The 72,089-nt window shown below is 43.4% G+C and overlaps 1 pseudogene; it reads left to right on the top strand.

Moving 5' to 3' along the window:
* The first annotated feature begins 353 nt into the window (after positions 1-353).
* Positions 354-1,160, top strand: LOC146776259 (uncharacterized; annotated as a pseudogene).
* Positions 1,161-72,089: the final 70,929 nt, after the last annotated feature.

Below are 72,089 nucleotides of genomic sequence, written 5' to 3'. Positions count from 1 at the left end.
TTTTGTTTGTGCTGTGTGTGCTTCTGTATTGCCCTGAAGTGCACGCACTGATTGTTTGCTGTATTATTTGATTAGTAGAGCGAGACTGCGGGGGAGATTAAGTATTCATGTTAATTGCAGCCCCTTCACGAGCTGCAATTAACATAAATACCTAAATAAAAAACTGCTACATTTAAGTTTGAAAGGGCAGGGCAGTGGGCAGAAAAATCCAGGTAATTACACTCTACATTTTTCCGGCGATGCCTCTGTATTATGTGACAGATGGCAATCATGAGCATAGGCATCAACTTTAGCCATGTTCCTTTATTTTGCAGGCTTTGTTGCATAGCAGGCTAAACCCAGTTATCACAAATATGTTCAAGCGCAAAGCTGTACCTTCTGCAGAGTGTGATGCTTCACCACAAAGGAAGAAATGTTGCCTTGTATTCAAGGAAGAGTGGATGAAAGAAATTATGGAGGCTGAGACACAGAAATCACGAAGCAAGGTTCGCGTGCAACTTGGGGAACTATTTCAATACAGTCCAGACGTGGGCTTGATTTGCAAAGCATGTGCCGAAGCCAAGATTGTTGGGGACTTTTCTACAGGGAAGAAATGGAGTGATTGCTGGAAACTGGATTACCTGAAGCGCCATCTAATTAGCAAAGTTCACAAGTCTGTCATGGTGATATTGAGAAACAGAATTGCTGCTGCCAGGTTTGGTTTTGGAGTGCGGGCAATGCTGACAGAAACTGCCACTGACAAAGCAACTAGAATGGAAGTAGTAGAACGACAAAGATCCCTGCCTGAGGAGATAAAGCTTCTCATCAACAATGTGTTGCTGGCAGTCAAGATGAATACTTCAATGTTATCTGTACAAGACATCCATGACCACCTAGCTTTGTATGTGAAGATACCAGACAGCTGGAGGAGCAAGAACTATGCCTTTGAGTTCCTTGAGGCCATCAATAGCGTGATACACTGTGAAGGTATTGCAGAACTTCGTAACGCTTTGTATCACACATTGATAATTGATGAGAACACAGATATTTCTGTTACAAAAATGCTCATCCTCTACTTCAAGTTCTGACCTGTAACCTCAACAGAGCACAAAACACTGTTTGGGGGCATAGTGAAGCTGACTAGTTGTAAATTAATGCTGAGGCTATTACAACTGCTGTGAAAGAATTCTACACTGCCAATGAACTGGACCTCATGAAAATGGTCATGTTCACATCCGATGGTGCGTCTGTGATGCTGGGTAAAAATAATGGTGTTGCTACTCGCCTTAAACAATCCATTCCCCATCTAGTTGGGCAGCATTGTGTCGCTCATCGAGAGGATTTGGTAGTTGATGATGCCTGGAAGTGTTACAGGTGCATTGTCCCGTGCACGTCTCCTTCCCTGTCCACCTTGATTTGAACACATATCAGCAGAAACAGAGTAAATGGTAATATAACACTGGTATCTTGTAGAAGGCATCCTGTTAATGTATGTATTTCTTCCATTTCAAATCCTGGAATAACATCCTGTTCATATGTGTTTACTGTAAATTATGTTCCTGTATTATGTCATGTTCTTAAACTGTGGCTCTATCATGCCATAAGTAATAGAATAATGTGCAGTTATTCCGTGCAAACCCTGGGCCTGAAAGACAGTTGGGCCACACCCAGGACCACACCCAGCACCTGCTTAGGAGCCTATTTAAACCACTCCCCTTCACTATTCAGTGCTTGGCCTCGTTGCTTAAACACACTTACCTGGCTCCAGCTTTTCCGATCAGCATCTCCTGCTTGACAGCCTTTCATCAGCTTTTAATCAGCAATTTCCTGGCTTCCTGGTTCCGGGCTGAGTCTCCGGTCCGACGTCTTCTTCCGTGTCGTGTTCCCTGAAAAGAAGCAAACAGAGAAAACATGCTTTAAGGTATTTTTTGGAAGACAACTATCCCACGGTGCTTTCATTAGAACTTGGAACATTTGTTTTAGAACTTGGAACATTGCTCTTTGAACTGCGCAAATTATTAGAACTATATTTCTTGGACAGAAGGAAAACACTTAATCTCGAGTGTTACGGCGAGTTTTCCCGTAGTACCCAGAAACTATTGACATTTGTAAAACAAAGAAGATTGTGCCTTTTTAAAAGTGTGAAAATAGTTATCGCAAAGCAAAGTTAGCCTTAAGAATCACAACAGCACAGATGTGGTTTTGACTACTATTATTTTGAATGCAGTATTTTGTTCCTTTATGGCAGAAGGTTGTTTTGGCAGCATTTGAACTTCTGTGCACTCAAGGCATCTGATCCTAAGCTGGGCATATAAGGAATCAGGAATCTATGCTGATGAACAACGAACTTTTAAATCTGAGACAGGGTTCTAAGGACCTCATTACTTACATGACCACCTTTAATCGCCTCTTATCTGAAACTCATTGGCCTGAAGAGAAACATATTTCTCTTTTTTATAGAAGTTTAAGAGATGATCTAAAAGACTCTTTCGCCCATATTGTAAACTTGCCGGATGATTACTCTGAATTCTTGGATTTGGTGGTAAAGCTAGATCACAGACTTGGAGAAAGAAAACACGACAAACCCCGATTTGACACAAGACTCATTTCAATCAAGCCTGAGAAAAAAGATGTTGACGACAAATCAGAACCCATGCAAAAAGGAGGTCTTAAAGGCCCATTGACTGCAGAAGAGAAAGATAGACGAAGAAAAGGAAATCTTTGTATTTATTGTGGCAAAGCAGGGCACTTTGCTCGAGAGTGCCCAATAAAACCCCAAAAGAAAAAAGCGATAGCTAGTTCACCTCCAAATTCCATTAAATGTCTCAAATGATGTAGAGATCGCTCCTTTGGGAAGTAATAACATCAAGATATCTCAATATGCTACAAACACCATTAATCGTGTCCCTCGCCATATGACTATACGACTTACTGTTATTATTTCGGACCCACAAAGGTATAGTTTGTCTGTTTTAATTGATTCTGGTGCTACAGGGAACTTTTTTGACATAGCCCTGGCCAAAAAATTTGGCATCCAATCCATTCCAAAAGCAGAACCAGAGCCTGTAAGGGCAGTTGATGGCTCTGCCTTGTCCTCTTGTTTGATTTGTTTCCATACCCCGCCTTTGATACTTGTTGGAGAAAATGGTCATACTGAGCAAACCACGTTTGACCTTATTGACACCCCTACATTTGGAGTCATTCTAGGAATTCCTTGGTTAGAATTGCACAATCCAAATATTGATTGGGTCCAAAGGACTGTAACTTTGGATTCTGCTTTCTGTAGAACACATTGTTATAAAGAGACACAAGACCCCATCCGTCCATTATATTGTGCTTCCACGCAGGAACAAATTACTACTCTACCAGAACAGTATGGAGACTTCTCTGCAGTTTTCGACCCAGTTCAGGCCACGCAATTGCCACCCCACAGGGTGTATGATTGCAGAATAGATCTAGTGCCCTGGGCAGTTTTGCCTTGTAGTCGGATTTACGTCCTAACTGACCCGGAGACGCAATATCTTAAAAAATATTTAGACGAATTGTTGCAACTAGGTTTTATTAGACACTCCACATCACCTGTCTCATCACCACTCTTTTTCGTGGCAAAAAAATCTGGAGATCTCCACGCATGTATTGATTACCGCTCAGTAAATAAGGCTTCGATAAAAAATCGTTATCCTTTGCCCCTGATCTCTGTATTGTTAAACCAATTCAAGGGGTCCACCATTTATACTAAATTGGACTTGCGGGGGGCCTATCACCTCATCCGTGTCAAACAAGGCGACGAGTGGAAAACCGCCTTCTGCACAAAATTTTGACTTTTCGAGTACACAGTAATGCCGTTCGTATTGTGTAATGCTCCGACAGCATTCCAATATTTTATTAACGAAGTGCTACATGATTTTCTGGATGTCTGCGCCATCGTCTATATAGATGATATTTTAATTTACTCTAAGAATGAAGAAGAACACATCCAACATGTTCGTGCCATCCTACAAAGACTGCATGAACATTCTCTATATGCTAAATTAGAAAAATGCATATTTCACACGAACACAGTAGAATTTTTTGGGTTATTTCTTGTCCCCTGAAGGGATCACTATGGATCCAAAAAAGGTAGACGCAATATTTAATTGGCCATCCCCTAAATCAATAAAAGATATTCAACGAGTGTTGGGTTTCGCAAACTTTTACAGACGGTTTATTGCCCAATTTTCTGAAATTGTCTCACCTATAACCCAGTTATTGAAAAAAGGAAAAACGTTTTGCTGGACTGACAATGCTGAAACTGCTTTCAAACAATTAAAACAAGCATTCACCTCAGCCCCTATTCTGTGTCATCCAGATCCTGATCATCCATTCTTTGTGGAAGCGGATGCTTCCCAGACTGCTTTGGGAGGAGTTCTGTTACAAAAGAATCCTAACACAGGAGACCTACATCCAATAGCATACTACTCCAGAAAATGATTACAGGCAGAACAAAACTTTACAATAGCAGAGTGTGAACTGTTAGCTATTAAGGCTGTTTTCACTGAATGGAGACATCATCTTCTAGGGGCCAAACATACGATAACCATCTTCACAGATCATAAGAATCTCCAATTTTTTACGTCTGTTAAGGCTCTAACTCCCAGACAGATGAGATGGTTACTATTCTTTAGTGATTTTGATTTTATTATGACCTATCGTCCTGGTAAACAACAATTGCTATCTGACATGCTGTCCAGAATTAGTGAAAAAGAAAATAAAGGAAATTCCACCACAGCACCTAGCATCATACCCAAAAACAAGATAGTTGCCCTGACTCAGGTTGATTCGTTCTTTCAAGACATTAGGACAGCATCTCAAACAATTGATACACAAAAATGGTTACAAAACACCAGGAATTCCAAAACAAATGGCTATCTATTTAATAATAATAAGTTGTTTATTGCATTAAAAGAATTGAGACAACAAATCATTGCCTGGCACCATGAATCAGGTTTAGCAGGACATCCAGGTTCACACAAGACGTTGGAGTTATGCACAAGAAACTTTTGGTGGGAAAACATTCAAGATGATGTCCGGGAATTTGTCAAATCATGTCCAACCTGTGCACGAAATAAAACCCAACATATTGCACCTGCGGGTTTGATACATCCCTTACCCATTCCACCGGTACCCTGGCACACTATTAGCATGGATTTTGTCACTGACCTACCCAAAGTAAATAAATGCACAACCATCCTGGTAATTGTAGACTTACTATCCAAAATGAGTCATTTTGTTCCACTCGCTAAATTACCCACAGCCGTGGAATTTAGTACTATTTTCCTAAATCACGTGGTAAGGTTGCATGGTCTGCCCAGTAAAATTATATCCGATCGAAGACCCCAGTTTAACTCCAAATTCTAGAAAACCCTGTGTACTCAATTAGGAATTGATGTGGCATTAAGTTCCGCTTTCCATCCACAAACCGATGGACAGACTGAAAAAGTTAATCAGTACTTGGAGCAAAGTTTACGTTGTTTAACATCTACTCTGACGTCAAGTTGGGAAGAAGCCCTCCCATTAGCAGAGGTTGCATACAATAATAGTATTCATTCTGCACTAGGGTGTTCACCATTTTATATTTTAACTGGTCAGCATCCAGGGTCCCTTCCTACCTTATCTTTGTCATCCACGATAACTCTACCATCAGTCTGAGAGCGTCTCGCTCAACTACATACCATGCAGGAGAAAGCTAAATTATGTCTTGCTAAGCAAAAAATACAGGCCATAGTCCAAGCAGATAAACATAGGTCGCCCGAGCCTGTGTACAAAGTAGGAGACCTAGTCTGGTTGTCCATGCGAAAAATACAGTTAGAAGGTCCTAGAAAATGACAGCCCATATTTATTGGACCATTCCCAGTGAAGCAGGTTATAAACCCAGTCACCATACAATTACAGTTACCAGATGATCTTACAATTTATCCCACTTTTCATGTGTCCCTAGTGAAACAACACCATCCCTTAACAAGGAAAGATACCCCTCCACCTCCAATTATCATAAATAATCATCCAGAATTTGAGATTCGGTGTATCCTTGATTCAAAAAGAATACAGGGAAAGTTACATTATCTTATTGATTGGAAAGGTTATGATGCCTCTGAACGATCATGGGAACCCGCTTCTCATGTACATGCTGAGAGAATAATCAGACGGTTTCATGCCCTCCATCCTGATAAACCACGTCCAGTTAGGTGGCCTTTGCGGGGGGGGAACTGGTACAGGTGCATTGTCCCATGCACGTCTCCTTCCCTGTCCACCTTGATTTGAACACATATCAGCAGAAACAGAGTAAATGGTAATATAACACTGGTATCTTGTAGAAGGCATGCTGTTAATGTATGGATTTCTTCCATTTCAAATCATGGAATACCATCCTGTTCATATATGTGTTTACTGTAAATTATGTTCATGTATTATGTCATGTTCTTAAACTGTGGCTCTATCATGCCATGAGTAATAGAATAATGTGTAGTTATTCTGTGCAAACCTTGGGCCTGAAAGACAGTTGGGCCACACCCAGTAATCCCTGGGCCTGAAAGACAGTTGGAAGCCACACCCGGTTTGCCACAAACCCTGGGCCTGAAAGACAGTTGGGCCACACCCAGGACCACACCCAGCACCTGCTTAGGAGCCTATTTAAACCACTCCCCTTCACTATTCAGTGCTTGGCCTCGTTGCTTCAACACACTTACCTGGCTCCAGCTTTTCCGATCGGCATCTCCTGCTTGACAGCCTTGCATCAGCAATTTCCTGGCTTCCTGGTTCCGGGCTGAGTCTCCGATCCGACGTCTTCTTCCGTGTTGTGTTCCCTGAAAAGAAGCACACAGAGAAAACGTGCTTTAAGCTATTTTTTGGAAGACAACTATCCCATGGTGAGTCTGCTTACATTAGAACTTGGAACATTTGTTTTAGCACTTGGAACATTGCTCTTTGAACTGCGCAAATTATTAGAACTATATTTCTTGGACAGAAGGAAAACACTTCATCTCGAGTGTTACGGCGAGTTTTCCCGTAGTACCCAGAAACTATTGACATTTATAAAACAAAGAAGATTGTGCCTTTTTAAAAGTGTGAAAATAGTTATCGCAAAGCAAAGTTAGCCTTAAGAATCACAACAGCACAGATGTGGTTTTGACTACTATTATTTTGTATGCAGTATTTTGTTCCTTTATGGCAGAAGGTTGTTTTGGCAGCATTTGAACTTCTGTGCACTCAAGGCATCTGATCCTAAGCTGGGTATATAAGGATTCAGGTACCTATGCTGATGAACATAACTAAATGCTATCAAGATTGTTAAACTTATTTAACAGTATGTTAATGATTGTATTGTTTATTGCAGATTGCATAAATCGACAAGTAGATTGTTAGATCAACCCAAAATTCTGTTGAAACCTACATAGTCTGTAGTTAAGAATTATTGGAGACTTTTGGTTACAAGTTTATGATAACTGTAAGAAGATACTGCCTCACAGATATACACATTGTTTATCTTCTGTGTTTTGTACTTAGGAGTCTAGTAGAAAACTCAAGCCACTATCCAGTTACATTCCTGTTTATTGTATCCTGTGAATACTCAAGCCCCCTGAAGCCCTGGTCCCCCTAAAAGAAGACCGCTGGAATCTTCTTGTTTCTCTTCTCTTGTCATCCCAACCCCTTTTCCCCCCGAGACTACTGGACTAATCCGAAGTTATATCTTGGTATCACGCTGCTAGTTTCTAGAGGGATTGGGGACCAATCCTCTCATCGTTCACATCGTCATCAAGGTGAAACAATCTGGAGCACAGGTGAGTGCCTCGTAACAGGAAGAGGGTTCCAATGATTGAAGAGATGGAGACTTTATTGAGGACTGTCTACACTGTGTTCTCCAGATCTCCTGCAATTAAGTCCAAGCTGGATGAAATGGCATCGGTGACTGATTGTGAAGTGGTCTCTTTTCGACCATTGAATGAAGTCCGGTGGCTTTCAAGGCATTTTGCAGTTGGTGCACTAATTCGGAATTATGAGGCTGTTCTTAAGTACTTTGAGCATGAGAAAGTTGAAGAGAATGATCCAGTTGCTAAATATTGTTACAAAAAGCTATCCGACTCAAACTACCGTATTTCCCTTGCAGTACTTAATGACACTCTGAGTGAATTTGCATCTTTGTGCAAACTGTTCCAAGAAAGTTATTTGAAGCTGTTGAAGCTGTACAGTATGCAAGAGCAAAGATTGGCCAAATTAAGGAACAGTATTTGGGGGACACTGTCTTTTGGAGCAGCAATGTAAGAGATATGATAGTGTTGTACAAGGAAAGGCAAGAGTTCGACAGTGGGCCTATTATGTCTTTTGTTTCCCTTCTTTGTGAGCACAGGCAAAAAAGGTTCCCTGAAGATGAACTGAAAGAATGGGCAAGTTTTGAAATCCAGGCAATAGCAACACAATCACATTTGATTTTGGGACTGAGAATATACAAAGACTTGATGAAAAGTATAAAAATGTCTTGGTCCTGGGTGATTGTGAAACACCAGAAGATGTTGTACGACAATACAGAGATTATAAATATGTGGTGGCAGAACATGTAAAGGGTGGGTTATTTACCACCTTTAAAGACATGGTGAATTTCACTGTACGCAATGCTGCTCAGTATAGTGTGATGTCTCAGCTTGTTGATGTCTGCGCAAAATAATCAAACATCTAGTGCAGATTGTGAACGAGGATTCAGCCTCATGAATACTATGAAGAGTAAATTGAGGAATAGACTGGAGCAGAAGCATTTGGATATGCTGATGAGGACAAAGGCCTACCTCTGAATGGGAAAGTTGACCTTGATAGAGTTTATCAGCACTGGAAAAATGGCAAGGATCGCCATGAGAAGCAACCCTGTCACCCATCTAGTGATGCCACTTGACATGTCTGAACGGCCCTCTCCCACAGTCCATGTTTGCCTGGATGTCAAAGTTTTACAAACTATCTCTGGCGGGATAGCCCAACATAGCTTTCGCATCAAATTGTAAATATGCTATGTAATTTTGTAACTTATTGTGTATATGGGATATTGTATAGGCTCTCAACATTTACCATTTACCCACCCAATGAACAGTGCTCCAGTTAAGAATATTTAGTAAAATCTAATGATGGTACCACCGTTGGAGTCTTGTGCTTTTCTAAACCTGAAGTGTACTTGCCTGTGTAACCAATTCATGTCATGGCGTGTTTATCCAATTTGCAAACCGGCCTTAAGACCCTTAACGTGGTGCTGTATGTGTGTAAATGCACCATCTTTTCACTTTTTTAAGTAAACGTTTGGAGTGACATTTGGCACTGCACACGCGCGCGGTCTGGTTCCTGGCGCACATAGCCATGGTTGCAGTGCACAGAGACCCTCCACTGCCGCACACAGAGGAAAAAAATTAGAGGGAACATTGGTGGTAACCCCCAAAACATTTTGCCTTCCTCCTTCATTTTTGCTGATCTCGGTTTTGCTGGCCGTAAGACTGTGTGTAATGTTTCACTGCTTGCCAGTCTTAAAATGCATGTGCTCACTCCTTAAAACAGGGCTTATCCCCAATTGGCATATTTAATTTACTTATAAGTGGTACTACAGGTACCCAGGACCCACTTAACTAGCTCTTTCAAATATATTTCAGGCCTGCCATTGCAGCCTATGTGTGCACTTTTAAACTGCCATTTCAACCTGGCAACTTAAACCTTTTGCCAGGCCATGGCCTTCTTTTTAATACATATAAGTCACCCCAAGGGTAGGCCCTAAACAGCCCACAGGACAATGTGTAGTGTATTAAAAAAGTAGGACATGTCATTTTAAGTTTTACATGTCCTGGTAGTGAAAAAAACTCTTAAATTCGTTATTCACTACTTAAAGGCCTCCCTCTCCCACAGAATAGCATTGGAGTTGTAATATTACTTTTAATAAGCTATACTTTCCGAATGGGAAAAGGTAACCAGTTTATGGTTAGTGTTTTTGGAATTGCAAAGAAAAATTCTTTCTCATTATAAGTCAGATTTTAAATTACAAATCTGAAAATGCCACATTTAGAAGTTGGCATTTTCCTGTCTTTGCCATTCAGTGCCTGTAGCCTGTCCCTGGCACACATGACTGGGTGTCACTACCGTTTGGGCTTTGTGTATTCCTTCTAGACAGGGAAACTCAATAGAGAGTTTATCAGTGCCTGCTTGGGCCATCACTGGCAGGATAGGAGGGCGGAGCTGGGCACAGCCCTACTTACACATCAATAGGCTGTACCCTCCCTCCACACAAAGGGCTGCATACCCCCTGTAGTTAGTCAGGAGCCAGGACAGGGAAGGCAGGATGCCTGGGAACATAATAGGGGAAACCTCTGAAGCTTCTCCCACCTTCCAGAGAAAGGGCACTAGGTATAAATATTGGACCTTAGACACTACCTCTTCAGTATACTTCTGGACTTGTGAATACTCTGCAAGCAAGAAGTACCCATGTGCTGCTGAAAGGGCTGCAAATCTGCTGGACTGCTACCCTGAAGGAACTGCTGCCCTGCCGTGCTGACCTGCTGCTTGATGCCCCCTTGCCTGGGTGAGAAGGACTGGACCTGCCTCTGTTGACCCCAGGACTCCAAAGTGACTCCAAGGGCTAGTTGGCTGGCCTCCTGAGTAGAGCCTCAGGGCAGAAGGTTTCAACAACCTTTAACGCAGCACCTGGACTCTGCCAGCTGATAATCCTTCTCTGTCAAGTGGTGCCACCACAGTTCTGGACCCTTGGAAGTGGGCCTTAAGGTGCTCTGACAGCCCATGTGTGGATCCATCAGAACCAATGCATCTCCTCTGCTGTGTGGCACATTCCTGAGGACAACTGATGCATCACCTCTTCTGCGAGGGTTCTCCCGATCCAACAGACTCCCTATCAACCTTGCAGCCCGCATCAGAACTGCTGGCTATGTGAACCTTTCCCAACGCAGCCCTTGCATCTCTCATCGAAGGCTGCCTCAACGATGATGCAGGTTCTCTCATCGCAGTCTCACAGCTCCTCGAAAACAATGCATTGCTTCAACCGTGGGATGCATCCTTGATGCTGGACTTCGCATTGCAAGCCCTTGTAAATAGGATCCTCAAAGACAATGCAGGACCTTGCATCACAACTCTGTAGCACTTCAGAACCAACGCACCGCCTTCACTGCGCAATGCATTCTCAACACAGAACCTCGCAACGCTTCGCAATGAAGACCTAAGGTACTTTGTTCAGTAGGCCTAACTGGATCCCTGTAGCAGTCCCGCGCTCCATAACGGTGACCAGAACTTGTGACTTTGTCCCGATCTGGTACAACCAGATATCTACAGTTCACATTTTCTGCTTTTTGGTGCTATTGTTACTGCATATTTCTGGTTCTACTGATTGAATTTTTGTCATTTTGTTTTTGTTTTGATAATTACACATTGCTCACATTTTTCTAAACTGATGTGGGATCCTTTTGTGGTCTGTTTTCACTGTTTACTGTTTGAGGCGTTGCAGAAATACTTTACACATTGCCTCTGAGTTAAGCCTGACTTTTGTGTGCCAAATTACCAAAGGGTTGAGCACAGGTTAATTTAGGATGGTCTTGTGACATCTCCCTGACAAGGATTGTGGTTCCTGCTCGAGTAGAATTTCACCTCCCTGCAAGCAGTAACCCAATGTATTACATACACACACTTATGCATTCACAGAGCCAGTTAAACCCCTATAAACACAGTCATTCATCCATCTGTCCAACTACTGACACCCATATAACCCCCTAACACACATTCATTCCCCTAAAACTTTCATTCATCTTGTCATAAATCAATCAATCCATCCGTCAATCAGGACTTACAAAGCATGGCTAATCACCCGATAGGGAATCCAGTCATCCAACCAGCAGCCCTATGCATGTCTTTACATCCATCTAAACCCATACATTTATTTATCCAACAACCACAACAATACATTCCTCAGTTTACTTGCACACATTTGTCTATCCAGCAATACCCATTTAGTCATCCAATCATCACTGCCAATTAACACACTTTTTCCATTTGTTCATCATTCTTTGCTAATGCATTCATTCACCCATTCACCTATCCACACCTATGGATTAATTTATCATCCTATACCCCTTCATTCTTCTATATATTGACCCATACCTTTTTACGCATTTATCCACCCACAACCATTGAGCAATCCACGTTCAATCTTTCTAACTATGAACACACACCATCAATTTGATAATACATATATTGTCCTATGTCCACACATTGATATGCTCATATGTGGCCTTCAATGCATAAGTGTCAGAGGATGTGGACTTACCTTAAAGTCCATGACGTGGCCCGCAGAGATGATATGTCCCAACCTTGGTACTCTGGATGTGCCCACTGTCAATGATGTGGATCAACCTCGTAGCCCTACCTCTTACTTGCGAGAAGAATTGCAGGGAAGTCAGATGGAACTGAAGGAGAAGATCCTATTGTGGGGATATATTCTAGGTATGAATCCCTTCTGTTGTGTCATTGTCATACCTTGTAGGAGACACCACAGAAGACTCATGAAACCCTGACCTCTCTACTGCATGTCTGAACCTCAGCCCGGGTGTGTGACTAATAAGGTGCAAAGTAACTACCTGCTTAAACTGGTCTCTCTCCTGTAGGGGTCCACTGTTGTCTCAAGGAATGATGATACTTCTCACCGCGGTTTTTTGAGATCTCTATTCACTTCTATACAGTTTGTACTAAGTGCAGAAAGAGAAAATAAGGTATGTTACACTCCTATCCTTACATATGGATTTGCAATACCACACACTATGCGTAGATTGAGCACATATGATAATAATTAGTCACCTAATAGCTCTGTATGCACTTCACTGTAAATCTGGGTGTGCTGTTGCTTTACTACCCTTGGTCCTTTCTATTGCACTTGAAACAAACATGCATTAGTATATCAACATGACTAGTAACTTTTCATACCAATTGTAATGAATGATAGTGCTAGTCTTTGATTTGGCTTTGGATTAGGGATTATGCAAACAATGAGAACCATTCAATAGTTTAACACAATAATCAAACACATCTGGTGTTTTAGTTGTCTTTACTTTGTTGGTTGAGCACTGTGCATGCATATGCGCGATACTTCTTTGACTTTTGCTGTCTTCTTTTCTTTTTCAGGTGTAGGCTTGAATTCTGTGGTTTACGAGTGATCAAATAACTCTGCGGCAGGAGGACGACGCTCCTGGATGTCAGGTGAGTTGTTGCACCGTCTTTGGAGGGTGTGTTACAGTTATCAGGCAAATGGGCTCCAGCGCTGGTCTTCCATTGTCAACGTCTCAAGGCATAGCGACTTCTGTGGTTCGGGCATGGTTTCAATAGATCACTATCCTGTGACCGCACACATAACCCGGGCAGGGGAAGGTGAAGGCGGGCCCAAGTAGGGGCCCGGGGCAAACGCCGTCCGGAGGTGGGAAGCCCCTCCCCCTGCATAGCACACCAGGCTTGGTCACCCCAGGGCAAGCTCGGACCCCCCCAATCCAGGGGCGAGCTGAACAAAGGGAGGGGGGGTAAATAGGGGCAACAGGCCCAAGTAAGCACAAACACCCCCCTTCGCAGTAGAGAGAAGGAATCTTCGCCAACGAGGACAGGATGATCGTGGTCAGAGGCAGCAGGAATACAGGACTGAGGCCCTACCAGAAGCTCTACCTGAAGCCGGTGCGGGAGCGGGCTGCCTCCGGAAGTGACCCGGACCCACAGCGTTGAGAAAGCGGGTCAGAGTAAGCAGCTGATACTCGTCGGCCTCCCCTTCTCCCCCTTTTTGCGGAGCACATCTGGCAGCTGGTTCTTTGTGTGGCGGGAAGCAAGGGACAGCGGTGGAGTGGCATGGGGATGGCTCCGTAGCAGCCGGCGCCAGGAACAAGGGAGAACACATGTCGGAGGGCAGACGTGCCAGGCTGCAAGGCGGACCTCCCCCTTAAAGGCACACACCCTGTTTTGTGGCTCGATCCGGTCTCTGAGAGCAGAGTGGAGCCATCAGACTCCGAACATGCATCGGATCAATCTCCCCGTTGGCAAAAGCGGGAACAAGGCCTGAGGCCAGCAGAAGGTCTCCAGTTGCCGCAAGGGAAGAAGTAAAGGCACCAAAGGCGCGAACAGCATCTGTGACGTTTTGCTTTTGATTTTGTTTGACTGGAATATACAGCAAGGGCCAAACAGCGTCAGGGACGTTTTTTGCTTTTGGTTTTTGTTTGCCTGGAATAAACAGCAAGGGTTGGTGCCCTGAAAGGAGACCGGCGGGGGGTCTCTTGCCAGACGCAGTCTGCAGCAGGATCAGGCAAGCCCCTGGAAGTAACGGTGACCTAGAATGGGTTGCAAGCATACTAGTTTGGACACAATCAGAGAGTTGCAACAGTGATCTGTAGCTGGGTTTACTGAAAGTCACCAGTGCACAGGGATTGTGTACCCCCCCCCCCCTTGTTTCAGTCCAGCTCGCAATTGCAGAGGGATAGGAGCAACACAAGATTCTGCAGACAATGTCAAGCAAGCGTGGGCCAGCCGGGAGAAAAACAAAGCTCCCAGCTCGCTTCAGGGAGGACCAGGAGCTGCCAGAGGCCACCGAGAAGGGTCAAAAGAGGTGCAGAGGTGACACAGTGCCCGATCTGGACGACGACTTGCAGGTGATGTTGGAGAAGGCCAGGGCACTGGTAGCCCTGAAGGGAACGGCCTGGATGGACCAGCAGATCAAGTAAGGGGTGCACGGGAAAGGGAAGAAGCCTTGACAGGCATCACCTTCAGTGCCGCCCCCCAGGGCACCCGGGGGTAGGGGGCATGTAGCCAATATGGCGGCCCCTGCAAAGGCCAACAAGACGGGCGCCAGTAACACCCATGCCAATAGAGTGGATCGAAGTGAGAAGAAGTCCCCATTGGCCAGGAGCAGGAGGGCTGCAACTCCAGAACTGGTGTCCAGCTCAGAGAGTGACGGGAGCAGCGATGATGAGGGGTCTGTGGCCAGCACGGCAGCCCCTCAGGAGACATGCAGAAGACGATCCAACGTGGTCGACAGGGAGAGTGTTAAGCATTGCACATAGAGCGGCAAGGCAGGGCGCGAGAGGTCGCGGCAGGATGGTCCAACAGAAGGGAGACCAGGGCAAAACGTAAACATGGGCACGCAGATGGGAGTGAGCAATGTAGCGATGCAGGGGCCCTGGTCCACGCAACCCCCATGGCAGACAGGACTAGGCCAGGGGCAACAGGATTTTCCAAGGGGAAGCATGGGGTCCAGCGGCTGTTCACCCGGCAGCGTGCATGCCCTGGTGGCAATGGCCAGGGGCAGGAGCCCCCTACCAAGGAGGCCTCCAGTGGGGCACAGAGGGGCAGGGGGGTAGCCAGAGGCCAGACAAGACCAGAGGGTCGACCGAAAGGCAGCACAAAAGGGGCTGCAAGCAAGGGACAGGGAGATGCCAACCAGGCTCCACAAAACGAGAAGGCGGGACCCGGGGTTGACCACACAGGAGGGTACAGCAGCCCCCGGGGATAGTAGTATGAGCGGTGCGGGGGAGAGCCAGGACCGCAATCGGAAGCCGGCCAGCGAGTATCTGCACCCCTCCCCGAGTGACCCTCCCATGACCACGAAATCTTAGGGCTGGCCAATCTCATCCCAATAACAGTGAAGGAGAGAATATGGAGAAAGGAATTTATAGGCATTTTCTCCCTGCTGGAAGTGCGCCAGGCAGGTTTAGACCTAGCGGCACAGACAAAAAGGATGATGACAGGAGGGACCGCCATAAGCCCAGAGTAGAAAGGTCAATAGAAAATTGGCTGAAAGCTTTCAGAACATTGGAGTGCGTCTTCATTGAGAAATTTCCCCAGAGTGCAGCAGCACTGATTTTATACGAGCAAAAAGTACATGAGGTGCAGCAGCAATATCAGGGCGATGCATGGCTGAAATACGATGAGGGTTTCAGAGAGAAGATGCAGGTGGGTCTGATAATAGGACGGGATTGTAAGGACATGGAAGGGTTCACGACGCACATGGTGGCAGCTAGGAAAGTTGTCAGTACAAGAGAGAGCAATTTACGTCCCTACGGAGTAAGGGCAAATATGATGGGCAAGGACAAGGGTTCAAAGGGAAAAACCAGGGCAATAACAAATCAGGTAAAATATGCTGAAAGTTCGAGAAAGACGATAGTAAATGGGGGGCGGCATGCAGGTTTAGACACGCTTGCGGGTCATGCGGGAGAAGTCACCCCACCATGCGGTGTAAGCGGGCCCTGGGGGCAGGGTCCCACAAAGGAAAAACAGGCACAAAGAAGTGAAGAACAGGCCGCCCAGATGGGGGCAGCGGGGGCAGGGGCAGTGGACAGCCGCTTCCGACCCTCATAAAGGCAAGCAGGCTGCTAAATTTGTTGAAACAATATTGAAAGGTGACGGACTGACAGTTGCTAGCAGAGGGCTTCGCACTAGGTTTTCCAATCCGTTACAAAGGACCCAGGGGCGCCCGGGAGAGCATTAACCTACAATCAGTGAGAGACAACCCCGAGGTGGCAAAGCAAAAGGTAGAGAAAGAAGTTCTAATGGGGCGGGTGGCTGGTCCTTTTACTTTCCCCCCACTAAAAGACCTGGTGGTATCACCACTCGGTGTGGTGCCCAAAAAGGAGGCAGGCAAATTCAGGCTGATACATCATCTAGCTCACCCGGAAGGGAAGTCTATAAACGACTGGTTGGAACAGGGGGGATGCGCAGTTGCCTACGCGTCAATGGACAATGCGGTGGACCTGATAAGACAGGAAGGGTGCCCTGTTGGCAAAAACAGACATAGAATCAGCCTTCTGGTTATTGCCAGTACACCCAGACAGCTACCACCTGCTAGGTTTCGAATTGGACGGTCAATACTACTATGACAAATGCTTACCAATGGGTTGCGCAATATCATGCGCATACTTTGAAGCGTTCAGTGGGTTCCTGGAATGGTGTGGAAATGTGGATTTTCCTGATCAGTTATGTCCCCTATCTTGGACCCCAACGGTTCTATGTGCATGTTACAAGCACATGTATGTTCCCTCCAGTTCCAGTTTCGAAGACGCAAACACATGTGCGTCCACCATCAACATGTCCTCTGTCAGATCCGCCATCAATGGGCTGGATATTCGATTCCTAAGTATGAAAGGCCACCGACTTTTTATGGCTAAGTTACTCCATTTTTGCAGTTCAGGCAGAGTAGGCCCGATTCTGTCCTCAAAGCCTTTCCCTGCTCTCTGCCTCTGACAGCTTCAGCTTGAGCTCGCATCTGTATCCATGAACTTTGTCCTACTTCCTGTGCAGCTAACGGTGCCTGCCTCGGCCAGTTTCGCCTGCCTGCCAAGAAGCTGTATTTCACCTTCGAATTATCTACTTTGCTCCTCAGCCGATGCATTCCTGTCTAGTAGTTTAGGTAAACATTTCCTTTAGCTCCCAAGCAAAGGGCTCGGCCTTTCTGTCCTCATGCAAGTAAATCATAGCCCTGTTGCCATGGAAAGTTTCTGCCTCTTGCATCTCATATAGACACTTAGACGCTTGTACACGCACACACACAGTCAGTATAGAATAGATTCTGTCCGAGAGTCCTTCCTTGTGGATAACATAGTTCTTTAAACATAGGATGTTAGATATGATTTGGGATTAGGTTGACTTGACCCCCTAGACTTTTTGTCTCCACATGTAGAGCTAAATGTCAAGTCCCCTTCACCCCCTAGTTACACGTCAATTACACGTCATGCTGCTGCGCGCGCATCTATGCCAAGTATTATCTTATAGATCCACCTATGCACAACATCATGACCAATCATGTTTCTTTTTACTCCTTATTACGCCCATTTTCGGTTACGCATTTACCGTATCGTTTCTCTTATCAATTGTTACGCCTTTTACATTGGTTTCATTATAATGTATATTCTATAAAAGCAATTCCCTGTCAATAAAGTATGTTCTTCACTTCCTGAACCCCCGTGGTGACGGAACCTGAAGGCCGCGACTCGAGTCGGCCATTTTGGAATAAAGCCCATTCAGAAACCTCTTATACCACGGATTCTGCCTCTTATTATTCTGAGCTATTTTATTTAAGATTCCGTATGAAATTCAGTCCAGGTAAAAGAATATTTACCACATAATGGCGCCCGAATAGGGACACTTTCTCATCTCACGCGCCGGCGGTGCGTTGCAGGCCCGGTCTCCTGCCACAGCTGGACGGACCATAACGCGTACCAGCAGGATTTCCTGTAGCTCCCTCCGGTCAAGCGGGGGCGACTGAGGCTGCGATCAACCCAGACGAGGCGGTGAGAAGTGCGAAGTATCCCGACCAGAGCCTAGCTGAGAGAGCAAGATCCGAGGTATACAGAGGCCCACCAGGTTTTCGAAGTCCCGATGTCCAGAGGGTCCGATGTCCACAGTAATCGAGTCCAGTCCATTCTCCGAGGCCTTCCGTTTCAAGGAGCTACCCGGTGAGTACCATCGCCGGGGAGGCGTGTTGACGCGCACATAGGTTGTGCCGGTCAAGACGGATTTGGGTACACAAATCCGGTCTGCACTGTTTAGCAGTGTATATGTACTGTTTAGCAGTATATCAAGTATTCCGAAGTATCTAGTTATTGTCAAGAATTCTGCTTGGTGATTAGTTATGCAGACTGTCATCATTGTTGGTCGTTTTTTTTTTAATAATGTTTTAATGTTTAATGTTTAATGTGTTAAAATGTCCTGCATATTGTGGTATGAGTGATTGTTCATTATTGTGTTTTTCGTATTAAGTGTGTTCAAGACCAGGTATCAGATCAGTTGTCAATATGCCGCTCTTTTCGAAGTTAAGACAGATTACTACTAGAAAAGGGGTGCTTGAAGAAGCAGTCCCTATTCCTCCTAGGGACACTCCAGGGCACTTTATGTATCACAAGCATGGCTTAGATGCCATATTATTTCTTGATTTATGGGTAGATTACACCAAAGGATTGCCAGAAAGTCAAAGGTGGCCCGCAGCGGGAACCTGGGATGCAGAGTGCATCATGAAAGTCGAGGAAGAATTATGGAAAAGAAAGGTCAGACAGTCACAGAAAGACGCTGTTGAGTTATGGCGTAAAGAATCTCATAGACGTACAGAAAAAGCACGTAGACAAGAAGAGAAGAGTAAAGAAAGTTCAAATAAAGTTCAAGAAAATTTATTAATTGAGGAAGGTATCCGAGTGAAATCAGAACAAATAGATAGACAAAGAAATGCCCTTATGAATGGTATGTATCCCCTTCTAGCCGAAGGATTACCAAAAGCTGCTCCAGAGATACCGAAAGACTTGCCACCCCCATTATTTCCAATTAAGGTACATCCTAAAGGACATCCCAGAACCGCAGAAGATGTTTTTCTTTCCTCATATCTAGATGACGCAGCTCCCGAGTATGCTAACCCCGCACCACATAGACCGTCTGCCGGGGGGGTTCAACGTCAGGATCAGGTATCTGTCCCTGTGCGACAGCAAGTCCCGACACAAGCTTCGGCAAGCACATCTGTTTCCGCATCTGTCTCCGCAACCGATTCTACAGTGGTGTCCACACCTATAGTTGCTGTGTCACGTTCGACGAATCCATTCACACCCGACGCCCCAGATGGGGCCACGGGAGGTGCTAGCAATACTTCTACGCCACCTAGAATAAATAAACTTGTTTTTCAAGAGTCAGCGCATTCACGTACACCCAAATTCGTAAGTGAACGTGCGCTTAAGGAACTTCTTATAGATTGTAGATATGACCCGGTGGTCGGTAAAAAGGACGAAATGGTCCTGGCATCATTACGCATCAGACGAGCCGCAGGGTATTTAGCGAAGTTACCAGGAATGACTGCGCATCTAGATAAAATATATCATTTTGTTCAAACAGGGCGAGATCCAGAATGTATTAATAGAGCTATGGAATTCCAGAAAGTAGAGATACAGGGGGAACTGTTACGTTTCCTCATAAACTGTGTGATCAGAAATCAAGACCGACCGGGGGTAGACCCGAATGCCATGCTTATTCTTACAAGATGGAGCCAGAATATATCAGAAGGGAGACACGATAAGCAAAATTGTATAATAGCCATGTGCCGAAAGATCCGTAAAGAAATAGAACGTATTCATGAAGAAAGATTGGAAACAGACGAGTTCGAGCAAGATGAAGTGTCCGAATCAGGGGATTCCGTAAGACAGTCAGAGACCATAGCCTATGTAGGTAGAGGAAGATCCTGTAATAATACTAGATGTTTTTCTGATCCAATACACTCTGTATGTCCAAATAATAGCAGAACGTATCCGACGCCAATAATAAATCTGAAGTCTCCTGAACATTTGTTTCAAGCCGCAGATAAAATACTCCGAGAACGAAGGGGTTACCACCTCCTCGATTCCATGGATGAGCAAGAATTAGCCAGATCAGCTGTCCACTGGATTGACAGTCCTGGAAAATACGGTGATGAGACCGTAGCACACACGTTCTTTAACCTCAGTCCAGATGAACAACGTTTAGCTGGAATCTATATGATTCAGCAACTCCTTATATTATATAAGAGCCAACATGCTGATCCTGGTCCTTTAACTGATATATTAACGGAACTACTCACGAATAGATGGAGAGGTTCTAGTAACAAGTTAATTAAAGAAATCTTAGTGTCACGTAAACAGTACGTCCTTTTTGTAAGCCCAGATCCTTTCTCGCTGCCCAGCAAGGAAAGAATGCCGTATTACATGGATAGACAAAACCCCTTACGAGAAGTGCACCCGATAAAAGGCGAAGACAATCAGTTTCACCGTGTATTTGTATACACACCCATAACAAAAATTGAATTGTTAGAAATGAAGAAAGTAGTACCCAGTCATGACAAAGACCCAGCGGGTTTTCACCGAGAAATTAAAGACATGTTACTGATGGGAGAGTATACCTATCCTGATATTATGACGATATTAAAGGTGCTAATGCCTGCTGGCATTTATGAAAAGCTGAAAGAAAAAGAGTGGGAAGTGGGAGACCAAAAGATAGATTGGACAGCATTAGAAGCAGAGGAAAGGGCCCGAACTGCAGGTTCAGGGCTCGGGGATAAAGTTAAAGCATTACCAGGTTTACTAGTACAAGTATTGCCACGTTTATTAACTACGAAAAAGGAAGATTGGGGTGCAATCTCAGCCTGTAAACAAAAGCATGATGAAGACACAAGTGATTATTATGCCCGATTTGAAAAATGTTTTGGTGTAAATAGTGGTATAAAAGCAAGTAGTGAGTCGTATCCACATTTATTTGTGACAAAACTAGTGGAAAATGCATTGCCTCCAGTGAAGAATAGAATATTGAAATTCGAGAGTACCTGGCAAAGTAACACTCCGTCACAAATGCTACAAATGTTACAGTATCATCACAATAGAATTAGAGATGAACAAGAACACGAACAAAGACGTATGAAGGATACAAAAATGAAAATGCTAGTTTCTCAGACAGTACCAGCGGATGGTCACAAAAAGGGTGTGACACATTCCGGAGTTTCAGCAGTTCCTGTAAAGGGAACATGCAATTACTGTAAACAACTAGGCCATTATGTACACGATTGTCAAGTCCTGAAGCGTAATATAGCTATAGGTATTGCAAAAGAAAGACCACGACCACTCAGACAGGATCAGAATGAACAAGGAGCTACGCAGCATGGACAGTCCATGCCAGCTCAGCAACAGTCTATGCCAGCCTCACAACAATCCATACAGTTTGTACCAGCTGCACCACCGATGCCTGCTGCTGCCACACAAACCACAACACGACAAATGTATCAGACTGCACAGTATGAATATCCTGAGTATCAGCGTTACGCATGAACTAGCCTAGAGAGGGAAGTTGACTTACCCCTTATTGAGATTCCTGTAGATCAAGAAGGACCTTATGTACATAGTGAATTATTAGGTCAAGATAGAAAATTCTTACTCGATACAGGGGCAAGTCGAACAACAATAAAACGTAGTGAAGTTCCAGGGGCACCCCTCTCAGGCTCTCAAAATGTTTCCCTTGGTTTTTCAGGAAAGCCTATTGTTAATGAGGTATCACAGCCACTTCCACTTACGATTGGTCCTTTGACACGAACTACTGATTTATTGCTTACCAAATCTTGTCCAGAAAACTTGTTAGGTATAAAGACATTAAAAGCCCTAGGGGCTATTATCTGTTGTTCTCCAGAAGGAGTACGATTGTTTTTACGTGATTTTAAAGGTCATTATGTATCGAGAGACATGGATCGCCGATTACAGACTTTACCAGCACATCTATGGGCACAAGGCCCTACTGATGTTGGTTGCATGAACATTACACCATACCGAGTCACATTAAAGGCAGGAGTGGTGCTACCACGAATGCGACAATACAAGTTACCACCAGATGCTGTAGTGGCTTTGCTGAAAATCATTGACGAGCTAATTGCCCAAGGAGTAGTTGTAGAAACAGACTCCAATGTATGTAATTCACCGATAATCCCGATTCTTAAACGAACAGATCCTACAGCCCCGCCAGTGTATCGATTGGTTATTGATTTACGCGAATTAAACAAATGCATTGTACCACAATTTCCTGTGGTCCCCGATATCTCATCATTATTGACAGCCATTGATTCCGAAGCAACATTCTTTACTGTAATTGATCTCAAGAATGCTTTTTTTAGCGTCCCCATAGATCCGGAAAGCCAATATTTGTTCGGATTCAGTTTAAATGGGCGCAGTTTTAAATTCTCACGCGCTCCTCAAGGATTTACAGAAAGTCCCAGCATCTATAGCCAAGCACTGAAACGAGAACTTGACAGCATACACATGCCAGTTAATACTGCACTGCTTCAATATGTCGATGATCTGCTGATCACCGCCCGAAGCGAACCCGAATGTGAAAAGGCTTCTCTGACAGTTTTACATTTTCTAGCAGACAAGGGGCACAAGGTGTCTCCTTCTAAGCTGCAATTCTGTGTCCAGCGAGTTATTTATCTTGGTCACTCGCTGTCCAAGGAGGGAAGGCAGCTTACACAAGATCGCATTCAGTTAATTGCTAACATGTCAATTCCCAAGACACAAAAGGAGGTGCGGGCTTTCAGAGGCCTCACTTCATATTGTAGGCAGTGGATCCCTCAGTACGCATTTCTAGCAAAACCACTCATTCAGTTGACAACACAGGAGGCAGCCACATCGACTGTTCTCCCTTGGACTCAGGAACATACACAAGCTTTTGAAAGCCTAAAGAAAACTTTATGTCAAGCACCCGTTTTAGCAACACCATGTTACAGAAAACATTTTACACTCTTTGTTACAGAACGCGAAGGTACTGCCTTGTCAGTACTCACTCAGGAACAAGCAGGATCACGCAAGCCATGTGCGTATTTTTCCAGTACATTAGATCCCGTAGCTCAGGCTTTGCCTGCGTGCCTGAAATCAGTGGCAGCAACAGCTTTAGCAATTAGACAAAGCGATGCCATAGTGTTAGGACATCCATTGACAGTACAAGTACCACATGCAGTAGAAGTCCTTGTGAACCGAACGCAAACACAACACTTGACCATAGCAAGACTTACCGGTTATGAACTGACATTGTTTCAGCCACACATAGAGATCCGACGTTGTAATACATTGAATCCTGCTACACTTTTACCTGTAATTGGAACAGACCCACTAGCTCATGATTGTGTTGAAGTTATTGAAATAAAGACGAAACCCAGACAAGACTTAACAGACGTTCCATTGTTAGATCCAGACCTGACGTTGTATGTAGATGGATCGTGCATGAGAACAAGTACAGGAGATTTAGTGGCCGCGTATGCAGTCACAACAGACACTGAAGTTATTGAAACAAACTGTATAGATACTTTGTCAGCCCAAGCAGCGGAACTTATTGCTCTAACGCAAGCCTGTATTCAAGCCACAAATAAGAAAGTTAACATATACACTGATTCACGTTATGCATTCGGAGTTGTACATGACTTCGGGGTGCTTTGGCGAGAGAGGGGTTATTTAACTTCTCATGGGACCCATATTCAGCATGGGTCTCTCATTCATGCTTTGTTAGACGCAATCCATCTGCCCACAGCTATATCTATTATGAAATGTAAAGCACACACGAAGGTTACTGATATCATTTCTCAAGGCAATAATTTAGCTGACAGAACAGCTAAACAGACTGCTCAGACTCGCACATCCGACATGACAAAGACAATAGTTCGGACACCAATGCAGTGTATGACGATTAAGGATCCCGCACTTGATATAATTGACATACAGTCACATGCCACAACAGAAGAAATAAAGAAATGGACTGAACTAGGAGGGATCCAGACAGATCAGGGATGGGTGACAAAGGAGAAATCTGTATGGTTTCTTCCTGACTCTATGGTCCAAGCCATTATAGCTACAATTCACAGTCCGGCGCACTTAGGAGAAAAAGCTATGCTAGATAGCATTCAACACATTTGGTTCAATAAACATTTACGAGCAGCAGCTAAACAAAAAATCCGTACCTGTATGATATGTTGTCAGTTCAACCCAGGAAAAAGTGTTCCCGTAGAGCAGGGTGGATTTCAGCCTCCCGATCATGCTTTTGAAGCTCTCCAGATGGATTATATCCAGATGGAACGATGTCGAGGATTCAAATATGTTCTTGTAGTTGTCTGCGCTCTTTCCCGATGGACTGAAGCGTACCCAGTATCAGATTACACTGCCCCGACCACTGCTAAGCAGCTAGTTCGAGAATTCTTCCCACGGTACGGTTTACCACGTGTTGTATATTCAGATAACGGCCAGCCTTTCTCATCTGAATTAATGAAACATGTTTCACTTTTGCTGGGATATCAGTGGAAGTTTCATTGTGTCCGACACCCCGAGGCAGCAGGTCTCGTGGAACGACATAATCAAATTTTGAAAATCAGATTGTCTAAAATATGTCAGGAGAAAGGTGTTGACTGGATAGTAGCCTTACCAGTTGCACTATTTTACATAAGAATGGTAGCACACTCTCGAACAGGGCTATCCCCGTATGAAGTGATCTTCGGCAGACCACCGAATATGTGGGGGACGCCTATACCCCGTAAAATAACTGATGTTGATTGTAATATGCTGACAGATTACCTGGCTTCCTTGATGTCTGCACTACAATCTTGTCGTTCACAGGTAGCTGCAGCCTTTCCTGACAACACTGAGGTGAAACCCCATGACGTAATCCCGGGTGATTATGTCCTTGTGAGGAACTTTGACAGAAAGACCCAACTGGAGCCGAGGTGGAAGGCACCCAAGCTAGTCCTGTTGACCACAAGGACAGCCGTGAAGATCGAAGGAAGAAAAGGTTGGATCCATTCAAGCCACATCAAGAAATTTCATGGACTTCCTTCAGATATAAACAGTCCTCCTCGTGTGTCTTCACCTATTGACTCAAAGCTACCTTTGGCTGAGGCCAGTAGCACAGACCTTTACAAACTGAAACTTAGACCCAGGCCGTCGGACGATTTGATTGTTTAAGTCCTCTCCTAGGTGAAGCGGTTGAATTTGTCCCGACATGTATCCCTTAGGTCTGAATCATGAACAATCAAGAACAATGTTGAAACGACATGCATACTGTAAAGCACTGCGTAGCCACTGTATAATGACATTATTAATTTTGTTTTTCTTGAGTTTTATAATAATTACTGCAAGTATATTGTTGCATATGTATTATCCTGTTTCTAAACATATTTTCAATATAACTGATGAACATTCTTTTAGTGACCTACCCCCACATGAATTATCTTATAGACTTGCGCTGCGTAATAACACTTTCATTAGTATGTTACATCATTCCCATCAGACTAGTAATGCCACTAATTGTTGGGTGTGTGGCCGACTTCCTCCCTATCAGAATAACAAAGGAGTTCTGCCTTTCTTCCCCCATCCGTTCACACATAATGGCTCCTGTGGAGCATGGTTTAGTTTACTAAATTCCATAGACTCAGACACAGCAGTTTATCAACACCATTGGATATGGGGAAATCTGAATCTAGTTTTATTCAAAGTCTGTTACCCTGATAAGGAGGGTCACCCCAGTAGAACAGGAACTGATCTAGAAAATGAAGTGTATGGATTAGGTAATTTTACACCTAATCTTATGATTCTGAATGTCGAATCCGAAGTTGAACTAATTCTGCCCACTATGTCAGTATTTCCAGTTAAGGGTGAATTATGTGTAAGAAAAGTTGGTTCCATACATATGGGCCATAGCAAATGCGTTACTACAGTAGAATATAGTGATCAAGGTAAATCTTCATTTAGAGCTTCTCGCCATTCCTACTTTATATGTGGTCAGACCGCATATATGCGTCTGCCTCTAGATTGGGATGGTACCTGTTACATAGCATTCCTTTTGCCACCTGTTTTCCTAGCTCCTCCTGATTATTATCGAAACGTTCATTTAGTACACAATAGAGAGCGAAGAGATCTCCCAGTTGTCGATTATACTGAGACGGCATGGGACAAGTATGTAGATTTCAATAAAGGTATCTTTCCCTATATAGGTACAATTTCAAATAGTAAGCTGATACGTAGGCTAACCAAGACTCTTGAAGCCGTAGTGAATGAGACTATAGCCGCCCTAGGCAATCTGACAGAGGAGCAATCAGTGATGAGAATTGTTGTTCTTCAGAATCGTCTTGTCCTTGACGTCATCCTGGCCGATAGGGGCGGAGCTTGTAGGGTCATCGGATCCAGCTGCTGTATATTCATACCAAAAAATTCGCCATCTGTATATAAAGCTATAACACGCCTTCATAAGATTGTGAGCCAGATACACGAGAATCCAGGCACTTGGACGTGGTCCGGGTGGTTTTGGAGTGTGATATCAGCCTGGGGATGGAGAGTTCTGTCCTTCCTAGGTATTGGCCTTCTTATACTATTCAGTTGCTGCTTATGCCTGCAATGTGGACCAGCGATTTGTGGTCTGTGTGCCACATCGTGTATTCCACATCAAGGTTTTCGTTCAAAATCCCGGAAGAAGAAAGAAGAAGAAATGATGCTCCATGAGCAAATCGATGGATTAATGAAGATCGATATCTCTTGAAGGGCAAGTAGGGGACAAGGAGGGAATGTGGAAATGTGGATTTTCCTGATCAGTTATGTCCCCTATCTTGGACCCCAACGGTTCTATGTGCATGTTACAAGCACATGTATGTTCCCTCCAGTTCCAGTTTCGAAGACGCAAACACATGTGCGTCCACCATCAACATGTCCTCTGTCAGATCCGCCATCAATGGGCTGGATATTCGATTCCTAAGTATGAAAGGCCACCGACTTTTTATGGCTAAGTTACTCCATTTTTGCAGTTCAGGCAGAGTAGGCCCGATTCTGTCCTCAAAGCCTTTCCCTGCTCTCTGCCTCTGACAGCTTCAGCTTGAGCTCGCATCTGTATCCATGAACTTTGTCCTACTTCCTGTGCAGCTAACGGTGCCTGCCTCGGCCAGTTTCGCCTGCCTGCCAAGAAGCTGTATTTCACCTTCGAATTATCTACTTTGCTCCTCAGCCGATGCATTCCTGTCTAGTAGTTTAGGTAAACATTTCCTTTAGCTCCCAAGCAAAGGGCTCGGCCTTTCTGTCCTCATGCAAGTAAATCATAGCCCTGTTGCCATGGAAAGTTTCTGCCTCTTGCATCTCATATAGACACTTAGACGCTTGTACACGCACACACACAGTCAGTATAGAATAGATTCTGTCCGAGAGTCCTTCCTTGTGGATAACATAGTTCTTTAAACATAGGATGTTAGATATGATTTGGGATTAGGTTGACTTGACCCCCTAGACTTTTTGTCTCCACATGTAGAGCTAAATGTCAAGTCCCCTTCACCCCCTAGTTACACGTCAATTACACGTCATGCTGCTGCGCGCGCATCTATGCCAAGTATTATCTTATAGATCCACCTATGCACAACATCATGACCAATCATGTTTCTTTTTACTCCTTATTACGCCCATTTTCGGTTACGCATTTACCGTATCGTTTCTCTTATCAATTGTTACGCCTTTTACATTGGTTTCATTATAATGTATATTCTATAAAAGCAATTCCCTGTCAATAAAGTATGTTCTTCACTTCCTGAACCCCCGTGGTGACGGAACCTGAAGGCCGCGACTCGAGTCGGCCATTTTGGAATAAAGCCCATTCAGAAACCTCTTATACCACGGATTCTGCCTCTTATTATTCTGAGCTATTTTATTTAAGATTCCGTATGAAATTCAGTCCAGGTAAAAGAATATTTACCACAATGGGAGCAGGGGACACACGCTCAAAAAGGGGGACGGGTCCACTACTTAGATGACTTCCTTTTTATCAGCAGGGCTGGCACGGGGGATTGCGCCAACCTATTGCACAGCTTCATGGCTTTGGCCCGGGAGTTAGGTATCCCCTTAGCCCAGGACAAGACAGAGGGCCCAACCACGAAACTGTCCTTCCTCAGGATAGAGCTGGACTCTGTAGCTGGGATGTGCAGATTGCCACCCGATAAGGTGACGGAGCTAAAGGGAATCATTGGTAGACTGAGGCAACAGAAGAAGGCGACGCTGGGGGAAGTGCAGCAGCTCTTGGGGAAGTTGAATTTTGCCACACGGGTGATCCCCGCAGGGCGCGCCTTTTCAAGACGCTTGGTATGGATGGCTAGGGGCATGACACGGGAGCACAACAGAGTCCGCATCACACATGGGTTGAAGGAGGATTTAGGGCAATGGGGATCTTCCTGACAGATTTCAACGGTACCCTCATGTGGCGGGAGCCTTGGGTGCAAGCACACCAACTTGAGCTCTACACGGACGTGGCTGGGGGTTCGGCTTCGGGGCCATCCTAGGGACCGCATGGACAGCAGGGGCCTGGCCAACTTCCTAGCAGAGCGCAGGGCTCACCCCCACCATATCCTTGTTGGAGCTGTTCCCAATTGTGGTGGCTTTTCACATCTGGCCCAGTGGCTAGCGAATAGGCAGAAAACGCTATGGTCTGAAAATCACGCAGTGGTACAAGCAATCAACATAGGGTCAGAAAAATGCCCGGCAGTGGCCACCCTGCTGCGAAAACTGGTTGAATGCCAGTTGAGAGCGAATATCTCGCTTAGGGTGAGACACTTCCCATGGGTAGACAACTCCGTTGCAAATGCCATTTCTTGTTTTCAGTGGGCAAAATTCCGAGAGCTTGCCCCAGACGCGGACCGAGGGATGACCCCAGTGCCAGAAGAGGCGTGGGCATGGGTGGACCTGGGTTGAAGAAATTGCTGGACAATGCACTGACCCCGAAAACGGAAGCCCGTTACAGTAAGTGCTGGGAAATGTTCGTGGACAGAACAGGACTAAAATGTGACCGGCAGCCAAGTCAGGAGGTAGTGTTAGACTTCATCAAGTGGGCTTTCGTGTCAGGCAGGACCAAACCTTGGGCCCAGACACACTTAAACGGAGTAGCATATTACACAAAAATGGCAGCAGGGGAGGACCCAACTAGGGCAGGGCTAATGGTTGGGGTTTCGTTATACCCGGTTTCATAAACCTGAGGGCCCCGGGCTATCACTTGGTAGAAGGGTACACCTTACAGGGGTAGGAATGGACATGTTCCTGCTGAACATGGTAGGGGTGCTGAAACAGATGGGTTTCAAGTAGCAGCAAAGGGGAGACCAGGGCAGGGGGAGCTCCCTCCGATCGTGAAATCGTAGGTAATGCGGAAGGAACACAAGAAAGGTAGAAAAAAGAGAGAATTACCAAAAGGTAGATGGAAGGCTCACACAGTGTCCTTGGGATGCCTCACAGCAGGGGCACTGAGGGAGCCAAGGGCGGAGTACTGCCATAGAAAGAGTAGATGTGATGCTCCTGCAGGACCCTTGGGATGCCTCACGGCAGGGGTTCCGAGGGAGGGAAATGGAAGGACTCAACCTCAGGATGGATAGAGTAGATGCTCAAGCAAGGTCCTTGGGGTGCCACACGACAAGGACCCCTGGGAGCAGGGAGGGCCCACGAAAGGGTCCAGGGCAAGCGGGACAGCACTTGCAGCCTGGGCAGGTCCTGACAGACATCCTCCAAGTCGGTAACAAGTTGAAGCCTAGACACGTGAATCAGAGGCCCAGACAGGGGGCCCCTCCCTTCCCTGGAAATTGAGGAGGCTGGGTCCACACAACGACAAAAATGATTGCAAAGACAATGAATTATGTTAGCATGGATACTAAGAGAGCATTTGGATAGCCATGATATTGCAAATGTATAAACATGTTATGTTGAATAAACTGCCACCTTTTAAGGTACCAAAGCACGTTGTCAGTCGTGTGATTTGAGGTTTATTATGGATGCAGTTTTTTGAAGCAAGGGAGGGGGGACAACTCTCCGCCTGGAGGGGGTTATAACCCGGGCTGGGGAAAACGAAGCTGGAGCCAGTAGGGGCTTGGGGCAAACGCCGTACGGAGGCAGGAAGCCCCTCCCCTCCCATCTGCATAACCCGCTAGAGGGGGGTGACCAGGATTGGTCACCCCAGGGCAAGCTCGGACCCCCCAATCCGGGGGCGATCTGAAAAACGTGAAGGAGACATAAATAGGGGGCAACAGGCCCAAGTAAGCACAAACCCCCCTCACAGTAGAGAGAAGGAATCCCACCCACCCACACCAGAAGTAGCGGGCGTCACAGCCGTGAGGGTAGTGGTGAGGAGGAAGGAACACAATAAAGTTAGAAAAAAGAGAGATTCACTAAAAGGTAGATGGACGTCTCACACAGTGTCCTTGGGATGCCTCACGACAGGGGTACTGAGGGAGCCAAGGGCGGCATACCGCCATAGAAAGAGTAGATGTGATGCTCCCGCAGGACCCTTGGGATGCCTCATGGCAGGAGTACCGAGGAAGTGAAATGGAAGGACTCAGCCTCAGGATGGCTAGAGTAAATGCTCAAGCAAGGTCCTTGGGATGCCACATGGCAGGGACCCCTGGGAGCAGGGAGGACACACAAAAGGGTCCAGGGCAAGCAGGTCGGCACTTGCAGCCCGAGCAGGTCCTGACGGACACCCTCCAAGTCGGTAGCAAGTTAAAGCCTAGACCCGTGAATCGGAGGCCCAGACAGGGGGCCCCTCCCTTCTCTGGAAATTGAGGAGGCTGGGTCCACACAGCGACAAAAAATTGTTGCAAAGACAATGTTTTATGGATGGATACTAAGAGAGCATTTGGATAACCATGATTTTGCAAATGTATAAACATGTTATGTTGAATAAACTGCGACCGTTTAAGGCACCAAAGCACGTTGTCAGTGTTGTGATTTGAGGGTTATTATGGACGCAGTTTTTTGAAGCAAGGGAGGGGGGACAACTCCCCTCCTGGAGGGCGTTTAGCCACGCACAAGATGGCCGCTGAGAATGCCGAGATCCCACAAGATCCCGGCAGTCTCAGACTCAGAGAGGCAGAAAGTCAAGAGCATTCAGTGTTCGGCATGCTGAAGTGAAGACAGTAAAACAAGTGAAATAATGCAAACATAACAATGGAGCCAAAATTCTGCCAACAGAAAACATGACCACTCGGGGCACATATCTCATAACAATGGGTGCAAAACACAGCATGCTCAGGAGTATATTTAAATTATTAGTTGCAAGCCGACCACTCAGTGCTTGGGGGCATATTTGCTACTGACAAATAATAAGCACCATAGAACACCTACAAGGATTTTCCATCCAGGGCAAGGATTGGACATGCTGGAGAACACCATGAGTAAGGTCATGAACAGGGACATGACAATAAGCATCTATTGATCTGCTTGCCTACACGCATGTTAATGCATCTGACCATGCTTTAATGTAGGTTCCCTGTTTACAGATAACTGTGTGCATGCTTGTATGTGTTGTTTATATCTGTCTAGTTGCACTTATTCAACCAGTTAAACCCAAATATCCTCACAGTCATCCATCTATATATCCCTCTTTTGACATGCACATCAGCTCACACACTCATAAACACTCACATAAACGTACACATGCTCACGCACAGTCACAAACACTCACGCATGCACACTCACATTCACTCACACTCACAAAAACTCACACTCAAACACACACTGACACTCACATGCACTCACACACACTCATACATGCTTACTCATGCATGTGCACACTCATACATGCTAACACTCACAGATGCTAACACTCTCACACACTTGTGAATGCACACACATGCTCACACACACACTCATACAGTCACACACACACATGCTCACCACACACTAATGCACACAACACACTCACACACATGCACACACATGCTCACACGCATGCTCACACATATAGACACACGCACTCACACATTCACTCTCTCACTCACTCACACACCCATCCACTAACACACACTTACACGGATTTACACCCACACATGCTCACACTAAAACACACACACACTTGCACACACGCACCTCCTTACAATCATGTACCAACCATTCATTAATCCATAAACAGGTCCTCCATGTTCACACATTGGCAGAGGTGTGTAGCTTGCATTATTGATGCATCAGATGTAGTGGGACTGGGGCCCATGGAAAAGGGACCCATTGAACCATGAATATTGCTGTATTACAAAGTTCAAACAGCAGCCAGGGGGTCCATTTTCCTCCTTGAACAGTGGCCCATGATACACTGGCTATGGCACTGGATTGATATGTTCGTAAGTGGCCTTCAACAATGTGTTTGTGTAAGTCCCCTGCCTGCATGTGTGCATGTAGGTGTGTTTTATATCTGCCTAGCTGTGTTTTTTCTCTATATGTGTGTGTGTACATGTTTGTGCGTGTGTATGCATGTGTTGTGTTTGCTGGATGGGATGCCAATGTATAGCTTTATTCATGTATCTTGATCACTGTGCATGGGTGGCCTCCGCAATGTTGTTCTTTGGGCATAAACACCTGGGTTGGGGTTAGTCTCTTTGTGCAGAGATGCCTGTACACCTGTGCCTCTGTGTCTGCCCGACTGTGTAAATATATGCTGTGCGTATACATGTAACTGTGTGCTGCAAATGCCAGTGTGCATTAATAATACAAAAGCCAAGCCTATTGATGGTGCCAGTGCTCTTTCAGTGTTTATAAAATAACACTTTCATCTATCATTGCCAGTAAGCTTTGTCAGTCACCATATGTAGAGGTGAAATGTATTGTTAAATAGTTATTTTCCTATTCGCCAGTGGTTCACAGTTCTTGCTATCTGTAAAGCACAACAGCGGCCAATATGTCATTATTTAAATTATGCTAATGAGGTCGGCAGACACGTGGTGCCGTATTTAATCGCCCCTCATAGACAGTTGTTTGCATACTGCTCCCTGACGCAGCTTCCCTTGAAGAGTCACTATACAATCATTACAAATTGATTGCAAAAGAGCTAACAATCATGATTAAATCATTAAATTCTTGTCTACGCTTCAGAGAGCTGAGAGAAAATTAACTTCCCACCAACCTAATTTTTTCCTGAACATGAAATAATGATTTTCTGCCAGTCTAATTACAAAGCCAACATCTGATCAAGCCGGCATCCAGAGGGGATTATCACATGCACAAGTATTAGACCTCATTACCAGCCTGAGTGCAAAATTATTACATCTTGTAATTGGATGGTGAGATTTATATACAGATCGGGCCGGGTTCTGTAAGATTGTAATTACAAGCTTCGTTGGTTAGCTACTTATCACTCAGCACAGAAGAGAGGAAAATAAGCAACAGAAAAAAGCATTTCATTAACCCGTAACCCCATCAAGGGAGAACCACTGTAACATCCATGTCTGCATTAGGGAGAACAGCTAAATTCACAGATGAAACAATTTATTACACTCCTTGCAAATGGGATTTCATTTTGTTTAACCCCCTAATGAACTATTTTAGTAAACTGCATAAGCAAACCATCCATTTTATAGACAAGTAGGCTCAATATAGTAATTATTAGGGGGTAACTGACTGAAATAAATACAGATCTGCCAAGGTCACGGCTATTAGATGCACAATTGCATGTATAAATGCTCCTTCACAATAGAGAGCTGCAGCCAGGGCCCGCCTCGACTCAAAGCTTTGATTGAAAACCCCTTTGCATAAAAAGTCCTCTTGATTTGTTTTTCACAGCCTTTTAGTTTTGAAGTGCGACGCCAGCTGTGTGCAGAGTTTCAAACCAAGTCATGTTTTCATTCACTGTTTAATTGAAATGTGGCAGACGAGAAGTCATCACAGTGAAGTGAAGCATTGTTCCCCACTACAACTTTTAAAAGCTGCAGTTATATCAATGTGATGTTTCATTTAAGCAATACAAGCCGACACAAAGCATATTTAAATGTGTAGTGTTCCATTCTTGTAACCCTGCCAGAGCAACCTTTCACAAAACACCATCTATATTTGTAGAAACAGAACGCTACACGTCTTCGTTCTCAAGAAGGGCTACCGTCATACAATATAAGCCCCAGATTCTTATTCACATTTTAATTCTTGGTAATTTTCAGTGTATTTCATGTGTTGGCTTAATATTTGAAGTAAATGGTTTATTATGCTCATGGTAAATTTTTGGCTTGTTTTTCTTTGCACTAAATTATTGATACATCTTCTTTCTTTGTCTCTCCAATGCTTTTCTTGAAATAGAAAATTTTAAAACATTTATTTCACTGTGCTCTACCGTTAGTTGCGGTGTTGAGGTCCTATTTGGGACTCAATATTGCATGAATCACTAAAGCTAGTTTGAGAAGAAAATTCATAATTGTGGATATCATACTTGCAAAAATGCTTATGGCCATGCAAGGGCTGAGCGCTAAGGCACCACATAAGTGTAGCTGGCTTACTGGTAAGGTGGAATGGGCTACTGCTGAAGAAATTTATATGAAAAAAGTGAGGCAAGGTTAAAAATGATTCAATGACCTGAGTGAAAGGGCCAACATGATATGCAGCCACGGACCGTGCAGGTAAGAACGGTGGGGCCGGGTTGGTGGGGGATTCGACAGATGACCACGAGTGAAAATTAAATAAATAATTAATTTTCCCTCGTCGTTGTCTGCCGAAATGCCCATTACCCGGCTCACCGCCCCACCGCTCTTATCTGCATGGGCCGCGGCTTATGATACGGCTACTGTTTGATCTCCCTGACCCTAGACCACCTTGAATGTCTGCGTTGTGACTCTATGTTTTATCATACAGAACTTTGCGTACTTGAATAGTAGTGTTTTCTACGAGAAGGAGCCTGTGGAATGGGATCGTCTTGCATTAGCTGGAAATTAAGGAGGGATTTTTAATAGAAGGATGTGGGGTTGGTCAGGGGACTATCAAATCGGGAATATGGTTGTTTAAGTACCAGGTGGTATTCGAGGCACCTCTGCAGGGGGGTCGGAGGTCAATGTTTGATATTATGGTACATGGGAGGGGAAGATAAAAATGTGAGGCTTCAGGATGAATGTGTATAATTTGCCATGCAGAAAGTTTGGGAGGGGTGTTTGGATTTATAATATACCAGGAATTTCTGATGTGTAATGTGATACGCAATAACTGTACAAGATGCTGTTGCTTTCTTTGATAATCTGTATGTTTGTAAATCATATCTGTGTAAAATAATAAAAGCAAATAATACAATTATTAGTAAATAACTGCAAAATTCTGCGATTTGAAAATGTCAGCATTATGTAAAATATATCTTATCTGTACATCACCAAGTCACTTTTTGATTTGGAGTTTTAAATCCTTTTTGGATATTTCCATATTTATGTATTTATGATTTTTATGTAGCGCTCCTCTGGATTCACAGGGTGTCACAGCAGTGTTTAATTTAAGACAGTGACCTTTGCCACTGACTCTACCAGGGCGGCTGCCTTTGGTGTGAGCTCTCTCTGGCGGCGTGTTGCCACTGCCTACTTTGCACTATTTAATGCGCTTTTTAAAACTGTTTTCTAACTTTTTAAATTCTGTGTTGTTTTTATGTGAAAAGCGTATTGCACTGTTCTTATCTTTTGTTGCTGCTATTCTCTCCTGAGGCGCAAAGCCAGGAGATCTCTCCTGTACTCTCTCTGTGTTTGGGGCTGGGGACTTGCTTCTTACCTTGGGGCACCGGAGCAGAGTCACTTGCTCCAGTGTCGGGCCCTCGCAGCTCCACGCTTTCCTCCTTCCTGCTGTGCTATCCGGGCGACCCTCTCGCTGGTCAGTCGTACAGCGGGATAGTCGCACTGGGACGGCGGCCATCTTGAGTGAGGCTGGCTCGCTGGTCGGCGGACTAGGCTTGCTGCCTCACAGGCGGGAAGTATAAAATCAGACGGTGATGGCTCCGCGCAGCGGACGCGCATTGCGGAGGCGCCTTTCCCGCGCCAAAGGAGCGCCTAAGGAAAGCCCGTCTGCGCCCGTCAGCGTCCCGGATGCGGACGGATGCGGAACTGTGGAGTAGATGGGCCCTCATCTGCTTGCATTAAGAACTGGCCAGCATAGCAGCTGTGGTGTGTGTGACCCAGGTGCCGGGGAGAACTTTCGTTGCGCGGGATGTGGCTGGTCTTTGAGAGGGGACCGGATGGAGTTAATGGCCTCCAAGCTTGGCCGGCATATAACCACTACGACGATGCATAACATTGATGAATGCTCTTTCAGTTGTGCTCTTCTGAACACTCATTCGGCAAGTAAACATGCGCAGGATTTGTTTAGCTTCCTTACTGACTTCAAGCCAGCCTGTCTCTTTCTTACTGAAACATGGCTTGATGAAACATCCGGGCCTGATATTGCTAATGCCTTGCCCCCTAATTATTATGTACTAAGAAAAGACAGGCTGGATAGAAGGGGTGGGGGAGTGGCACTGCTGATAGACAGACCGTATGAATGCTCCATCATACCCACTAATGAGATTCACGGGGTAGAAGCCTTGGGTTTTTGCCTTACTTTTTCACCTGCTCAATCCTGTGCTGGTCTGCTGATATATAGACCCCCAGGCCCGTTGGGATCTTTTAGCGAGGAGCTTGACACTGTAATATCAGCCATGAGTATTCAATTTAAACATTTTATCTTTTTGGGCGACTTTAACGTGCATTTTGATAATTTGGATGCCACTGACACAATCAAAATACTAGATACCACTGCACCTCTGGGCCTCTTACCTTACGTGATATCGCCGACCCATGATAGAGGGCACACGTTGGATCAGATTTTTTCTACCTCTCCCATCTCTGTAGCGCCCCCTCTTCCTGTGTTATGGTCGGACCATTCTCTACTGACTTTTAAGATTCAGTCTAAGACCGCTGTAACTAGTAGACCTGTCGGTTGTCAGACCCGGCTGTCACGGCCCTTCCATCTAGTTACACCAGAAATGATTGAGCAATACAGGCTGTCTCACCCCTGTTCTCTCACAGGGGACTTAGAACTGGACCTCTCTCGTTTTCAAACATGGCTAGCGCAATGCTTGGAGAACTTAGCCCCGCCTAAGCGGTCCCTCAATAAATCTTCACGTGCTTCTGCCCCTTGGTTCACGCACGCACTCAATGCCAGCAGGAGGCTCTGTAAGAAGGCCGAGAGAGCTTGGCATGTAAATTATCTAGATCCATTAAAGGAGGCTTATAGGTCCTGTATTAAGGCCTATCATAAAGAAATCTATGTAGCCAAAAAGGCCTACTTCACCCAAAGGATTGAAGAAGCGGCGAATACTAGCAAAGAAATCTTTGCAATTGTGAAAGAATTCACCTCTCCTGCTGCCAGCTCCCTCAAATGTTCCTTCTCGGAGACGTGGGTCTCGCAATTAGCCAGCTTCTTTTCCAATAAAATCAGGAGTATTCAGGCAACTTTTCCCTCGCTTGAACGGGGAGGACTGTTCTGTCCTAAAATCCTGTTTGAGGTGCTTGAGCAGGGTCAACCCAGCTTGATGAGCTTTCCTCCTATCCAACCTTATGCCTCTCTGGAAATTCTCTTAAAAATGAGATCGGGCTCTCCTCTGGACCCCTGCCCTGCTAAATTTCTGGCTAAAGTGGCCCACGTTATCAACCCGATGGTTAATCCCATCTTAAATCGCTCCTTAGAAACGGGGATAGTACCGTCCATCTGGAAACGGGCGATGGTCATTCCACTCCTGAAGAAGCCCTCCTTGGATCACAGTAGTCATGTCAACTATCGACCCATCTCCTTGCTCCCAGCCTTGGCAAAAGTGGCAGAAAAGCACGTTCAGTCTGTCCTCTTGCACTTTATTGAGTCCCATGGTATTCTGCACCACACTCAGTCCGGCTTCCGTACCAATATGAGCACGGAGACGGCCCTGTTGGAGGTGACTGAGGCCATTAAGGAAGTTCTGGACTCAGGGGGGAAGGCAATGCTGATACTGCTTGATCTCTCGGCGGCATTTGACACCGTCCCTCATGGCCGCCTACTGGCGCGCCTTGAGGAGATCGGTATTGGAGGAACGGTGCTCAATTGGTTTTCATCTTTTCTGACCAACCGCCAACAAACAGTCTGGGCTCCCCCGCACTCCGCGGAAGTGCCGCCCATGGATGTGGGAGTTCCTCAGGGGTCAATCTTGAGCCCAACTCTTTTTAATATCTATATCTCCCCTCTGGCGGCACTTGCTGAGTCTTTTGGTGCCCAGATTGTCTCATATGCTGATGACACCCAGCTCCTGTTCTCCTGCGGGAAAGATATGGACTTTGATGGTGATCTCATTAAAGGCTGCCTGGAGGCAGTTTTTAACTGGTTTCAAGAGAATCAACTTAAATGCAACTCGGACAAATCCGAGGTTCTCTTTTTTGGCTGTCCCCCAGATACTTGTTGGAAATCCTGGTGGCCGACGGATATGTCTCCCCCTTCTAATGCGGCACTGGCGGCAAAAAACCTCGGGGTCAAGATGGACACCCTTCTCACTTTTAAACCTCAAATTATGAGTCTGGTTGGTCAGTGCTTTGGGGCTCTGAAATCGCTTAGAAAATTTCTTCCCCTTCTACCCATCGCCCATAGGAAAACAACTGTGCAGGCCCTGATAGGATCCAGGCTAGATTACGCCAATGTCCTGTATCTGGGCCTTCCGAAGTTTCTCCTCTCGCGCCTGCAGATTGCACAGAACTCAGCCGCTCGGGCGATTTTCGGTCTTGGTCATCGCGCCCATGCGACCGGCCTGCTGCAAACTCTTCACTGGCTGCCTATCCAGAGGCGCATTGAATTCAAGACGCTCACACTGGCTTTTAAGACCCTTCAAGGCACGGGCCCTCGCTATCTTAGGAAGAGGATTACTCTCCACAGGCCAGCCAGAGCCTTGCGTTCTGCATCTCTATCTCTCACCACGGTTCCAGCTATCAGGCGCGCCCGTTTAGGTGGACGTTCTTTCAAATACCTCGCCCCCCGGGCTTGGAATGCCCTCCCATTATCTTTAAGAAAGAGTGAGAGTTTGTTGTCCTTTAGAAAAGAGCTCAAAACATGGCTATTTAGCCAATAAGTTTCTTTCCCCCTGCTAGAGTTCTGTGGTTTCGGGTCTGACAGCGCCGGGACACTCTGCTTGAGTAGCTGAGTGCTTAACAAAACCCCTTATAACATAACATAACAGTGGTTGCAGGTGGGGGCCACTGATGTTTGGGGACAAGAACTTAATTTTCCTCATTGGGCATTTCCCAAGAGAAAAAGGGAAACACACAAAGGAAAAGGAAGGAGAAAAAGTAGGACGGCAAACCATCAGAATGGGAGAAAGCAGGGTCTGGAAAGAGTGAAGTGAAGAGGCAGGGAGTGTCTAGTAGCCGATTAAAGAGACATGAGGTGAATTCCAGATTATGATGCCTGGGGATGAGGCGCACTGACATGTAATAGCTCCGCCTTCGGGCTTCTGGGCAGAGCATGGGCACAGCCACGTATTCTTTTACAAATTAGGCACTGTGCCAGAGTGCTTTACAATTAAAAATAAACATACATACAAGAGGGTTTGCTGAAATATATTAATTCATATAAACAGCAAGATATAATCATAAACAAATACAAATATAGGGCATGCTTAGAAGAGCAAGTGTGGTTGCAAAAAGGGAACAAAGATGATCTAATGTAGAATGGATAATTTATCCTTAAATTGTTGGCGAGGATGGCATATAAGAATGTAAGTGTTTAGGCGAACAATAATTAAATGAGCTTTCCTTTTTGTTCAGAACAAGGAATGCATTTCCGGCATCCTATATCCTTGAGGGGTGACTTCCAAAAAGAAGGAGTAACCAGAGAAAAAGATTTTGCTGAAGGCGAGTGGAATTTGCATCTTTTTGATTCAGAACTCAGTACTGTTTTGCTCCCGAAGATTTTGTGTTCCTCCTTAAGGTATAGTGAAGCAAGCTGCTTGTTGGAATCCAAGGGCTTAAACAAGATACAGGAGAATTTGAACGTAAATCTTGTTTTAGGTGTATCCTACTTGAGTTTTATGGTCATACTTTTGCCACCAGACACCAGTCTGGCTACAGAGAGCAATACAGCTTTCAGGGGTTCAATTGATTGTTTGGATACTGTGATTAGATTCTTTTCATGGCCAACTACAGTCTGTACTCTAACTAATACCAGCTTGAAAATCAGTTTGTTGTTATAATAGAGGTTTTTACGGGAACAGGGACTTATCTATGAAATGTCAAAGTATGCATTCATGGAGAGATGTTGAGTCACTCCAAAACCGAAGAGCTTTCACTTTTTCACCAGACGACATTAGAGCCTCTGATGTTTAGTCTCTCAATCCAATTTGTATAGTTTTCTCGGGCAACAAGGTAAAATTTGGTCTTATCTGGTTTAATTTGAGGAAATTAATATGATTACCATAAGGTCAGCATATGATTCCATATGGGAGCCCTCCTGGCGGCTACTTTATTGTGTTAGCCAAATGGCTACCATATTACCATGTGACGCTGTGTCACCAAGACTTGATTTGACCGAACATGATTATTGTGTACAACAATCATTATCTTTAGGTTTGCTAAGGCAGTTGGATCAAATGACCAAAACCAAGACCAAAGCTCCCAGAATGAATTGAATTATTGAACAAATCCAAGACTAGAACTCTCACGCATGGAAATAATGTGTCCTAGTGAAATGGAGACATTATGTATCTCATGTATTTATACAATATCCTGTAAAATAAATCTGTTGCTTTTCTTGAATTGGCTGTTCATGCAATAACATTTTATATTTAGTATAAGAGCAAGAAGACAAGCAGCTAAGAAATGTTATGTAAAAAGAACAATTTATAACATCCTTGGGTTACACAATACGTATTTTTGAATTTTTGTATGATTTGATTTTTCAACAAATTATTATACCATTTAGATGTGTACAAATGTTTTGGACATCTAATGCTGACCTTCACCTTAAAGAACTAAAATAAATATATCAGTGAGTGGAACCTCATTGTTTCAGCACTTACAAATAAGAGTGACAACACAACAGAGGAATGGTGGTGGGAATGGGTGCATATTATTGTGCATTTAAAATGCACCACCAAACAAATTAAAAATATATACTGCAAAAGAAATATTGGCCATTTTAAAATGTGCCAGTGGCAAATCTCACTTGGATGTTCTGCTCCCACAAGATTATGGGGCGGTCTTCCGAACTCCTGGGAATGTAGCTGACATTTGTCACCCTGCATTGAAAATACCATTGTAAGCATTTGCTTGGATGCTGATGTCATGGTCATCCATACCAGAGATGCGAAAGTATGAATACCTTGTCAATTATGTTCACATCTCTTCAATAATGCTTATACGTCATTGTATAGGTGGTCACTAAAGGTTGTCATATGTGTGGTCTTTGGCCATTGTGCCTTTGTGCACTACATAATGTTGTAAGATTTATGGCTAATCCCAATGCATTTTGGGCTTTGAAAGCCCGAAATGCATTGGGATTTGTCATATGAAATTGGAAATACAGACTTTTTTGCTGAGAACAAGCAACGTTCTGTCAAGCTTTTTTATCTTTATTGATTGAATTAAAAAGATACATGGATTAAGTTCCACTGAAAACTTGTTTATGGTGTGGAGAATTATCTATGTCAATGTATTCAATGTTTTTATTGTGGTTTCTTTGAAAGCAATTGTTCATTTTTGATTGAGATATATGTCACATTTAAGTTATTCTTTCATGTTTAAATACGAGTACGCCCCACTTGGGCATTTGTAGTGCATTTGTTTTTCTAGACATCTGTCTAGATTCTTTTGCCGTGTTGGTCTACATAGGTGGCTGGCAGTGCCACTTCTCAGGTGCACACAAAATTAGTTGAACTACTAATCACTTCTGATTAAGATTGAGACAATAGTTTGAGTTTGGTTTAACTGAGTGCATACCTAGCTGCTTTTGTATTACTAGTATCCTTCTTTATTGCTGGCATTCTAATAAATATTTTCTCACAGAAGAAAAATAGGCTAAAGGGCTTGGCGCCTTTTTCTGTTAATTGTTTATGTCAAAGAACGTTAACAATAATGAAATACAGTTTTAAAAACTGAGCTCAAACAGTAAAGGGTAGAGAGGAATCTTCATACGAGGCGATAATAGGACAGGCTTTACAGAATCATATATCCGGTTCCAATGAAAGGCTTCTGGGACAGGACCCAGTTCAGCTGACCTTGTGAGACGAGAACGGCAGGCATTACCACTGCACTCAACATAGGATCTATTGTTTAAACAGGTATTCACAGGTATCATCTCTGAAACTCGACATAGTTTTTATTTTCTGCTGTGCTCGACTTATATTAGCACTTAGAAATAGCAAAATGAGAATATTTATAATCCTAACTCCTGTCTAACAAATATTGGGAAAAGTGCAAACAGCAAGGTTAAAATACAATACACACATATAAATAAATAAATATTCTTAAAAGTAGAAAGTTGATTTAAATATCTTAAATGCATTAATAATGTAAATGAAAAATATATCAGAATGGCACAAAGTTATTTCAATTTGTTATAAATAATGAAAATTAAAATATTATTACTAACCCCACCACCACATAATACACAAATATAATAGAAATCTAATACAATCTGAAGTGATTTTGTTTCATTTAATTATAACTTAGATCATTTTTAATAAAAACACTACCCACTCATTCCCTAATATACCCCACATGGCAAAAATACAAAATAGTAAAAACAATTGGAGAATAAAGCATCATCATTGTCAAGCATTAAACAGGTGCCCATCATTTGTATAGAGCTTACAAATAATAAAACCCACCCAAACCTCAATACCCAGAACTTTTCATAAAAATATGCGAATCAATAGTTTACAATAACATATATGCAAACAATTGTTATAAATACCATCCACCCAATCTGCATTTGTTTACTTGCTTAATACTATATTTAATACTATTTTAAACGATTTAAATTATTTAAAATGTGGGGGATGTAACCCACATTTTAAATGATTTATATAGTTTAAAATAGTATTAAATAAGTAAAAAAATAACAAAAAAATTAATTATTTACCATTATGCAATAAACAAAATATAAAAAGCTGCATAACCACACCCCAAAAAATCCTGTAACATTAAACTAAAATGTAATAAAAGGTTTAACATGTTGTAAAGATATAAACAAATAAATAACAACTCCAAAATGATTATACATTGTTATGTTATTCTAAAAAAACAAATAAAAACTACATTTCACAACAACATGAATAATAAAAAACAAAATATGATACAACATAATAAAATGGCACAATAAAAACAATATTATTGTACAAAAAACTTTAAACCATGAGTCACCAGATCAACGCCGTCGCCTCCACCTGTTTCAACCTCCTACGCATCCTCCACAAGACATTCAAGTTGATTCCCCCCGAAGCCAGAAAGACGCCACCCACGCTCTCATAACTAGCAGACTGGCCTACGGAAACGCCCTCTATGCTGTAATCAACAAATCCCTGCTACACAAACTCCAGACCATCCAGGACACCGCAGCCAGACTCGTCCTCAGCACCTGCGAGACCTCCTATGGCTCCCCGCCTAGAAGAGAGTAACCTTCAAGCTACTCACCCACGCCTACAAATCCCTTCACAACATCGGACCCAAATACCTCAATGAAAGAATCTCTTTCCACCTAACCAAAAGAAACCTCCGCTCCGCCGACCGCGCCCTAGCAGAGACCCCATGCTTCCGCAGAACCAGAGGAGGCAGAAGGGCCTTCTCCTATGTCACAGCAAAGGCCTGGAATGAGCTCCCAGTCAACATCAGATGCTCCCCTACCCTGCACACCTTCAGGAAGAGCCTAAAGACCTGGAATTCTGACTGACACAAAGCTGCACCCATCCCCAGCACCTTGAGACCTTCACGGGTGAGTAGAACGCTTTAAAAAAGCCCCTGATTGATTGACTGATTGAAACTTTGATATTATTTCACGAAAAGTGATCTAACAAGGATTCCTTTGGAATCCAAAGATGAATTTAACCTTTTTTCCTATTTTTCATACCTGCGAAATACTGTATATTCATATAGATTATATTTATATGTGCGTCAAAAATAACACAGCATTTATTTTGCTATAACCAAGCATCCTCAATGTAAGATTTGTTTATTGAGCATGGTGCAAAATATATATCTGATGTGGTAAACCACTTACAGCTGGAATGCATGCAAACTCTAGACTTTTAGAGTTGCTCTATTGCATGGGGCTATAGTAGCAGTAGTGTAATGAAGGAACCATTTATTCCAATGAGAACATGTTTATCTAAGGTGTCAATATATATTTCTCTCAGATATCAGTGCTTCACATGTGATCACTTCACCAAATAACTTACACAATTGATGCACAGTAACGAGAAAGTGTCCCATCATGAATTGTGTTAAAACCATGAAGAAACAGAAAAAGTGAGAACATTACAGTGTGTAAAACATTAAAGAAACAGTGGCATATTAACGCTGTGCATTACTGAGCAGCACTGATATTGGCATACACTACCACATTTCCACAAGTACAAAGGTATGAATAATAAAATAATATTTTGCTACAGAAATGAGTGCATCATTAGAACCCCATATAGTGGTGTGGAGTTGTTTGCCTCTCTAATGTAAGTAGCCTCTCCATGGTTGATGACGGCGCAAATGAAGGACATGGCTGTGTCATAACACTTCTGAGACTCAATGGGGCCTGGATGTTTGCATAGTTTCCAGCATACCTATCATCCTGTACAGAGCTTATTCAATAGATACTTGGGACTTGGCCATCTGAACTGTGATGGTGTTTTTATGCTTCACACTCTCATGTAAAGACCTTTGGAGTGTGCTAATCTTAACACCAAAAGTCTCTAGGATTTTCTTTCATCATTGCATAGTTTCCCAATTGCATTTTTCTTTGAGCTCTTCAGTCTGGCAAACAACTCGGAGAGCGTATCTTATATGGTCTTAAAAGTGGTGTTGTCCTGAAGTGCCTCCTTTTGCCTTTCTCTTTCCCTCTCCCTCCCTGTACGATGTGCATTAATATTTTCGGTTTGCTCTCCAAATTCAAGCGTTTACTCTTTACTTTCATACCCCAGACATCTTGGTGAAAGGCTGCTAGCTCATCCTTTATTACCATAGCTGTCGCTTAATGGCAAACAATAATGATATTATCAAACTCCAGTTTCTCATCTTCTTTATTCATGACAACCATCAACGCCTGGACCTTTGGAGTTGTACCTTTAGCCAAAGCAGGCCTGCCAGTGAATTTGAGGATGAGCACATCATCTATGTTGTCGTCTGATTACTGTGCTGGAGTGTCTGTGATATTCAGTAGCACCAACATGATGTTCCCATCATCACTGCATTGTAACTGCATGGCTTTGATAGGTACATAGTCTGAGCAAAATAAAATGTGGAGTTGCATTATCAACCTTTGTGGCAGCACCTAGAGATAAGTGGCACATATCATAATGTGGAGTTTGGTTACATTATGCACATCATATATAGGTGAATATATGTTTAGAGGTGTTCCTATTTTCAAGAATCTAAGAAGCAGGCATGGACTTGATCAATACAGCAATTGTAAGTGGACGTTAAGATTTGTACAGGGTTAGTCTTAAAAGTAGGCACATGTTTCACTTCCGTTTTGGCACTCTATGGGGCTCTTTCATGTTGATTGATGAGAGCACTATTCATGCAGTGACCAATTCTACAATTGTGCCTTACGGCACAGACAGACCTCTAGGTTCTGTGCACCTTACGCTAATGTAGTCATGATTTGAACTTGTGTGACACATTACTCTCATTGCATGTAACAGTTTGCATGGCTATTACCACTGTGTAGAATCTTTTCTTCACCCACTCTCTTTCAATGTGATATGTGTGTCCATGGGCTGTATACTGCATTTGGAGGGAATCTGTCCTGCAATGTGTAAGGGGACAATGATGAACCTCAACAGGAGATCACATTACACATGCAATTATGAAGACTCCAAGGTACCCCTTGGTGTGACTTGCAAGGCTTATTTTGGCTTGTTGCTTCTCCGAGGTCTGTTGTGACCTCAAACTGGAGTTCACATACCCACTGTGGTGTAATCACAGAATCCAAAAACATATATTAACCTCGAGTGCCTTACATGTGCTATTGAGGATCCCGTTGAATTTTTAATTGTTATGGTACCACAGAAAAAGAAACCAGCGTACGTATGGTTAACCATGAAAAAGTTAGACAAACTCTCGCATAACAACCTAGGTGTCATGCTTCACCGTAGGGTTGGCTACATCCAAGCGACAGTTTAGTAAGGGGACGTATGGGTAGGTTCGACCTATTTGAGAGCACTACGGTGGTCATTTTGTGTCTTACCTGTTTGTGAGGTCAGCATTGATCAGCATGTAAACAAAAATCCCTACAGTGTTACCCATTAGTATAAGTTTAATTCTGGGGTCAAATGCTATGAAATATTATAAACAAGAATGAGGGATCCAAGGGATTGTTACTGTTTCCAAATTCCCCAAGTCAACATGTTTCAGCCATTTGACTCTCACACTCATCTATCCAGTTGTTCTCTATAAAGTATACAGACTTAGTACTCTAGGTGGATCTACCTCTGTCATGTCTAGCTTGTACCGTTACTATGGGTTAACAGTACCCCAAGGAAGCCGGGGAGGTTGACATGCCCTGTAGTCACACCTCCATCAATGGAGCACACCAGCTGGTAGCATGTCCCTGTTTCCGCCGCCTCCCATAGACCTAAGCAGGAATAGAGCACCTCTGTTTCCTCAATCACAGGGCACAAATTACAAAACTTTGATGAGTGCTTGAGGATCCACATAAGTTTGTGAATAACTGTAGTTTCAAAGTGCTTAATCAATTTTTAATGGCCAGACACTTCGTCAATTGTGTCTTTATAAAATCTAAATATTCATCAGATCTTCTCCCAATCCTTAACGGTAAAGATATTCTTGTCAATTTTTAATAGGCGTTTTGATTTGGCCCAGTCCAATAAACATACTTACACCATCTCAGTAAAACCTTCATTACGTTGTTTTAAAAAATGATTTCCAAGAGGAGATTAATGTTTAGTGCAGGAATTGTGAATATGTTTAGTGTGCAAACAATAACAAAACAAAAAAATGTGAAGGTGTGTGTACTTCTTAATTTTGCAAACTATTCCTACTTAGGTTTTAGCTTTTTATAATTAGTATCTTATGAGCTCCCTCAAAGTAGGTTACGTTAAACGGAAGTCACTTTCTCACCTCTATATTTTCATTTTTTATGGATATTTTCTTATTTTTAACCAAAACAAGGATTGTTTAATTCATTAGATTGCAAAATGTATATATGTATTAATTCAATCAATTTATTAACAACATTTTCATCTGCAACTGGGTGCTACAAGACAGGATCTGGTGAAAATGTACTTTCTATATTGTTATTATTATAACTTAAGTCTATAAAAGGAAATGAGCAAATTCAAATTTTGTGGAGTTTACCTTTGACATTTTAAACATATAACTTGGCCAAATATTTTAAACTAGGGACAGTTTCAATTAAATGTTTTGAAACAGGTTAATTTCTTTTAAACTGATACTGATATTAGTTTTTAGATTCTTTTGCTTAATTACTGCAAAAGATAGGAAAAATATAAGTAAATCTATACAATAATGGGTCATAAGTTGGGGAAGGTGCAAGTTCTTTCCAAGTAATTAGGTCCTAAATCTTTGCAGATTCAACACGCAAGTGAGGCTCAACCCCACGTATCTAAGGCACAATGAGGTACTAAGTCAATTTAAAAGTAAAAACACAAGATAATAAAAAAACAAAACCAATTTCTAAAAAGAGTCAACATTTAATAAGAAATGTGAAACTAGAATGACTAACTGGAGATATGTATTTTTAAAGTTTTTTGTGCAAAACAATAAAAATTATATAAATTAGAAGCCACTCTTCACAGTTGGCCGGGATCTAGGTGTGAATTCAGGTAGACCATGATAAAGCAAAGGTTGGCTACCTCAAGCAGGTTGTTCAGGTAAAATATTTTACCTTCAGACTTTGTCCCTGAAATGGAAGACAAAAGCATCCAGTGAGGTAGTGCTGCATACTGTATTTGGCTACGTACTCTCACAGGTGGATAGTTGTTGGACAGGACTCCATAAAAGCCATTGGATTTGGCAGGTAAAGCTCCGTGTGTGAAAATTAAAATTTCTCAACCACCTATGTCCTGTTGTTGGACAAATACTTTCTCTACCGTCATCCAGTCAATATTTCTACCTTTGAATTAGAGGTCTGGTTTAGAGTTTGGCAGATGATTGCTCAGTTATAGAAGTGACAGATATGGCATCTGCTGTATTACAAGTGAAATAGGATAAAATGCAATTATACTAAGGTGGATGGGATATTTGTCACATTTGTGACTGAATAACGTGTCCAGCAAACTCAACATAAGGCCCCTTGTGTCTTTCAGAGCACACAACCCTCAGTCTGCACCAGCCTAGAAGCTGTATCTTCTTGAAGTTAGACAGTTTTTCTGTGAAGTCTTGCTGACCCTCTGGAGGTCTTGAAAGTTCAAAAATGCTTCTAGTTCCAATCTTTTTAGACTTTCTGGAGCACCTTCTCTTTGCCATTTGTAAGTATCCCAGATGACAGCAGGGAGTGCACTTAGGGGCAGGACTCCAAACGTAGCCACCAGCCGGACCTAGTCCAGGTCCGGTTGGTCACGGTCCATTGACCACTCAAAAAAAAGTCCGCTTGTTGCTTGTTGTGTCCATGTAGCCACACAGGAGATCACCCACCTGATACTTGAAGTCCACTTCTCAATCCTTGGTACAAGTGGGAACAGGTCCAGCCCTCAAGGTCACCACACTGGTCACAGAGAGCAGGTTCACTGCTCTTGTGCTCAAGTACAGATGTGCTCTCATGATCTGTGTGTAAGGTGGCACTTTTGTAGGATTAACTAGCCCATCGGTGGGGGTGACTGATGGAAAATCCCTAACCAATGAGAAATACATTTCAAGGGGGAACTATTCCCATTGTTGTAGCCCATCATGGTTTTCCTACTGCTCTATTATGAGTAAAAACTGATAAAAAAGATAGCACTCTTCAGTATTTGGAAGTTCTGGTGCCTCAGTCGACTTAGGGAAATGAGCAGACCACCCTCCTCAACCCTAAAAACTGGTTCTGCAACTAGCTTCCCATCTCACTGAGCTGGCGCTAAGCTGGCCACAGTTGACCAAGGTATCAAAAGCTTCTCTTCCTCAGGTCCACCTTTGCACCTAAATTGTGAATGGACAGGCCTCGTACTGGTTCCTTTAAAGTTAATGATGTCCCTGGATCCTCCTTAGCTCACACTGAGGTCTTCTTTCCAAATCACCTTCTCCATTGCTTCTGCTCCCGGAGCAGTGTTCACAACTTATTAGGGTCAGCACTGACAGGGGCTAGTTGCTGGAAGGATAATGCTAATCAGTATACTGTTGATTCATGCAGACAAAGTATGACTTTTCTAAAGTTACTTTTCTCAAACATTGATCAACAATTTGATTCACCAGAAAACTGCATTTTTAATAAATATCAAAAATAATGATTGAATCATTTCTGTAGCTTATCTCAAAGTTGAATGAACAGAAATAGTATTTTGTCTGCATTTTTTATTTCTTCATATGAATAACTACAGTCCTTTAAAATTAAAATAGCTTTGGAGGGCTAGTCACTTTTGGTAAATGCCAACACTCGATTATTGCATGTGCCGCTTTTAAATACTACCTTGTGTGCTGCATGGCATACTTAGGAGCGACCTGCAGTTTTTTCCTGTTAAAAAGGGTTATTTTGCCAAGTTTGCCTGCAGTTTTAAATGCAGCAGCAGTCCTACTACACAGTAGGCCTGAAGACATATTTTGTTTGCCAGCCTAGTGAAACTCATAACATGTGCTGCTGTCCACAGGAGACATTTAACTTTCAATGCCATTGGTTTATTTTCCCACGCCCTATACCATGGCTGTACATGAAAGTTAACTATTCCATCTTATGATTAGCCAATCTTATATTGTTTTAGGGATCAGAGCATACACACTGGAGCCTGGATAGCAGTGCCTGAGTGTACAGAGTTAAAAAACAAGCAACAATAGTCATCACTAAATGGGGATGATCAAGCAACAGAGAGGGAATTTCTCACATAATCTAAAAAACAATAAACAATTAAAAACTGAACACAATTCAGAACTGTGAGAAGATACTCTTGCCAGGCATCTCAATTGCACAGGTCATGAATGCATCATTCTCATAAGCCCTTGCTCTTTTCTCCCACAGATTTTGTGCTGCTAAACAATAAAGAAAATATAATAAATCCCACCAATACTTCAACATTAGACAGTCAGGATCCTGACTCACCAATATTATCAACTATTTTCAGTTAGCATTATAAATTGACTCTAGGCACTGAATCATAACCTTGTCTCAGCAAATTGGACCTTAGTGTAATCATTAACACTGTTGTGCACCCCATTTTGCTGCAAAATCATCACCCTCACTTAGCTGTCAAGAGCAGACTCTTTCTTGCATCTTCAGTGATCAGACTTATATTGTGCTATTTGACTCCTTCACATCAAGTCCTTCCAACTACTCCAAGACCTCTCCAATGTGTTCTTTTTAATACCCATGCTGTTATACACTTACCTAACCTCAACGACAGACCTAATTGAGTGAAACAACAATCTATCCCACTTACTTTCATCTGGACTTCAGACCTACATTTGCTCCTTTCTCAACATATTCAAATGTAAAGAGATGGAAGTAGTAGTCAACAACAAACTACCTTTTGCCTAGTCAAAAGTCAAATATCTAATTTATCAGCGCTCATGAAGCACACTAGCTATCTGTTTCTTTCAGGCTCTAGTTCAAAGTACTTTGCTACATGCAGCTTGCAATATGAAATAATAATAATGTCTAAATCCTGGTTGGTGTATTAGAATGTAAATATTCCTATCAGGTCAATGTACCCCATTCAGAAAATATGGCACGGAGGAAGATCCTTTACTTAAAGCATTGTCATTCTCTAACACTTTTACATAAAGATTTACGAAGTGAGCTAGGGCAACTCACCTTGAAGAGCACTCCCCAAACACCCCTACTTCAAAGAAACCTCTAACTGCTAAGGTTTTTTTTGTACGCTGTGTCATTCCTTTTTGCCTCCACTCTGACATCAATATTTTCATTGTTTTAAAATGACTATCTCGGATAATCAGAGTTTTACATATATAATCATTAAAGACATAATAAATGAAGGAATGTCTCCCAAAGAGCATCTAAACCCTTCAGTTTAACAATGACAACAAACTATTGAAAATAAACATAAAACATATAACAGAGAATTTTAACTAAACACAATAAGGGCATTCTTATAAAAGTGATGTAGCATTGCATTTCCATTACTTTTCAAGTTAACAGGACAGCCACGTTAAATAATGTATCTGCAATACTTAAACTATTCAGCTCAGCTGAGGTGATCCATACTGTTCCTTACATAGCCATATTCTTCATTTACCAGAAAACAAAGATAACATTTGTTTACCTATATATTTTTTTTTTAATGTTATTCATTTAGTGCAATGTGAATTGCCTATCTTTCAAAAATATATATAATTCATACATAAAATTCATTAATGTTACTGGAGTTTTAAGGAAATGTTTTTTTCTTGTCCTCATATGACACCAGGCACAACAGCCACACCTGCAGGTTCCTAGTGACCCTCTGCTCATTCAATAGTCACGAATTTGAGATATGCAGACTGAGAAGTGCTCCCAGGGGGAGAGAATAAGCAAGCCTCCTCTCACGGTACCAGCCTATTGCGTTTACCAACTGGACCATAAGATGTCAAGGTTACTCCCTCTCCAACTGAAATACAATGCCCAACACTCAACAGCCTTCCCACTTCACAGTCCCGATCCAAGCTACAGACTCTATCCACCGAGGCCAACCAGTTGGAGTGGGGCTGAGCCAATTCAAATAGTTCCCCCTCTCTGCCAGCAGGATTGAGTAAAAAGGTAATGGCTGCTGCACAGGTAATATCCCCTGAACGGGCTGTTCTTTCATTCCAAATAGGATCAGAGGAGGGTTTGCTATTATTTGCCATCCAGTGACTCCTGAAAGCATGCTCTGCACTCCCTCCCTAATGCCCTTCAGACCAGTGCATAGAGCAAACATATGGATACCCTCTCCCTTTTCCTCGCCACAGCGGTTGCATTAGGGTGAAAGACCTGCAATTAATTTTGCTTGCCTTCTCGGAGTTAAATATATCCTGTGCCAGGTAAAAAGATGATTCTTTGTAAGTGGGGCTGACTTCACTGTAGAGTATAGAAGGCATAAGGATGATTAACAAATATCCGAATGTTCCTCTAAAGAAATGTTGAGAACTAATGCTTGCCTCTTTAAATTTTAAAGTATGTGCCTTATTTCTGTTGCATTAGGGGATGGTTGTATTCTCTGATGTCAAATACAATATAATTTTTCATTGTAGCCCTCCCAAAGCAAGCACTTGCATAATATTTCATACATTTCCAATTCACGTTCTCAGTGCTTCAGTTTTCCTGGTTGTAAATGTATCCAATGAGCAAAAGCAATAGTTTGCTTTTCGGTGATGTGATATAAAGGCATCTTTCTGCCATTCTGTATTGAAATTGATACTTTTGTAAACATGGTTATTATGTCTGCTAATATCATTTAAACATGCTTTCAAATGTTTTACATGTTATACTTATATGTGCTGTTGTTTTAAGTTGTATTTGACTTTCTTCCATTTGTCTTCGATGTCATCTAGCTTTGGGTCACATGAGTCTTCCTTTTGTCAAAATGTTTTGTTTTATTCATCCTAAATTTAATTTTTTTGGGGGGGCTTAGGTTTTAGGTTTCAAATTAACATTTAGGAGTTGTTATGTCTTTAGAACTATTTATCTTTTATTTACTTTGAAAGGGACTTTGTTTATGAGTGTGGAGTTGGATTTTTTTATGTGCAATACTTTGGTTTTGCAGAAGTGTTTCTTTAGTATTCAAGAAATAATATACAAAATAAAAATGGAGTTTAATAATTTATTATATATTTGCATTTTAAAGTTATGTTAGATACAGTGTAGTTAAGTTTAAACTTATGTGTAATGGTTACTTGTACTTTATTTGAAGTTTTCCCTTTGACTTTTCTCTATGCAGGCTGGCAAAGTGTCAATTTCTTGTAGTTGTTAAGTTTTTCTCGTGGAAAATAGAGAGGTTTTGTGCTCATAGGTTGCAGGTCGGCAGGTTGTATCAGAAACATCTGTCAGATAGAAGGGCAGTGATGTGGTTATGGTGGATTGATGGTGGGAAAGGGTGAATTTTGCAAGGGTGGAAAAGGAGGTCGGGGTAGTCCAATGATTAGGCCTGATGACCAACATACTTAGGCTATTGAGTCCAAGGAGTACGTGCTTGCCGGATTGTTCAGGTGAGCTGAGCCTGCAAGATGGGAACAACTACCGTTTACACAAAGAGGACAAAAAAAAGAAAGTTCACTTTATTAAGTTTATATTTGTATTGGTTAGTTTGTTTTATGGTAAATTTTATTGCCTCCTTTATGTGCAGTTTTCAATTTTTTTCCAGTTATTTGTTTTTTGGGTGGATGATAATTAGCGTTTCTGTTTACATTTTTAATATGTGTATTTGTTGGATTGTTGTATTATTAATATATTTTAAATGTTAAATTTATTTTATTTTTATGTGTCTGGTAATATTTGTTTTGCAATAATGTTTGATTAGTTTATTTTTAATAGTGTAAGTGACTTGATATGCTTATATATGTGAATAATGTTTTGTTTGGTGTTTTAATATATTATTAATTTTTTGTGCAGTTTATTGTAATTTATTATATCTAGTTTAATTTAAAAAGAGAGTTTATGATTCAAAAATGTAATTGTCCCTTATTTTTTGCGATATTGTATTCATTATTTTGTGTTTTAATATTTTGGATATATGTGAAAAGTAGAAAATATGTTATGTTTTGATATTTGTGAGTTCAATATTGTTAAATTTAAATATTTCTGATAGAAATATTTTTGTCAGTGATTTTTTTTGTTAAGTATAGGATGGTGATATTTTTGTAATCGATGTTATTTTGACAATATGTTGGTTAATTTATATTGTTTCCACAAAATTCTGTCATGGAACCTTTTCAGCCAAATGAAATATCTCATAAACTCTCAACATCCAATAATTTGTCTTGAATACTGTTTCAAACACTATTCTAATTCTTTCATGATTTCAGCAATTCCACACATATAGGAAAACTACTCCTGCGCCATATCCTGAGATACGCAGTGTATATAATCAAAGGTTGTCCAAGAAAATTCTGTACACTCTAAATTTCTAACTTCCCTCTATTAGGAACTGTGAACCCAATTCCCAATACATTTTGCACATGATCTATGGGTAACCAGTTATATGATCTAGTAAGACAAATTCATAAACGATCAGTACTCTGGGCAGACTGAAAAACAGACTTCAATGAGGAAGATGTGAAAGAGGTTTCAAATGTTCTCCATCCATAGGAAGATGGCCTCCGCCAGTTGCACATTACCAACCAGCTTTAACATTCACCTTATTAATAATTTCCTTATTATTTTGCAATGTCTTTGCTCTCTCACAATATCAGTATTTAGAGGCCCATCCTCATCCCTACCTTCCTGAGTTCATACATATTTCTCATCTGTCATCAAGCCTTCCTCTGTCTACTTCCCTTCTCACAGCCTATGGTAACTCTTCTAACAGCTCACCCAGCTCCACTGCTTATGTTTTTGACAGTGATTCACTCATTCATCAACCTTTCCGTCCTTTCTTGTACTCCCTATTACTTAACTGTCCCTCTACTCTGTTGCTACAGCTTTTTATGCATCTTAATGTTTATTTTGTCACACTATGCAGTGATTTTTGACAGATTCTCTAATCTCCTTATTTTTCAAGATTATTATTTCCATGATCTCTGTAAAAGATATACCACATCTCAAATGTAGTGGGCATATGCAGCACATTGACACCTTTAGTTAGATTAATACTACATAAAAGATGCAAAAAAAAATTGGGGAAGGATTACAATATGTTAAATTACACAGAGCTCCTGGACCACCCACCTAATGTTTCAGAAAAAGAAATAGCTGCTCATTTTGATCAAGGCAATCTGCCAGAGGATCATACATGATGTGACTGTAGAACACAGACAGAGGGAAGCATGAGTGTGGCACATACACTTCCTCCATCCATGTGAGGTGCTCTCCTACTGGCTTGTGAAGTTGAGTCGAGTTAAGCAAGTGTGCTGCATACAATCCACCACCATTTTGTTCATGCAATAAAAACTTAAAACAATTGTTTTCTTAGGAACATAATTACTCACAACAATCTTCTGATCTGCAGGATTCTGAAATTCCTTCTCCGCTGGAAAACAAAGATGATATCTAAACAAACACAAAAACAAGTATTCAATCAATACTGCTTAAAGACAGGACATTTGTAAATTAAGCAACGGAGCATAGAAGAGAACGTAAAGCCATATGTCTTAAAACACTTAAAACACATATTAAAAAGTATCCAAGACAAAAAGGCTATCTAAATATCATAAAGAACACACATCTCAAAGAGTGATCAAAAAGTGAGGGAGCAGTATTAGTGGCAGCTTAAATAGAGAACAATTATGGAATATTGGTCTGTTTTAATTGAGAGGACAGTTATTTTCTTAGCATTACCCTGTTTAGTTTTTGCTGGTGTGGAGTGTCAATAAAAAGGGCCAATGCCTAGTGTTGCCTTATTCTGTTGATATATTTAGATATAGCAATTGATCTGTCATCAATTTTACAATAGTTATTAGACAAGCAGAAAGTTTCTGAATGATATGAGTAAGAAATGGGTTTAGAGAAGAATATTTTTTGATTTTCCAGCTGAAAAATGTGTTTTAGATCAAAAGATGGGATGCAGAACAGTAAGAAGAAAATTTGCCAGTAATATCTCTCCAGGAAACATACCCACACAGGTTCACTGAAGAGACACTAACTTCACGCCCTTGTTCAGTGATGTTCAACAAGCTAGTAGCATTTTTTTACAAAGTGTAACTTAACTTAACCAGCAGACTTTATCTAGCGAGAGTTTGTTTATGATTCATCACCATGTCTGTGGGGTTGGCGTTTTTGTGCCCATAATGTTACTGTGCATCTCCATTTGCCACTCTAAAGTCTCATGCATGTCTGTCTCACACCAATCACATGTGAGTGTCCTAGCACTTTCCCAATGATACACTATAACCAGGTAACATGCGTTGCGACCAGACATTGACAGTTGCCACAAAACATATCAGTGCCAGGTGATATAAATCCCACTCTCACCATCATCATATTGTTGGGCTGCAGGATACTTAGTTTTTTTAGAGCCTATACCCCAAGTCTCTGACCAGAAATGGTATGAAAAGAATGTTAATTAAATCTCCTGTGGGAAATGTGGTAATGTTGAACCTTAATTTGTTCAGCAGACCTATGTAACTATGAATTTGGATGCCTATAATGCACTGCCCAGAACTCCTCAATTGTGACAACTCACCTAGATATGTTGTGTGCTTCACTTTGATGGACCATTTATACCGATCTGTATCTGTATATGCAAAAATTTGAGGATCTTAGTCATATTTTGGTTCCCTTCAGTGCTAGAACATTCAGAAAGTTCAGCGTAGAAATGTAAGATTCCACAACAGTATAAAACAAAAGTCCAGTCTGTGTCTTTAACCTCAGATTTAAGAAGACAACATCTCTTTCATCAGGGTTCAGGGCGTGACTGGTCCTGAATTAAACATGAAGCACTTCCCAGAAGGGGTGTCTAACCCATATATTTATTCACCAGGGAGCACCGACTTACTCTTCACAAAACTGAGGTCAACAGGTCAGACGTTAGCTGGTATAATATCTAAAGTGAAGCAGCCACCAGCATTGTTGTGAAATGTTTCTAGGTTCCCTATCTTCCAGCAATTTTACAATGTTACTGCTCACATTATTTGTAACCATGAACCCTACTGAGGACCGTGATAGACAAATTAGGCTATATTTGGGCATGGAATGGAATTGTTTCTGAATATGGTCATGTTTCTTGGAAAACACACAAGATGATGGACGGAATGTTGCACATTGGCAAAATATTCACCCCCAGTCACAGATCTGGGTTTAATCCATCATTATTTTGCTCACCACGCCACCCCAGCTCAGACATGGCCATATGCAAATCAGTCTTGACCCTGTACCTCATGGGAACAGTCGAGCCCGAACTGCCAAGCCATGTCTTTCCTGGACCGGAATCAAGCATCCTAGGACCGGTTTCGGGGTTTCACCCCTCTTCAGCCAAGATAGCTTGACTCCAGTGGCGTAGTGAGCACGGGACCCACGTCTGGGCATACCCTTCCCACATAGGGCGAACAGCAAAACACACAATATGATGGACGGAATGTTGCACATTGGCAAAATATTCACCCCCAGTCACAGATCTGGGTTTAATCCATCGTTATTTTGCTCACCATGCCACCCCAGCTCAGACATGGCCATATGCAAATCAGTCTTGACCCTGTGCCTCATGGGAACAGTCCAGCTCGAACTGCAAAGCCATGTCTTTCCTGGACCGGAATCAAGCATCCTAGGACCGGTTTCGGGGTTTCACCCCTCTTCAGTCAGGATAGCTTGACTCCAGTGGCATAGTGAGCACGGGACCCACGTCTGGGCATACCCTTCCCACATAGGGCGAACAGCAAAACACACAAGATGATGGACGGAATGTTGCACATTGGCAAAATATTCACCCCCAGTCACAGATCTGGGTTTAATCCATCGTTATTTTGCTCACCACGCCACCCCAGCTCAGACATGGCCATATGCAAATCAGTCTTGACCCTGTGCCTCATGGGAACAGTCCAGCCCGAACTGCCAAGCCATGTCTTTCCTGGACTGGAATCAAGCATCCTAGGACCGTTTTCGGGGTTTCACCCCTCTTCAGCCAGGATAGCTTGACTCCAGTGGCGTAGTGAGCACGGGACCCACGTTTGGGCATAACCTTCCCACATAGGGCAAACAGCAAGACACACAAGATGATGGACGGAATGTTGCACATTGGCAAAATATTCACCCCCAGTCACAGATCTGGGTTTAATCCATCGTTATTTTGCTCACCACGCCACCCCAGCTCAGACATGGCCATATGCAAATCAGTCTTGACCCTGTCTTGACCCTGTCTTGACCCTGTTTCTTGGAAGTCAGCATCTCAGTTGATAATCTAATAGGACTTTTGATTTGCTACCATCTACTTTCACACACACCTGCATCTAATCGGATATGACACTGTGGACAATCTCAGGAGCCCTATTATGCATAAGGGGGCACTTTCCTGTTTGTGCACAGCATAACATAAATCAGGTGTGCAAGGCACAAACAGGGAAAGTGCACCTTATTACATTGAATGCGCTGCACCCAGGGCAGCCACAAAGTTGTGCTGCCCTGGGGGCAGCGCATTCAAGTGGAAAACCGAGCGGCATTGAAGTAGCCACTCCATGTTTCACTGTGCAGGTGGCAAACCCTGAGATCCCCTTGCAGGCGGGTGCAGTGAGTGACTGCCCCCACCTGCAAGGGGATGATGGGGGGTCCATATGACCACCTCCCCCCTCCAAAGAGCTGCTATCAGGGGGGCACACTGACAGTGCACCTCCTGATGGCTTCTTTGCCTATGTGCTTACGTCTATAATACAGCACTGGCACTGAGGCAAAGGGATTCCCTTATTTGCATGGGGTCGTGAACATCATCTGGTGATAGTGCTGGAACTATATATGCACCACAACGGGGTCATGCAAAGTGGGTGGACATGCCCGTTGTACCCCCGGGGCACTTTTCATAATACGGCCCCAGGTTTTTATTATATTCCAAATGATTTTTCAGGTAGCCATTGCCCAGCACTCCAGGCATACCTGCAAGATCTTTTTTTAAAAAAAAACAAAATCTGTACATTCAAATTTATTGTTTGGCAAAAATAATCCATTTTGTCTATGAGGCAGGTACTTTACCGAAAGATAGTTGCTCAATTGACAATCTCTAAAAAGGGATTAGACACAAAATCCCCAAGGAAGGAGCAATTTATAAAGGAATGGTATGACACATGGTCCTTTGACAAAATGATGTTACAAGGTTCTACTACCCCAAAATAAATAGCTCAACATTTCTGAAACACTTCCCTTTATTAGGGATTGTATGACGCTCCCTTCTGATTCTTACTCCTATATTAGAAATTTTTGTGTTTCCTCCTTTTTTAATGTTATTTTTATTTCTTTATTTTTCTTTTGACCCAGACTAATTGTATAATTTAAATTGAAGGTGCATATATTTTGGTTTCTGAAGACGAAACAAATATGAAAAAGAGAAGAGAACCTTAGATATCTTAGTTGCATCTTATATCGGAGAAGGATTTCCGTAAGCTTGTGCAGAACAGTATAAAATCAGGTACCTCAGTGACGTTCTTTCAGCTACATTATTCAAGAAAATTACCATTTTCTTCTGTTTGTCTACACATTTAAGCAACCTCACTGATCCTTCCCTCATAATACCTGTATCTGTGAAAATTACAGTGGTCCCCACATCACTGTATCTGCTGTAGGCAGATCCCGATCACCAGGTCAATTATCGGCCTATCTTGACTCGGTCTTATATAGAGACATTAATAGAACGTTTTTGATAACCATAATGAATGATCCTTGTGGGTCAATACAAGTCATATTGTGACCCAACTCTAGATCAATACCTCACTCTGAGAAAGGTGGTGAAGGATTCATCAGCTATTTTAAAATCAGTACCAGTAACGGAATAGAGAACTAAGGTCCTGGTTTTGAATTTGGTAATGATAGAAACTCCTCTTTAATATCTGTTGAAAGTAGTAAATCCAGGAGAATCCACTGGTGGAATTTCCTTCACCATTGGATCCCTGTTTTAGTGGATGAACCCAAATCTAAATGAGTAACTTAATGTCCAAACCAAGAAGTATAAAAGCATTGTCACAAAGGACAGCATTTCTTGTGCTCCAGTATTAAAATACAGACATAGATGGGTACAGTATTTCCATGGGTTCATACTACCTGCTGAATTGTGGCGGGTGAAATGAGGCTTAACATGCAGTATTGGAATATGTGTACCGGATTACTATGAGCTTTGTTCTTTTCCAAGCTTTTCTCTACCTGAACATTACCCTAGGTTTTCCCTGACACCCTTTGCTTTGTAAAAACAGCTCAACAATGTGATAAACTTGAATTACTTGCTAACCTGATGCAAACATTGCTAACCTGATGCGATTGTGCTCAAATTGGGATTGCCGGGGCTCTCATTATGAAGCCTTGGGATGTTGAAAAAAATAAAATCAGGCAAAAATAACTAACAGTTTATAATTTAATTCAATAAGGCTAGCCATTGCAATGAAAGACAATAGGGTCAAAGATATGTTTATGATAAAGATCTAAATTTCAACTAAACATCTATATGTTGCCTTGTTCCTTACTGAGTTTGAATGAGGCTGCAAGAGGACTGTGCCAGACAAGATTTAGTTTGGACATACTAGAAAAAGTTACTTCACAATGATGTTTCTGGTCAACTTCTGCGCAAAGGTAGATTCTAGTGGTTCATGAGTAAACATAAACTGTATGAGAAAAAACCTCAAAAACCTCCTTCTGCAGGTGGAGAGAAATTTCACCTGTAGGTAAAGTTGAACATATTTTACACACTTTGGCAAAATGTTGGCGATGGCAACTACACCCAACCCCCAAATATACTTGCGCAGGAGCCCTTGGTCAGTGCATGTTGTACAGTTGAAAAGATTCAGGCAGTTATCTGCACCATCTGAGGGTCTTGCAGATTACAATGCACTCAGTGATTTTCCTCAGTGATGTTGGCCTAAGAAGCTAAAGGAGCTAGGGATTCATCCATAGTGGTGGGCGCAGAGTTATGTCTATCTATGGGGCCTGAAAAGGCACTCCAAGTACAAACATGCCAATGAGATAGCTAAATTAGGATTTAAAGTTTGATAATATTCCTGGGGCCAGATTTACAAACCTTTTGCACTGGGTTTGTTCACAAAGTGACGCAAGCCAGCGCAAAACCTTTCTAGTTGGATTTACTTTCCACGGCAAAATTTGTTTTGTGATGGGAAGTTGCCTAAAAGAAAAACAAAGCAACTCAAAGTGCTGCTTTACCTGAGTCTGTGTCGGAGCGATGTTAAATGGGTGGTAAATAGGAGCTCCTGTGCTACCACCTATGCTTTGTGAGACAAAACCCTATCTATTAACAATAGTAGAAAGGGTTTTGCACCAAACATTTATGCCACTTTGATGCAGACATTAAAAGGAGAAATGCTTTTACTCCTCCTTTCTTTTCCAACTTTGCATGTGTGATGCACTGTACATCACACATACATAGTGGAAAAAGTGTTACAGTTTGTTTAAGTTTAGTATTTTGCATTAGAAGGGTAACCTTCCAGTACGAAACCTATGATAGACTCACGCAGACACCCTTGCAGTATAATGCAAAGGTGTGTGTGTGGCACTCGCCAGAATAATTGCGCAAAAGTGCTAGGAAGGGGGAGGAAAGGATCATATCTTTGTAGCTATGGTGCTTTCCTCCTCTCTCCCTGTTACGCAGTAGAGCACAGACACTCTGGGTGCAGTGCTGCATTGTGTGACAGGGTCGTAAATTTGACTTCTGGTGTCTTACACAAGAAGGTTCCCGTATTGAAATTTTGTCACCTATAAATTGTCTCTAAGAAACAATCATCACTTATGAATGCTTAGGAATATACATGTGCCTCAGATGGACCCTGTGGGAGACCTTCATTAAGAGTCTTTCCATAGAATAAAAAGGCTTTGTTAGAAATTGCTTAATAGAGTATGACTTTAAGGAATCAGCTCAAGGTCTTGCCCCCTCTCCTTTTTGGCATACGGAACCTTGGAATCTGATGAAGATTGAACTGTGCAATGCAATGCAAAACATACTAATGTCCCTGTCAGATGTGTTATTTGTAATTATTACGAAGTGCACAGCACAACACTTGATTGGTGCCAAAAGAGGCTTTCGCATGAGTTTTGGATTCTGCTCATAAACATATGTTTGCAAATTTGAGTGTTGTTTTGGTTGTAAGTTAACTTGTAACCAATACTGAAATTTAACTGTGTTTTGCAGGTGAATTTCTTTAATTTTGAAATCAAATGTTGAGGTGTTATATCCAACACTACGCATACAGAACATCCATGAGTGACATGTGCCCATCCCTCCACAAGCGGCCATTCCCAGCTGTGCACAGTTGTTAGTGGTGCACGATGGATCTTCTGGCCTCAAGCCAGTGCCTGTGCCCAATGCTCCATGGGCAGCCAATACACACAGTGTGCAGCCTTTGCCTCTGCAGAGCAGGGGTTGACCAAATGGCCTCGCCTCCAGTCATACCCTATGCGTAACATTCTATGTGCAACCAACCCTCACTGTGCAGGGCTAAAGGCAATGGGCTGTAGGGTTGGCTACAGGCCTCAGTTTCGTGGCCTTCGCCCTACACTTTAGAAGCCTAAAATCACCTTTACACAAGGCATTCTGCCTTGTGCAGCAGAATTGGCTGCATGGTCTGGCATTTGACCAGCCCCTGAAAGCAACTCATCATGGGTTACCAACAGTTCTAAGCCCAACCACCCACTGGCAGTCAACATCCACTGCAAATGGCCTTCAGAGGTGCACAATTAGGGCTGACTGCAAGTCCTGGCTTCTGAACTTCCCCAGTGCCCAACTTTTTGTGGTTGGCCAACATCCCCAGTGCATTTCCTTCGGCCATATGAAGCAGTGCTGACCGTGGATCCTGGCCTCTATTCAGACCCTGAGCCCAATGCTCCATGAGCTGTGAGAGGTTGACTACAGAGCCTGGACAGTAGTCATCCCCCATGCACAAATACCCATGAGTGGATAAAGCCTGCAGTGCATGGCCTTCGGCCACATGGAATGACGGTTGGCTCTCGGTCCTGGCCTCTATCCCATCCCTGCACCCAACACTACATGGACGGCCAATCCTTCTGCACCTGGCTGTGTGCAGTAGGGTTGCCAACTAAGCCTGACCTCAAGCCATTCGGCCAACTAGGGCTGACCTCCAGGCATTCGGCTATATGAGTAATGGGTTTAGCTGCAGGCCCTGTAAGGGTTCTCAGGGTTTTCTGCAGGAGCGTCAGGAACCTGAAGATTAGGTCTCAGTCCTCCCCTACGGCCTTCCGACCCTATCAAACACTAGAGTATCGGATGACACGCCAGGGGAAAACAGGGAAACAAAACAAGAGAAGGTGGGTGTGACTTCTGTGGTGTGGCTGTGGCTGGATCAAGGATGAGGCCCTTCTCCGCTGTAATATAAAGGCCTGGTTAACTTCAGTTGTCACAATGTCATCTATAGAGATATCTAGACATCACTAACCCTGGAATCTTACATACCAATGGTGGGTCTGTCACCTCCAATCGGAAGCAGTGTGAATCTTTCAGGCCGGGATTTCCTATACCACACAAAACAGATGATTCAGAGAACAACCCCCTCCACTGAAAACATATGGCTCTCCTCAAACGAATAACTCACCCCACTAATCATTAATAGAATCATAGGTTCTCCAGCTATGGTCCATTTTACATGTTAAAATGAGGTTCAAATCAGGTGTAGGTAGAGAGCTGTAGAAAGAACAAAATAACACTTATTACCCCCACCCAAACTGTATTTATATACTGAAGGTAAAATAAAAGGCAGCGCACAGCGCTGTTACCATGCTTCGGTTGTACAGCAGTTACAGGCACCGTGGTCCACGCTAGCGTCCCCTACGGACTTCAAGATTCTTCTCCCACTTCTGCCCCGTGGGAAATCTCACTATAATGCGTGGTGAGTAGGTAGGTCTTACAGCAGAGAGGCAGTAAGGAATATGCTTGATGTGATGGCACAAACTGCGGGCCAAGCGCCAGCGAGGAGTGACAGTCCACAGAGACACGTAACAAGAGGCTGAGGCTATTGAGGGATTAACGGGGGGTGTGTGAGAAACACGAAACAAAATACACGGGACTGAAAATGTCTTATTCTGTCTTTAAGGAAGGAGCGATTAGTGGGGTAAAGTCATGGGAACTAGGAAACCCCCCTCAGGATGTGGAGACGAAAGGAAATGTGCTGCAACATGAAGGGGATTGGTAAAACTCACGCTTCACGCCGCAGCCAAGGAGTGGATGCAACAACGAGAACAACGGGAACAAAGAGGCACGAAAACCGTACCGAATTTGGAGGACCACGACTCTGTTTAGAGAGCGTCTCCACCGAGAACGCCAGAAACGCGGGCATTACCCGCGAAACGCTCAAAACGCCCAACACGACTTCCAGAAGCAGGAAGCAACAAGTCGGAAGTCAGGCAACGCAACCAGGGACGGAAACAGGGCTCAAGGCTAGAACGCTAAGCGCGTTCGAGAGTGCTTAGGGACCTTATATACTGGACCGTCTTCCGAGCCGAACCTCGGGGCATGACAGCCCCTGGCCTTCAACAAGTTCCTGAGCCCAACTCTTCACTATTGACTAACACTCACCATGGAGGTTAGTTGCCTCCAGAAAGGCCCTGCGTGCAATACTCTGCTGGTGTGTAGCCCCTGCATAGAGGATGGCTTTAGGCCTTGACCTCCGGCTTGCCTATGTGCCCAACGTCCTGTCGCATGTCGCAGCCAATTGCAGCTGCATGCGGCCTTCAAGCAAGCACATTGGGGGTTTGGCCTCAGAGCCTGGCCTCTAGCCTTAGCCTAAACCTCTTTAGGCAGCCATCACCTGCCTTTGGCATTATACAGCTGAGGTTCGGCACAAGTCCTTACCTCAAGCCAGGCCCTGTGCCCAACCCACCTTAGGTTGCCAGCCCCCACTGCTCACATCTTTTGGCATCAGAGTTAATTGCAGGGCTTTGCCTTCAGTCAACTACTGTGCCCAACTCTCCTTGGGTACCAAAAACTCACAACATACAGCCTTCAGCCATGTTTAGCGGGGTTTGCCACAAGGCAAGTAAACTGGCTGGGTCCTGCTCCCAATCTTCTCAGGTAACTATACCTGCTGTGCAGAACTTTCGACCATCTACAGTGTGGCTGACCAGAAGACTTTGCCTATGGCCAGCCTCAGCAACCAACCTATTATGGGTGACCAACAACTGCAGCATACGACCTTCAGCATGCCCTGCATGGTTGAACACAGGGCCTAGCCAGGGATACAATCTCCGTTATGAGCCCTTTTCAGCCATTTGCAGAGGTTGTTAGCTGCAGGGCCCAACTCTCCTTATGTGGCCAAGCCCCATAGCTTATGTTCTCCAGCCACAGCTACAGTAGCGATTTTCTGCAGGACTGACCTTTGACCAGGTGCTCTGTCTGTTCCTCCACAGCTAGCCAACGACTACTGCTGCACAAAGCCTTTGGCCATCAGCAGCGGGGATGAATGCAGGATTTTGCTTTCGGCCAGCCCATGCCTACGGCTTTGTGCAATGTAGTTGGTCCTAAGGCCTGGCCCTACCCTCCATATGTGGCCCTTCTCTGCTGTGCATGTCCATCCTCCATAAACTGCATTAGTGGTCCAATATGTTTTAGCAGTTGTTTACAGGATTTACTGTTCCTATGCTGAATTCATGGATAAAGGTCCAGGATGGTAAATGGGACCCAGTGCCCCGGAACCAGGAATCCATCACCATATATATGTCTCCAGCAAAAAAAATATTTGTTTTCATTTTAATACCTGGTGTTGCCCCTTTGGGTCCCCTCCACCTGGGACTTAAGGTCAGGGAAGGCTTACCCTGCCCTTTATACCTTAACCATAACATCCTTAACCATAACTGCACATTAAATGTAGCCTTAAGTGAATCTGTAAGGCTTTCTTTTGAACATATGTTATTGTGTTTGTTGGAAAATGTCCGCCCTCTCTGAAAGGTCACCCCAAACTTTGTGCCTTCCTCTTTTTCTGACATTTTTTGGGGGCTTTAGGATTCTGAGCACTTTACCACTGCTAACCAGTGCTAAAGTGCATGTGCTCTCTCCTCTAAACATGGTAACATAGGCTCATACCCAATTGACATATTTTATTTACCTATAACCCCCTACTAGAGTACACTACCGGTAAATTAAATGCTACCAGTGGGCCTGTTGCACTGATTCTGCCACCCACTCAAGTAGCCCCTTAATTTTGTCTCAGGCCTGCCACTGCTGAGCTAGTGGGTGGAGGTTACACTGCCATGTCAACTTGGTATTTAGAATCCCTAGCCAAGCCTGAAACTCCCCTCTTATTACATATACGTCACCCCTAAGATAGGCCCTCAGTAGCCCATAGAGAAGGGTGCTGTGAAATCTAAATGTAGGACATCTACTTTAAAGTTGTGCATGCCCTGGTAGTGAAAAACATCCAAATTCATTTTTCACTACTGTAAGGACCACCCTTCTCATAGGTTAACATTGGGAATTCCTTATTGCACTTTATAAGCTGTAATTTCTAATTGAGATGGAGTAGACCTATCATGTTTATATCCTTGGAATGGTAAGGATAAATACTCTTTACTGGTGATGTCAAATTCATCATTACCCTTTTAAAAGTGCCACTTTTCGAAAGTTACAAAAATAACACAAATGCCAAACCTGACACTCTTTCAAATGCAACACTCAATTCCACATACTTCAATTAGCAGTTGCTAACAAGTATATATTACCCACAGTTCATTTATTTTGAAAAATCTTTTTGTCACACACAGTTAACCAAACACAAATGAATGACAGTATTTGTTTCTCCCACCCACAATAATACATACATGGCAAAAAAGACAACACATCAGTACATCAATTCTTATTTCAACATAAATTGAATCAAAATATCAGTTTTTTTTACACACTATCGGGAGCAAACTCACAGGGCAAATACATTATACCCCTAAATGATTCTAAAGTTAATTCAGAAGCTCCCATATTTCCAATCATTCTCTTTATAACGATCCCTGGGTTAAACCAATACGCTGAAATGCACAGCAATTTTCAATTTGCACAGTGGATCCACTAAAAATAGTTGACGCGTTTTGAACCCCTGTTTCGCCTTAATGGGGTTCTCCTCAGGACATAGAACTAATATTGTTAGAACTGGGAGTCTCTAGTTGGCAGAGATAGGTACCTTTGACCAAATAGGGACCCTTGCTTCTAAGTCAGGGAAAGGGAATTACACTACTGGATAACCAATGCTCACCCCCTTGGTAGCTTGGCACGAGCAGACAGGCTTATCTCAGATGCAGTGTGTTAAGCATTTGTGAACACATACAGTAATATAGTGAAAACACTACAGATGGACACCAGAAAGGTTTTATAAAAATAAGTATTCTTTATATAGACTTAACACAAGACCACAAATGACAAAAATCCACAATACTGTACTCAAAATAGACTTAAAGATGGTAGAAGTCACTTAGTTTAAGTTGATGATAAATGCGACACAGTTCTCACAAAAGTACCTGGATGCGTAACGCAAAACGTACAAAAGGTTCGCAGGGATGGAGATGCGTCGGTTCCTTGCTTTGGGGGAGACGATGCGTCGTGCCTCAATGCTAGTAGGGGATGCGTCTTTGTCCTTACCGGAGTGGAGGTGATGCGTTGATTCTCCTACTGCCTTCCGGTTACGATGCGAAAAGATGGCACCTCGATGAGATACGACAATCCGGTGCAATGCGATAAGATGGCACCCTTGATGCAACGACCTGAAGACGATGCGTACATGACCGGCGGCCGTGCGGCGAACTCTGTAACTTTGGAGCCACGACAAGCCCTGCGACACGCTTCTCTGGTGATACGACAACCTCTGCGACGGCGACACGCTACTCCGGTGATGCGTCGGTAAACAGCTTTGACGAAGGCACGCTTCTCTGGTGATGCAGCAGCGACCTCTGCAGCGGCGACACGCTTCTCCGGCGATGCGATGGCAACAGCTGCGACTGCGACACGCTTCTTCTCATTGAGTCGCACTTCCAGCTCCCAGCGACACGCAGGCTTCTGCAGACAGAATTCCCAGCAAGGAAATTCAGAGAGGAGCTGGTGGTGAAGTCTTTTGTCTCTGAGACTTCAGCAGGAGGCAAGCACAAGTTCAAGCACTTGGAGTAATATTCTGCAAGATGATTAAAGTTCTTTGAAAGTTCCTTCTCCTCTCCTTGGCACTGAAGACACCACTGTAGGACAACACAGCACACTGGCAGGGGGGCAGTCCAACTCCTACAGCTACCTTGGTTCTTCTCCTTGGCAGAGGTTTCTCTTGTTGTCCCAGAAGTGATCTAAAGTCTTGGGGTCTGGGTCCCCATATTTATACCACTAAATCCTTTGTCCTCTAAGGCAAAGAGGCCTGTACCTAGTCCAAACCAGCTCTGTGCAGTCCTGGAGCACTTTGTTTACAGGACTCCTTTCCTCTGGCAGTGTGGGCCAGGGTCATCAGACGCACTACAGGAGGTGGAGCCAGCATTGTGAAAGGCAGGCACAGCCCTATTCAGACCTAGGTGCTTCTCCTATCACCACTCTACATGCAGATAGGTCTACTCAGCCCTTTGCTGACTCACCCTGTCTCCTGGAATCCCCCAACCCCAGTCACTCACAAAACCAGACACACAGTACACAAGCGAGCAGTGGCAGGCTGGATGGTTAGGTAAGAAAAGACCTACTTTCTAAAAGTAGTATTTTCAAACACAGAATGTTAAAACCAACTTCACTAAAAGATGTATTTTATCATTCTGAGTTCAGGCATACTAAACTTGAATTTATACCATGTTCCCTGGGTCAGTTAAGATTATAAGGTGTTATAATCAAACTGCCCATTCTGGCCTATGGGGACTGGTAGCCTTGCAAAAGTGAAAAAACGAAAATGGCTGTAATTCACTATTAGGACATGCCACACACACCAGGGCATGTCCCACCTTATATTTACAATGCACCCTGCCTTTGGGCCTACCTTAGGGGTGTCTGATATGAAGAAAAGGAAAGGTTTTGGGACTGGCAAGTGGGTGCACTTACCAAGTCGACATGGCAGTACTAGACTGCACACAGGCTCTGCAATGGCAGGCCTGAGACACACTTTACAGGATTCTTCTGTGGGTGGCACAACCAGTGCTGCAAGCCCACCATGTCTAAACTGGGGTGGTGTAGTGGGCAAAAAAACGATGGATTTAACCCAGATCTTTTGACTGGGGGAGAATGTCTGCATTGTCAGCATTCCGTCCATCATTTGTTTGTTGTAACGCTTTTCGCCCTAAGTGGGATGGGTATTCCCAGACGTGGGACCCGTGCTCACTACGCCACTGGAGTCAAGCTATCCTGGCTGATTACGGCTGATAGCCAGAAACCGGTCCTAGGATGCTTGATTCCGGTCCAGGGAAGACATGGCTTGGCAGTTCGGGCTGGACTGTTCCCATGAGGCACAGGGTCAAGACTGATTTGCATATGGCCATGTCTAAACTGGGGTGGTGTAGTGGGCAAAAAAACGATGGATTTAACCCAGATCTTTTGACTGGGGGAGAATGTCTGCATTGTCAGCATTCCGTCCATCATTTGTTTGTTGTAACGCTTTTCGCCCTAAGTGGGATGGGTATTCCCAGACGTGGGACCCGTGCTCACTACGCCACTGGAGTCAAGCTATCCTGGCTGATGACGGCTGATAGCCAGAAACCGGTCCTAGGATGCTTGATTCCGGTCCAGGGAAGACATGGCTTGGCAGTTCGGGCTGGACTGTTCCCATGAGGCACAGGGTCAAGACTGATTTGCATATGGCCATGTCTAAACTGGGGTGGTGTAGTGGGCAAAAAAACGATGGATTTAACCCAGATCTTTTGACTGGGGGAGAATGTCTGCATTGTCAGCATTCCGTCCATCATTTGTTTGTTGTAACGCTTTTCGCCCTAAGTGGGATGGGTTTTCCCAGACGTGGGACCCGTGCTCACTACGCCACTGGAGTCAAGCTATCCTGGCTGATGACGGCTGATAGCCAGAAACCGGCCCTAGGATGCTTGATTCCGGTCCAGGGAAGACATGGCTTGGCAGTTCGGGCTGGACTGTTCCCATGAGGCACAGGGTCAAGACTGATTTGCATATGGCCATGTCTAAACTGGGGTGGTGTAGTGGGCAAAAAAACGATGGATTTAACCCAGATCTTTTGACTGGGGGAGAATGTCTGCATTGTCAGCATTCCGTCCATCATTTGTTTGTTGTAACGCTTTTCGCCCTAAGTGGGATGGGTATTCCCAGACGTGGGACCCGTGCTCACTACGCCACTGGAGTCAAGCTATCCTGGCTGATGACGGCTGATAGCCAGAAACCGGTCCTAGGATGCTTGATTCCGGTCCAGGGAAGACATGGCTTGGCAGTTCGGGCTGGACTGTTCCCATGAGGCACAGGGTCAAGACTGATTTGCATATGGCCATGTCTAAACTGGGGTGGTGTAGTGGGCAAAAAAACGATGGATTTAACCCAGATCTTTTGACTGGGGGAGAATGTCTGCATTGTCAGCATTCCGTCCATCATTTGTTTGTTGTAACGCTTTTCGCCCTAAGTGGGATGGGTATTCCCAGACGTGGGACCCGTGCTCACTACGCCACTGGAGTCAAGCTATCCTGGCTGATGACGGCTGATAGCCAGAAACCGGTCCTAGGATGCTTGATTCCGGTCCAGGGAAGACATGGCTTGGCAGTTCGGGCTGGACTGTTCCCATGAGGCACAGGGTCAAGACTGATTTGCATATGGCCATGTCTAAACTGGGGTGGTGTAGTGGGCAAAAAAACAATGGATTTAACCCAGATCTTTTGACTGGGGGAGAATGTCTGCATTGTCAGCATTCCGTCCATCATTTGTTTGTTGTAACGCAAGCCCACCAGCAGCATTTGATTTACAGGCCCTGGGCACACATGGTGCACTATACTAAGGTCTGACAAGTAAATCAAATAGGCCAATCATGGAGTCACTAATCAATACATCATTTTAACAGAGGGAGCACTTGCACTGTGGCACTGAATAGCAGTGGCACAGTACCCAAAGCATCTAAAACCAGCAAACAGATCAAAAACAGAGGAGGCAATCAGTAAAAAAATTGAAGGAAGACTCACGCCAATGGTACCAGGTCTAACACTTGTCCCCTCCAGCTGAAATGTGGGGAGAACTACCCTTACCCTTGGGAGTTCTCTTCACTAAGGCGGAAAAATCTGGACAGACCATCAGCATTGGCGTGTTCTGTACCAGGGCGGTGTTCCACCGTAAAGTCCATCCCCTGTAGGGAAATGGCCCACCTCAACAACTTTGGGTTCTCACCCCTCATCTGCATCAACCATCTGAGGGGCCTGTGGTCTGTCTGAACCCAGAAGTGAGTCCCAAACAGGTATGGTCTCAACTTCTACAGTGCCCAGACCACAGCAAATGCCTCGCGTTTAATTGCACTCCACCTCTGTTCCCATGGAAGTAACCTTCAACTGATGTAGGCTACAGGTTGGTCTAGGCCCTCCTCATTAATCTGTGATAGAACAGCCCCCACACCATGCTCTGAAGCATCTGTTTGAGCAATGAATTCCTTTGAGAAGTTGAGCGCCTATAGCACGGGTGCTGTGCACATGGCAGTCTTCAGGACGTCAAAATCCTTCTGACAGGTGTCAGTTCAGTTCACTTTCTTGGGCTGCTTCCTGGAAGTT

Source organism: Triturus cristatus, chromosome 12 (genome assembly GCF_964204655.1).
Source record: "Triturus cristatus chromosome 12, aTriCri1.1, whole genome shotgun sequence".
NCBI lineage: Eukaryota > Metazoa > Chordata > Amphibia > Caudata > Salamandridae > Triturus > Triturus cristatus.
The sequence above is the reverse complement of the archived record's forward strand: the minus strand, read 5'-3'. Positions and strand labels throughout refer to the sequence as shown.